At 40.6% G+C, this 58,309-nt stretch overlaps 5 protein-coding genes across 5 annotated transcripts; 4 read left to right on the top strand and 1 right to left on the bottom strand.

Annotated features, from left to right (window-relative positions):
- The first annotated feature begins 234 nt into the window (after nucleotides 1-234).
- On the top strand, nucleotides 235-15,142 carry akirin1 (akirin 1). Its single transcript, XM_084052881.1, has 5 exons — nucleotides 235-644; nucleotides 10,239-10,385; nucleotides 12,771-12,899; nucleotides 13,376-13,447; nucleotides 14,608-15,142. Exons 1-5 carry the CDS (start codon nucleotides 422-424, stop codon nucleotides 14,616-14,618), a joined length of 582 nt encoding a protein of 193 aa, XP_083909007.1. The 5' UTR covers nucleotides 235-421; the 3' UTR covers nucleotides 14,619-15,142.
- Nucleotides 15,143-17,742: 2,600 nt separating this feature from the next.
- On the top strand, nucleotides 17,743-26,415 carry rhbdl2 (rhomboid, veinlet-like 2). The gene is made up of 8 exons (XM_084050049.1): nucleotides 17,743-18,137; nucleotides 19,228-19,465; nucleotides 21,934-22,082; nucleotides 22,213-22,325; nucleotides 23,129-23,229; nucleotides 23,466-23,526; nucleotides 23,642-23,703; nucleotides 25,624-26,415. Exons 2-8 carry the CDS (start codon nucleotides 19,241-19,243, stop codon nucleotides 25,801-25,803), a joined length of 891 nt encoding a protein of 296 aa, XP_083906175.1. The 5' UTR covers nucleotides 17,743-18,137; nucleotides 19,228-19,240; the 3' UTR covers nucleotides 25,804-26,415.
- A 4,619-nt stretch (nucleotides 26,416-31,034) lies between these two features.
- On the top strand, nucleotides 31,035-33,271 carry gja9a (gap junction protein alpha 9a; the record flags this gene model as incomplete). The annotated part of the gene is made up of 2 exons (XM_084051912.1): nucleotides 31,035-31,084; nucleotides 31,639-33,271. The coding sequence occupies 2 exons, from the start codon at nucleotides 31,035-31,037 to the stop codon at nucleotides 33,167-33,169; spliced, it is 1,581 nt and encodes a 526-aa protein (XP_083908038.1). The 3' UTR covers nucleotides 33,170-33,271.
- A 1,118-nt stretch (nucleotides 33,272-34,389) lies between these two features.
- LOC311042110 (c-Myc-binding protein-like) lies at nucleotides 34,390-37,609 on the bottom strand. Its single transcript, XM_084052669.1, has 5 exons — nucleotides 37,438-37,609; nucleotides 36,549-36,621; nucleotides 35,760-35,808; nucleotides 35,028-35,157; nucleotides 34,390-34,581 (listed from the first exon to the last, which is right to left on the bottom strand). The coding sequence occupies exons 1-5, from the start codon at nucleotides 37,450-37,452 to the stop codon at nucleotides 34,537-34,539; spliced, it is 312 nt and encodes a 103-aa protein (XP_083908795.1). The 5' UTR covers nucleotides 37,453-37,609; the 3' UTR covers nucleotides 34,390-34,536.
- Nucleotides 37,610-39,113: 1,504 nt separating this feature from the next.
- Nucleotides 39,114-51,844, top strand: rragca (Ras-related GTP binding Ca). Its single transcript, XM_084047856.1, has 7 exons — nucleotides 39,114-39,491; nucleotides 40,996-41,199; nucleotides 42,515-42,714; nucleotides 45,578-45,692; nucleotides 46,466-46,608; nucleotides 47,499-47,647; nucleotides 49,291-51,844. The coding sequence occupies exons 1-7, from the start codon at nucleotides 39,306-39,308 to the stop codon at nucleotides 49,443-49,445; spliced, it is 1,152 nt and encodes a 383-aa protein (XP_083903982.1). The 5' UTR covers nucleotides 39,114-39,305; the 3' UTR covers nucleotides 49,446-51,844.
- Nucleotides 51,845-58,309: the final 6,465 nt, after the last annotated feature.

Raw genomic sequence — 58,309 nt, 5'->3', positions numbered from 1 at the left:
AGCAGATCTACAAGCTGATGCAACGCGTTGTGAACTTGTAGATCTGCTATTTTCAAATACTGATAATTACTGGTTATGAAATACTGTCTGTTTTCAAATAGCCAACCAATGTTTGTATGTTTAAAGGGCGAAGGGGCTCGCTTCATTTGGGCTTGTTTTCATAGACCCGGTTGCTTGTTTCTCTCGCCAAACCTGGCAACACTGAGGCTGGGTCGGCAGTTGGCTTTACTACTTCAGTTCAGTGTTCAGAATCCGTTGTTGTGAGGAGAGAAAGAAACCGTTAAGAAACCCCAGAGGAAAAGATTATCTTTAAGCGGCGTTGGCTTCAAATAAAACCCTAGTTTTGTGGGTTCGGTCCTCTGTCCGATCACGTTTTCTTTGTTTTTTTTGTGTTTGGTTTGGTTTTAGTTTCGCCGACATCATGGCTTGTGGAGCTACGTTAAAGCGGTCGATGGAGTTTGAGGCCCTCCTCAGTCCTCAGTCTCCCAAGCGGAGAAGGTGCAACCCGCTACCGGGGAATCCAGGCACTCCGTCCCCGCAGAGATGCAACAACCTCCGTCCGCCGATGGTGGACAGCAGCCCATCATCATCGCACTCGATGATGTCTCCCTCGGCGATCGGGGGTGAACACAGGCTCACCCCAGGTATGGAATCATGTCGACATTTGGAGGATTTTGGTTGCATTTGTGTGGTGGGGTGGGTGACATGGGGGGAGGGGGTTTGGGTGGAGTGGAATGGATAGCTTGTGGAGAGAGAATCGGTATGGATGGGGGTTGGAAGGAAACATCAGCCTAGCTAAGCTAACATTAGCAGCGTTGCCATGTTGGCTTATTAAAGCGACTTTGGGCTTCTTTTTCTGTAAAGTTGCTTGTTAATATTGGTGGTTGCGGTTTTTTGGGCTTGTTTCTAAAGTATAGTTTCTTATGTGGACTTGTTTCTAAAGTATAGTTGCTTATTTTGGGTAATTTATGTTTAAACCAGTGGTAATCAAATATGTTCATGTCATGATAGACCCCCAAATGTAATTATGTATTTGTCCCCTAACCCGCATCTGAAAATGTGTTGTGCCAGCTTTGTGTTTTTATAACACATTTTATTTGAAGTTTTTGAAAATAGCTTATCTACAAGTTCACAACGCGTTGCATCGTGGCGCGTTACGAACTGGTAGACCTGCTATTTTCAAATAGCCGATGTACAGTACTATATGGGGCTAGTTTAAACTAAATATTCATGTGGCCTAGTCGCTTCTTTTGGGCTTGTTTTCCTAGACTCGGTTGCTTATTCCTCTGACAAAACCTGGCAACACTGCTAACATTAGCAAGGTGCACGTCGCCGATGCGTTATTATGATTCCCACACCGCGTCGTGGCAAACCCGCTGAGCGGGCGCTGTGATTGGTCAGTAGTCGCTGTGATTGACAGTTCTCGTTTTTGCTACTATGCCTATACCTAACCTTAACCCTAACCCTAACCTCAGTAAAACTATGCCTAAACCTAACCCTAACCCTAACCCTAACCTCAGTAAGACTATGCCTAAACCTAACCCTAACCCTAACCCTAACCTCAGTAAAACTATGCCTGCCGGGGAGCCAATCAGACACGTAAGGCGGGTCTAAATCCAGGACGCGGCGTGGGATTCATAATAACGCGTCGCCGATGAGGTCCGACAGGGAACATTGTTTTATCAGAACACAATCAATAACACGTAGTCACGTTATATAACATTTCTTTATTAACTAATTAGTGACAACGCCATATCGAGCGAACATTTTTGCTGACCAAGTTAGTAGTCGAAGGAAGCGCAGTTTGGCTATAATAACCCTGTTTGTAACGAAAATATTCAGTTGAAAGTTCTGTTTAGGATTCTCCCACTAACAGGAAATCACTGCTTCACTTTCATGAGCTGCAGTACATGAACAAACAATGTTGACTATTTCCATAGAGAGAGAAACATGACAGCAAAACCGGCCTTCTTTTCCTGATTTCAAGTCTGTCTATGGATATTGTGCTTTTGCTGTGTGCGTTAAAACAATACGCCGTGTCATAACTTTGATATGATACACAATGGCCCAGAAAACAATGGCGTCATAGTCGGCCATCCTTCGTGCATGTACACTGGGACTGATTAGCCAGCAGTGCATGCTCATTCCATCCATTTCCCAAACAGACAAATGGCGTCACATCAGCCTTTTGGCAAATTATGTCTCAAGCTGATAATTAGGAGCTGCCTAGGGGCAGTGGTTCTCAACCTTTTCAGGCCGTGACGCCTCAAAATAATGATATTTGACCTGGGTACCCCCTACCCTGACAAGCACTTGGAATTGTAGGAGTTGAGGTATTCGATTTTCGGTTCCACAGATAAATAATGTGAAAATAGCCGATCTACAAGCGCACACCGCCTCTCTTTGCGAGGCGTTTTGAGCTTGTAGATCTGCTATTTTCACAATGTTGGCCTCTTCCTTATATTATTTGACAATTTGGCTGATGTTTCGCCAGTCTTTATAGTATAGTTTATTGATTACTTTTGATGCAGTGTTTTTCTTTCTTTCTTCACCCTTTCTTTTAGGTATTAAAAAGGTGTTAAAAGTCCTTAAATTGTCATTTCACTGTCACCCCCCCCCCCATCATGTGGGGACTCCCCTGAGGGTCTCGACCCACAGGTTGAGAACACTGCGTTCCTTGTCATGGCTGCCAGTTTTTCCTCATGTGGTTCATTGTATGTATGGAGTGGCTTTCTATACCAAAACACTGTCAGCTTTGGCTGGCAAGGCATTGTTCTTCTCCTTTATGCCTGTACTGTTCCCTCCCCTTTCACTTGAGAAAGCAGCTCCCATGTGAGCATCAACTGGGTGTGTGTGGGGGCACAAGAGGGAAGCAAGATAATTACCTGGATATCTCGGCAGCAATTCACTGAAGGCTCACTGAAGGCTTATTATTGTATGTGTCTATCACCACTGGGGCTGGACAGTTTGACAGCGGACAGACTTTAATCTAAAAAAAAGAAGGAAAAAAAAACTAATTAAAAAATCCTCTGACCCTCCATGGAATTGTGTGATCATTCCATCAGTGAGACGTGTAGAGAAGATCAACTCTTTAGCCCCCAGAAGGCTTATATCACTTCAGTGGCTAAAAAACATCGCCTTCTGTCTAGCTTGCATCAAGAAGAGTAAGGCTAGGCCTGTCTAGTATAATTACTACATAATCGCCTAATCACAATTATTTAGCAGAATTGTCAACACAAATTTCATGATTGTAACAGCCTTAAGAAAGGCTAGTCTTAGTCCAAACAGATTATTTCCTTTTGCTGTAAAATATGTAGCTTTCTCTCCTTACCACAAAATAACTGAAGAATGTCAATGACTCAGAAATCTAATACGGGTGTGTGGGACTGCCTGGCAGGCCACCAGTTTGTGTTGCTAGAGCACCCCCCTGCACAAGAAGTCTTTTGTTTTAGTGGCACTCCCAGCCCTAATCATTATCCATGGGCTATGTCTTGAGGTACTTGCATCCTCCATTCAGCTGGTTAAACCATCCTCTGTTTTGCTGTTTGTCTATCTGTCTCTCTTAGATGATTTGAATTCTAACTAACCATGGCTGTTGCACATTATACATATTTGCAACATGGCTTTCAGCCAGCAACCCGCTCTCTCTTCACTGTGCTCTTTGACAATGAAGCTTTTTCCCCGTGTGGGGTTTCAGTCAGCACTTTTTGATGGAGCGCATCCACCTGCGGAAGAGGGGAATGTAGCCTACTTCCTAGGAATTCACCTAATTGAATAACCACAGCGAATGCTTACTGCTTAGCATCCCCCTTTGTTCTCCAGAAGTGTAATTGCATACACATTTTTTTAAAGGACATGGGGAGGTTGACAGCCTTTAGGTTTTGATTCAAGTCAAATTCCAAAACTATTGTTGAGCAAAAAGGAAATAATTGACCAGAGGCAACAGGCTTGTATGTCATCATTCGTGTGAGTGGAGGGCGGAGCGTCCCCATCCCAACCCCCCCCCCCCCCCCCCCCCCCCCCCCGATGTAGGTTCAAAATGGCCATGATGTGATAATTCAGCTGATTGTGAGCAATGAATGAAGGGCCTACCTACACTGGATAACTTTGTCTAATCTGTACAGCTCTCATTGGGGCAGGATTTAGTCGTTTGGACAAGGTGCAAGTTTATGCGCTTTGTGCGGTGAGTGAAATATGCTTTTGAGTGTGGGAAACGAGAAAAGCTAGGCTCCAAGAGATTAGTTGCTGTGGGTATTTTTTCACACATGCAGGTGTCAACAGAAGCACAAGGTTTTTGTGACAACCAGATAGGAGGAAGAATTGTCGTCATGGCTGACTTCCTGTGAAGTGTTTCCGTTTGTGATGTAGTGGGTCATGCTGTTCAGCTTTTTCACTTCCCTGATTAGCCACAGCCTAGAAAATGTTTACAGTCTGGGGTTATGCTTGTGAGGGCCAGTGTAACATTGTAAACTTATTTGAATTTGTTGAAACTGGGAGAACACATAATGAAATGTATTGTTTTATTGTTTACAGCTTCTGGCTTCTGTATGTAGTGTAACCACAACATAACATTTGTACATGGTACTAATATACAATATGCAATGTTGCAGTAGTACAACAGTAACAACAAATGTCAAAGATCACTTAGCTGCCATTGCTTGGCCTTGGCGTGATGTATTTACTGTTAAGCAGTTGGCACGACTTGTGTACTCCCCATTTTGGCTTGCTAAATTACAGCACGGCAGCTGCAGAGGGTGAAGGAATGTAGAAGTCTGTGTGCATGAGTGTGTGTGCTGCAGATATGAGGTCTGGATACCAGGTATTATCCTCACCTTCACCCAGAATGTGGCCCCTCATGCGACTGGTGTGGCAAGCCTGCCTCAGCTGGGGTTTGCCAAGTGAAAGCAGTTTTGTATTTAGCTAAAGGTCAGCTGTCAGCCCCCCACCCCTCCTGACCCAGGACCCACACATGCTTTCCAGCCAGTCAGGTTTTTCTTTGTGGTGACGGCTGTGTTGATTTGTGGCTGTACAAGCCAGGAAAATGTATGCCAAGCTTGGTGAATCATTACGACCAAGCCTTCTGGTTATCATTTCATAATCTAGACCTAGATGGGATCACCCATCTACATTGCCTCTCCCCATCCCCCTGCCTGGTGCTGCCAGTTAGGGCATGTACTTCGGTTAGAGTGCCTAGAGATGATAGATGAACCAGGGCCTGCAGTGGGGAACTGTTTTTTAATTCCCACTAAGTCATCGTAAACCGAGGGAGTGGGTGGAAAAGTGCACAGGTCATATAGATCACACATAATTAACTTGGTCTATATCCCATAGGATATCTGATGTGATCCAATGCTTTATGGGGGTAGAATATCTGTCTCATCTGCTGGCCAGTGACCACGTTGGATGCCAGATTCAGAAAAAAATGCCATGCTCACCAAATCAGAAGATACGTTTCATTATTTCTATAGAAAATAACTTGGTGGTGTGCCAATAGGATTGTGCCATTTAGCGGTCACCACCAACCAATGTGCCTCATCACTTTATTTTTAAAGGCCTAGTACGGCACTGCAGGACTTCCCCAAGATGATGTGGTTTGGTTACTTCAGCCCAGATTGCATTGTCACTTTAGCCCTGACTACTGCTTATTGTGGTTTTATTTGAACCTTTGATTTAAATGAATTATTGGCTCAGGCCTGGATTAATTAATTTGTCTTGATACTGCTACAGTGTTAATCTAGCTTTGTCTGTCTGCACCAACATCCTTATTGTTGTATTGTGGTTTCTGTTCAAGATTATTGAGATGTTTTCGTGCTCAACTTCCTGATACTCAGCAGGTCAGTTCCCACTCCTTTTGTTTGTGCCCTGCAACCACTGATGGTCTACTATGCTCTCTTACCAGCACAGTTTTAAACTAAAACTCATACAATTCCCCATGAGCAACTTCCTGGTGATTTAGCTATCCTTCAGCAGTTGAGGGTGAAATTAAATGAGTCAGACCGTTTTCTCTCTGCTGGGCCTTTACCCCCACAACCAATCTAGCTGGCCAATCTCCTGTCGTATTCACTGTTTTTGTTTGGCCTGTGCCTAGGCTAAGCCTTTTTAGCTGAGGCTTTCTCCGCTTGCCTTGCCCTCATGCCCGGAAGTCTCTGTGATTGATTGCTCAGCCTAGTCATAGCAGGGTCATTGTTGCCTGGCAACACCCACGATTAGGATTCTTAATAGTTGGCAGTGCTGGGAGTGGACTGGCAACAGGGGGGCTTTTTTACTTGTCTATTAAGGTACCCTGGAGTGCCAAGATCACTTTAACATGTCTAGCAACAACACTGCAGAATAGAAAATCGAAATGTAACCCTACACACAGAAAGTAGGCACTCCCATTTGGCTTAGGTAGATGCAGTAAAGGCTTACTGTATGTGTTTGTTGCCACACAGGCCAATGTATATAATTTTTTCATTTTAATTTATAATCAAGTAAACTAAACGGATTGACAGAAGTTTATACAGTTATAGCCCATTTGTTTCAGGTTCTTCCCTACACTTTGCTGCTACAATGGTGGAAAAGTCCATTCCAAGGCCATGGTAATACTCAGCTGTCTCTATGGGAGAAGAATGAGTCGAGGGATGTCATTCAGCCCCCAGTGACATAGCTCTATTAAGTGTGAAAAGCTATTGCTGGGACTAAACAAACTGAGCCTGTCAGATTAGCGTTCTGTATTGTTAAACACAGGAAGGCTTCCATAGCCTGTATCCCCTGCTCGTTGTGCTAAATGCTCAATGAAGCCTCCAGTTTCTATAGTGCCAGGACCACATAACATGGCTCTTTTCTCAAAATGGCCTCTGTGTGTGGAGAAGGTTCTGCTTTTATTCCCGTCCAGAGAGGCTTGTTGCTGAACAGACTGAACTAGCAGCCTTGCCTGCAGGCTCTCTCCTCCACCCAAGATAAATGAGGCAGGGCTCCTCAGATAGAGGTGCTCCATACGCAACAGGCCTTTCACTCCCTCCCTGAAATGGAGTAGAGATAAGTTCTTCTTCGTGCGCTTGGTTATCAGAGCCAGTTGAGCTAAAACGGCAGTAGGCCATGGTGTTTTTCTGTTTTTCCCAGGATAATGCTGAACTTTAGCCTTCTGATTAGATGCTGAGTGAGTCAGGGAATGAGAGGGGGTTGTTTTGCTAGCTATGTTTAACCTGTGCTGACATAGAACGGCAGGAAGGCATATGGTTTATCAGGACCAGAAGGGCCTATTTTGTGTGTGTGGGTAAATGGGAAAGGGGGGTGGAGGGGGTATCTCAGTCATGTTGCTGATGTCATGTTTAGGGATGGCCAAATGGAGACATTTTATTAACCGGTTACCGTTAGGCCTTACCGATTAATGAATCGATAACCGTTAAGAAAAGAATTGTGTAAAAAAAAAAAGGGCCAAAATACATTTTATTTCAAAGGGCCATGTCTACACAGTTTGTTTTGTGTCTCCAGCAGAGTTTCTAGTGTCTCTCTCTCTCTGGAAGAGGTTGCACATGAACTCTGCAGCCGCACTGAGGCGCTCCAACACAAACAATACCAAGACGAGGAAGAAGAAGAATAAAGTGGAAGTTACGTGTGGTTGCAGGTGTAGACTTGGCCAAAAAACAATTAAAAAACATTTTTGGACCTTTTTTTTTTAACGATTAGTCGTTAGTATTAATCGGTGGCCGATTTCTTAACGGTTGGCCATCCCTAGTCATGTTTCTTAATTGCGCAGTTCTTTCATTGCACTGTGTGCTTAATTTTGCTCTTAACTATTTTCAGTTGTGCAGGGGTTCTAAATTCTTATACTGGGGACATGCTACCATGCCATGATTTACTGTGAACAATTGTTAAATGTATTCACGATTAGTTGTGTAGCTGTCCCAGGGGACTGTTAAGTGTGTATCGCAGAGGCCCCGAGGGAGTGATGCGATGAATGGGAAGTCGTCAGATCAGTGTATCTCCAAAAATCTCCAAAAATCCTCATAGAGTATTGGCGTATCCTGATGTGATGGCCTTGCGGAGCGGGGTCGTCCCCGGCAGTAGGCTACAGCTGCCGGCTGGGAAGGAGGAAAACATGCTTGGTGTGTGTTTTTGACAGCTTGATTGTAAAACGATTCATATATTTTTGACATGATGGAACATATAGTTGTTCAATATGTGTGTTCATACATACAACTGCTAGATTAAAACGTTATTAGAATCCGGTACAGGGTGTTTCCATAGTATGTGTGCAGTGATTGGTATGAAGAGGCAATTATTTGAATATGCGAATGAACACAAACAGCAACCAAAGTGAAACAATTCTAGTGATAAGAAAGATATTTTATCTTTCGGTAGGAAAGCAGCTTAAGAAGTGCCATCTGATGCACATCAGCACTTGATCACGGTCGGTAAACTAAGTGCTCTTGTGTCACAGGAGAGGTGGTGGTCATGGCATGCCTGGATGATCAGCGCTCCTAGTGTTAAGAGTGCAGCTTTGCAGCAGTTCTCAAAATCATTGGAGGCAGGAAGCAGCCCAACCCAGTATTCTCAGACAGCTGGACTGAAGCACGGGGTGCCCTGTTTCACACTGTCCCCTTCCGCATTGCAGCACAATATCACCCAGATCTATCCACACTAATCAATCAGCCCTTTGCGCCTGAGGAAGCATCATACATCTGCACGACTGCTAAGTAGGCCTTCAATAGTATGACATATTATGGCAGTCAGTGCGGCATCCCTGATAGTGCTATATTTCATGGCATAGACATGCGTATTTTCCAACATTGGAATAATATACACAACATCATAAAAGATTACAGGGCAGAAGTGAAGCTGATACAGGACCAGTAGAGTTGCACCTAGCAATCTGCAGGTGATAGGAATTGGCTGGTTGTCTGTCGCTTGGCCATGATTGGTGACCGGCCAGTCAGTCTAATAAATCAGATTTGGTGCCGGTCATACTTACATGCATGCCCAGCACGATGGTCAAGTTGTGCACACTGCAACAAGAACATTATGACGTGGACGTTTTGCTCAGTGAGCAGAAAAGTTGAACGGATCGCTGAATTGCTTGGCAATCACAGCTAAAATATGAAAGAGGTATTTTATTACCTTGCATGCGTTCGCTGCATTTAATTTGTTCAAAGCACCAGAGTTTCATCTCTTGGCCTCTATAATCTTTGTATTAATATTGTATTAATATTGTCAAATCTTAAAAGTGACAGTGTAAACACTATACCTCCATGACGTCAGACAAAATAAGTACTGAAACATAAAGAAGACTAAAACATTCTGTAATAATAATGAGTTGTGTTTAACTCTTTTACTGCCATTGGAAGCGTTAACGTGTCCGTTGGTACTTGGTCCACAGTGCCATGGACGCGTTTGACGCTGGCACTGGACAAACACAGCCAGAAATAAGAATAATATCTATCAGTGAAGGAGTTAGTAATAGGCCAAAATATCAGTCGACTCAGCAGTTCTGGACAACCACCTATCCCACCGACTTGACGCCAGGCACCGCACTCATGGCAATCGGTCCGGAAGGTTCTCGAGAACATGCATGCGCATACGCAGATATTTTGCGCATTTATAGTAAGAGAAAAACTGTATTGGCAAAATCTTCCAATCGGTTTATCTCAAGGACCAATATGTGTGTTCACTTTGGTGTGTCACATAGCTCTGGTAGATAAATGGTGGTGTCGGTCTTGTGTACAACTTTAAAGCTCAACTTCCTGTGTTCATCTGCTTGTTTGAATCTTTGTTTAGATTTTTTTGAAAAGTTGCACAGAGGAAGTGTGCAAAGCTGTAGGATATGTTCAAGGAACACATCATTGGTTACATTGTTTGATTATAGATGAACTGTAAGGGGCCCCTCATTAAACCACGAATACACTGTGCTAATGCACTGTTCCCTATTTTGTGATACGGATTTGTCTTTTTATATTTATTTAACCGTGGTCATTACAAAGCAACTAGGATATTCCAACAATATCTCACGTTGCAAGAACTTGTCTTTCATGGTTTAAGTACACAAAGGCAAGAAAGGTTTGAGCCTCAAGGCTGACTCTTTCCATTTTTGTATCCACCCTGGCCTGGAATGAACCGGTCTGATATTTTCCATCTGCACGGCTGCCCTGGCATTTTCCCGTAACCATCACCCAAAGCAGTCCCCCTGCACAGTTCAAACTCTTCTGAATCATCTTGGTGTCTTTGTATGATGTTCTGACTCTTGCCCATCCCCCCAACAGAGCAGATCTTCCAGAACCTCCGTCAGGAGTACAGCCGAATCCAGAGGCGGCGGCAGTTGGAGGGGGCCTTCAACCAAAGTGAGGCCTGTACCTCGAGCGATGCGCCCAGCCCCTCCTCCGCCCTCGCAGCCCCCAGCTCCCCACCAGGTAGGAAACAACACTCTACTGTTTTTCTACTGTAATAGAAAAAATGCAAAAAACAAATGCTGTGCATTCTGTGAAACAAAACAAGTCCACAACCAACTATAGGTTCTGGATTTACAGCCAGGACTAGGGCTGCAACTATCGATTGTCTTCTCAGCGATTATTCTGTCGATGACTTTTTCGAAGACAGGGAGGGTTGGGTTCCACCACGCAGCAGCAATTTAAATGCCTTATGATTTAACAAGGTACTGAATACAGAGCACCTCTGTAGGTGCAGGTACCTAGAGTAATTAGCACCTCTAAAGGCATTTGAATAGTCAGCACTGCTCTAGTGCATCACGTCAACAGTACGTTACAGCACATTCTTATCATAGGTTCTTATGCTTAATTCATGCTCCGGTGTATGATGGTGACACAGTGAGCCGCGCGAAAATAGCCGTTCTACAAGCCCACAACATGTTGTTTCTGCGACACATTGTGAGCTTGTAGATCGGCTATTTTCGCTCTGTGTGTGACACTGTCATATGATGAAGTATAAATCAGGCTTTAGCTTGTATATAATATTTTTGGTAGATGAATAAATGATAAATAAGAAGTACAAAAGAAAGGCTTCGCTGAATAGCCTACTATGGAGCAGATTATTGGCCACTATCAGCCCATAAATCGGCATTTGCTGATATATTCTCGCAGAAAAGTCAATTAATGTGAGAACAGCTGCCCGGTCCTTTTCAGCTCAATTTATACTATGTCGTACAGCGGGTCACATGGCAGATCTACAACCTCACAATGAGCTGCTTCCGCGATGCATTGTGAGCTTGCAGATCTGCTATTTTTGGTGCACGACCTGTCATACAGCAAAGTATACATTCGGCTGTAGCCGAATGTATACTAATATATATGTATGTATATATATATATATATATATATATATATATATATATATATATATATATATATATATATATATATATATATATATATATATAATGTGTATATATATATATATATATATATATATATATAATGTATATAACTGCGTGCTGTCAATAAACAGAGATGAGACGACATGACACGTCCTTGAATCTGGTGACAATGCGTAAGGGGGCTGTGTTTTTTCAATTATTTTTTTCAATTTATTTTTATAAATTTGTTATAAAAAGTAATTGAAAAACTACGGCCCCCTCACGTCACGTATTAGAAAGACAATATCCGTCACCAGAACCAAGGACGGGTGTTTCCAATGAATCCATCATGGTTAAAATGAAGTGTCTGATAAAATTAATATCGAATATCTCCATATTGAATCAAGCAACTGAAAAACTGTCTGGTGTGCTCACAAAAGCCTGAATAGATGTTAAAATTACCCCAAACATGTTTGAAAGTGAAATATCCCTTCAATTCCCCATAAAGCAGCTTTAACAGGGAGGGCGCTAGCGAGTGATCTTTGCTTCTTTTTACTTTCTTTGTTATTCTTCTGTGTCTGTGCTGCTTTGAAGGCAACTTTTCAGCCTGTACAGGTGCGTGGGTTGTATAAAGGCCACAATACCCTTGAGGATGTTCTTTGCTGTGATTATGGGATTATTTGGTGGTGCTGACAGTACTTGGCTATCCCTCGCTCCTGTTACATCATCGTCATACCAATGATAACGAAACAATGCCCTCTCTCAGTTGTTACTAGACTAGTACATAATTTCAGTCGGGCACAGTGACAGAGGGAGGGCCTTAGGCCTAACAAGCTAAGACACTCATATTTCTGAAATTATTTGATCATAGATACTTTGTACAGCTTTAGATTGGTTTCAAAGCTAGTTTCCATGGCTGTGATTTCTAAATCATTCAAGTTCTGTGTGTGTGTGTGTGTGTGTGTGTGTGTGTGTGTGTGTGTGTGTGAAACCCAAACCAGAGCCTTAATACTCCCAGCTTATGTCACATTGGCTCCAATACTAGCACTAACCTGGCCTCTTTCTGTCTCTTTTTCTGAGACCTACTAGGTTAGCCTCTTATACATGTCCTGCCATCCCTGCTTGTGATTTATAAACAAACATTCTCAGTGCAAACGGGTCATAGCAGACCTCAGTGTGCCCGGGGGCAATGAATCACCCAGCCAAAGCAGGATCTAGTTGCTCTGTGAAGGAGACACTGAAGGGGGTTTAGGGGAAAAGGGCCTTCATTAGTGCCACATGAGCCTTACTGCTGCTGCTGGGGAGAAAGAGACAAAAAGCAATATCTGTACATTGTGTTTGGACTGCATTCAGAGTATGCAATGCCCTCTCTATTTTTGGAGAGAGGACATTGCAGACTCTGTGACCTATCACTGTGTAAATGGCCATGGGGGTGTCAGCCTTATTTGAAAAGCTTATGGGCTGTTCTTTTTTTTATTATCACCAGGTGCCTCAAGGAAGGACCAGCCGTCATTCACGCTGAAGCAGGTGAGCTACCTGTGTGAGCGTCTGCTCAAAGACCACGAGGAAAAGATCCGGGAGGAGTACGAACAGATCCTCAACACAAAACTTGCAGGTACAATATGTGAAGTTTATATCTGTACTGTATGCTAACTAGCTGAGAAAACTAAACACACAAAACCAAACAAACTCAAGTTATTGCTCTTATTAGCATTAGAACAGCACTTTTCCTCTGAATTGAAAGCACCCCACTGTAAGATGTGAAACAGTGAAGTTGAAGTTGATTCTGCTCCACCAACAGGAAACCTGCTCGATATTATCTGTGCAATTAGCAATGCCTTTCCTTCAGTTGCTTCAAACTGTTGTGGTAGAGGCTTCTGAATGCCAAGGTTATAAATGGGTGTGGAATTAAATTGTGGCATGGTTCTTGAAACAAGCAAGTGTGATAAAAGTGTGTAATTGTGTTTAGTAACTGATGCAAGACTCATTCCTAATTAATTCCTCTGTCCCATCTGCCATTTGATTCTGTGGTGGTACTTGATTCTGTGGTACTGTTTTACACTACTAACTCCCTTAACTGTTCTCTTTCAGAACAATATGAATCTTTTGTGAAATTCACACAAGACCAGATCATGCGAAGATATGGTGCCCGGCCTGCTAGTTGTAAGTATTAGTAGTATTGTATACTAGTATAGTATTGAGCAGCTTGTTTGTCTCGCTTTGGTAAATAAGTAACCTTCAAATCCTGCAGAAAAATTGCAGTGCTTCCCCTATATGCATGCAATAGTGGCGCTGTGCGACTGACTACTCAATTTTTATGTAAATTATTATTGTGTATTTTTTAACGATGGAAGACTGCGCCATCTTATGTCTTTATAGACTTAAGATATTATTTTGCGCCATCATTATGGATGCTTCATGTCCAGTTTACACACTTGTAAGAGATGGAGAGGACTGGCTGTCCAGACCAATAGAAAGAGAGAGACTCTTTGATCTTCTGACACGTTGATGTTGCATCAGCAGTTTTCGTCTCTTTTTTTAATCTCTGTGCACACAAACAAATTCTAAATAAACTGTAATTTGGTTATGACAATAAATGTTTGAACATTATGTGAAAACTATGGGTCCTACTAGGCATACTCTCGATAGATCGGGATCCCTCTTCGTATTCAGGTCAATTCATTGTGTTCTTTCCTGATCATCTCAGCATATTAAATCAAGTTACAACTTGATTAACCCCAAAACACAGTTGGGCGATGGAATATAAATTAAGCTTAACATTACAACAAATGTAACCATTTCATTGAATGTGCAAGGAAACCACTGAAATAAACATTAGGAAGATCCATAATGATCTTGCATACTAAAAGATAGAAGCCTCTGTATTTTCCATGCACAAGTGTTTTGCCTGTAGGCGGTCCACAGGGCCACTGTGACACCTGTCAATCTCAAAGACACCTGACGTCTTATTTTGAGGGCAAAAAAAATATAAAAATTCACCGCCGCTGCTACAACTTCATTCTAAGGGAAACACTGAACTGGATAGATTTTGCATTAAATGTTCAAAGTTGAGATGTGTAATCTTAGGGCTGGACAATATATCTGTATTAAATCAATATTGTGATACAAGACTAGATGCCACCTGGGATTTTGGATATCATAATGCATGAGTGTTAAAAATATTATGGTTGAATCGATATTGAGGTATTTGGTCAAAAATACATATCTGATTTTGTACATATTGGCTAGGCCTATGATCTTCTCTGTGTCTTGTTTTATTCCAGACTGCAGCACTCATCCATTATTCAATTCCTCTGTTTCAGATGTCTCTTGAACTCCCATCGATGAGGTCCCAGCTTGTCTCTCACAAGATGGCTTCTCTTCTACTGCCCCCATCCTCCACTCAATTTTCACTTCAGTTTTATCTCCCTTTTATTATTATCTTTTTCTTCCCCTCTCAAGCCGTTTGGGTGCCATGGTTTATCCACATTTTTTTAATCCAAAACTGATTTCTTACTTCAAAACTGTTGCTGCTGGCCAAAACTTAGAAGAATCTGAAAGATTTAACAAGAAATAATGTAAAAAGCCCCACCTCTTTCCTCTTCTTGATAGGCTCTCTCTGGAAATCTTGAACATAAAGCAGATTTGTGTCAATCTCTTGCCGGTGCTGTAGAAAAAGCTTGGCTAATGTGATCGTTCTGTATTACCTTCCAGCACTGCCCCTCTGCAGCAGCTGTATTGATAGCTCCTGCTTTTCACATTCTCCCACTTTTATTTTTCCTTTTTTCCCCCCCAACTCTTTACCTGAGAATGTGGATTTTTTTTCCCTTTTGAAAAAATAAAAGTTATGTGATTAAATCCCTGTTGTCGTCAGTTTATGTGAAAATATTGTAGTAATATAATGGCTGCTTGTGCATTAGCAGGGACGTGCACAGATAGACTCTAGGTGGTGCTACAGCACCTGCCCTTTGCCCTCTTGACCAGAAGTGCCCTTTTGAAAAAAAAGGGCAAATACACGAGCACCTGCCCCTCAAAATGTCTGTGCACGCCACTGTGCATTAGAACACAGAGGCCAACCGGGTGCTCACAGGAGGAATGTAGACTTAAAAAGGAAAGAGGAGCACTCAAACAAAGAGGAAGTAAAGTTAAAACGAATTTGATTCTTTAAAAATGCCAAAATGTTTCAACCGGTTATGGTCTTCATGAGGGTGAGAACTGGACCAGTTCTCTTCTCGCCCTGATGAAGACCTTGAAGACCGGTCGAAACATGTTGCCATTTTTATAGAATGAAATTAGTTTTAACTTCCTCTCCTCCACATGTTTGGACTACTTATAGTTATTTTACAGTAAACATATTTATAACATATAACATATAAGTCCCTTTCATGAAAATGGTTTTATAAAAATGTTTATTCATTGGCTTTGGTCAATGTTTTAAGAGATGTGGTCTTATGGCACCATCTGCTGGTAAGACCTTAAAAGGCATCCGAGAGGTCAACTGAAAGATTAACTGAATGTGTTGTATTTTACAGTCTATGGTTTCATCATTGGATGGTAATGACTGTATTATCAAACATTTCTTTTTTAAATAATTAATTTACTGTACCAGTTTATGGTTTCTATAAACGAACTTTAAAAGTCTCATACTGCCAGTGTGTCCTTAATTCAGCCCTCTAGTGCCATCTTGTGGTGTTAAAAGTGAACTATGTAAGATAGTTGCAACCATTTGTAGCTAAACTACTGTTATAGCATTCATTTTAAGAAAGAAAGAAATCCCTTTATGTATCAAACAGCGATTTTCGTTTGGCTTGGGCATGGGGGGCTGGTAGTCAGTGGTGGAAAGTAACTAGGTACATGTACTCAAGTACAATTTTGAGGTATTTTTTTACTTTACTGCTTTACTGGAGTATTTACAATTTTCAATACTTTTACTTCTACTCCACTACATCTCAGAGGCAAATATTATACTTTTACTCCACTGCAATTATTTGAAATATTTAGTTTGTAGATTGGATTATTTTTACAAAACATACCATAACCACTTCAGCCCTATATACATTTGAAAATAGCCGTTCTACAAGCTCACAATGCGTTGCGATTTGAGGCATTGTGAGCTTGTAGATCCGCAAATTTCAGAAGATTTTTTACACATTTGAAAACTTGTAAAATGGGACATTCTGCATAATAGGTACTTTCTACTTTTGGTCATTTAAGTACATTTTGATGCCAAATACCAATATTTGTTTTTACTTTTACTCAAGTCAATTTAGAATCTCGGACTATTACTTGTAACAGAGTATTTCTACATTGTTGTATTGATACTTTCACTTACGTAAAAACATTGACTATGTTTTCCTGGTAGTTCTGGTTTAATACCGGCTGGGTTTGTACAGTCTACGGAGCAATGGCTCTGGATTTGCATAATGTTTATTTGCAGGTGACGTCACTGATCCCAGGTATGGCGTTTCTATGGGCGTTTCACTGGGAAACACAGGTACAGTGTTGCCATGTCCGCTTATTATAAGAGACTTTGGGCTTGTTTTTCTGTTAAGTTGCTTGTAAATATTGGCAGTTGCGGGTTTCCATTTTTGGGACTGGTTTCCAAAGTGCTTATTTTGGATTTGTCTCCAAATGTTTAAACCAGTGATTCTCAAACATTTTCATATCAAGGACCCCCAAATGAATATATATTTGTGCCACGGACCCCTCCCCCATACAAGATTTGTGACAATGTTTCCAAAATATGAAGAAATAAAATCATACGTTTTGAAAATTAGCTGATCTGCAAGCAACAGCTTTTAATGTTGTTTTATGCTTCTGCTTTTCTTTTTTTCTTTATTGTTAAAGTTGTGACACTAATGTGATTCAAATGTTTGTTATCAGGGCGTCCTTGAAAAAGAGAGCTTGTTCTCAATGGGTTTCCCTGAATAAATAAAGGAAAAAGAAAGAAAGCTCACAATGCGTTGTGAGCTTATAGATCTGCTATTTTCAAATAGAAATAGCCGATGCACATAGGTTTAAAGTGCTCATGTGGCCTAGCTAGCCCACTGGTTCCCAAGCTTTTTAGCTCGAGACCCAAAAGAGAAATTAGAGACCCAAACTAGTGAACATAGCAGATCAACAAGCACACAACATGTCCGATGCCACGTGTTGTGAGGTTGTAGATCTACTATTTTCACTACTTCTTACTTCTTGTTTTTAATGGAATGTATGTAATTACTTGGATCATTTAGTAATTAATAGTAATAATTACTTACAACAATAAATACATAGTAATAATAAAAAAAGAAAGCAAGTTGGAAACGATAATAAAGGGGTATGTATTCACAACCCATAAACATTGTCCACGACCCACTGATGAGTCCCGACCCAGTGTTTGGGTTTGCTTCTTTTGGGCTAGTTTTCCCAGACCTGGCTGCTTGTTTCTCTCGGAAAATCTGGCAACGCTGAATACAGGTAGTCTCAGTCCCAGCCAGGTAGCTATAGTTGTGGTGCTAACGGATAAAGGCACTACCGTCTATGAGAGAGTTTATTTTTGTAATGTACATTTAGCAGGGAAGAATCAGTTGTTTGTTTTCTCCAAGGAAGGAAGTCTTGCAGGAAAGACCTATAATTATCTCAAGCAAAGTTTTCCCCTCGAGCTTCAGCTTTCAGAGTCATTCTGAAGAAGGAAAGGAACTTGGTTGAGTCGTTTTATAAAACTATGGATGGTAGTTGAACTGCGCTCAAATAATCTGCCATGTTTTGCATTTTCTGGCCTCTTAAACAGTTATTTTGAATAGAATTTGTGATTTTTATCCATTGGAAGCCCGCGGACCCCGCTTACACGGACCCCGTTTAAACAGGTTATTAGGTGAGTCTAAATTCCTAAACCATCTCAATTTACATTTGTCGTTACCAGCCTGCTTTCTCCAAACGGTAGATGGTGATTTTTATTTGTATAATTTCTGATGATGATGACGGTTAGACTCACTACATAATAAATAAAGAACCTAACTTATCACTTTAACTAGCGTACTATATAGTAATAGTACAGGGCAGGCTATTCATTGGCCGATTGGCTTTCTATCCATCTTGTAAAACAAGTAATTATTCAAGTATTCGGTATAATCCAGTCAAGAATACATCTGAAAACGAACCAAACCCTGAATAGCCTTTAGAGAGATGACCGGAAAGAAAAAGTGCAGGCGAGACGGAAAATGTTGTCATGAGACTGGACTGGACTGGAGTACTACAGCCATACCAGTGGTTTCATGGGATACAGGATAAGTGGGCACTAGGGACATCTGGGCCCTCTATGTAAAATTGGCTATTTTGTCCAAAATGTAAAAAATATATATATATATTTAAGTAATGTTAATTATACATGATGTGAAAATACAGGGTACATCATTATCAGACTTAATTATATCCTTCAACTTCTTGTTTATGCCCCAAAATATACAGGTGTTATAACAACACTAGCAATTGTAGAAATATTAGACCTTAATTGTCGAATGTTTAAGCATGTTCTAATCATGTATACTTTACTTAAAAACATTTTCCTTTTTTATTTTAATTTTTAAAAACATTTTGGAAGAAATAGCCAATTTAACACAGAGGTGCCCACTCTTGGGTGCCCACCTATCCTGTTACCGTTTCATGGGCCTCATGAGCCATTAGTATAATCAACTGTACACTGAGGAATCAAAACGTGTTATTGTTCCTGGGTTTGCAGTCAGTCTTTTAATATAGAAAGTAGAAACATTTATTTTAATCATAAAAGTAAATAATGTTCGGCCTGATTCACAAATCCTACAAATCGATGCTGAATGGTCCAAACGTATGAAAACCAATTTACCTGTTTTTGATTGTTATTGCAAAGAATTAGGAATCTTTTCTAAGTGCCCAGGATATGCATGCAAGATAGTGTTAGTATGTAATGTGGAATCTCCTCTGTGAAGGCCAGTAAAAGTGATGGAGGAGCTCGACATGGAAGCGCAGGAGCCGTTGCCTGTGGAGAGGGATGAGAGACAGTTGAAGCAAGGAAGAGACCAGGTAGATGGGAAGCTGGGGTGCTGTGCGAGGTTCCAGCATTCTTTGGCGAGATGGATGCTTCCAGAAGATGCCCGCAACACCTACCTGGAGCGTACCAACTGCTGCCCGCCTCCAATCTTCATCATTTTAATCAGCATTGCAGAGGTAAGGCTTTGAGAGATGCATGGGCAATTGACCAGTCACAGTAAAAAGGTTACTTTACCTGAGACGGTACAAATGGAACTAAATGGACCCATAAGACAATTTGTACACTCTCAGAATTTCAAATGGATAAATGAACACTGGACTTTAATGTGTAAGTGTGTATTCACAAACCAGCCATTTTGCTCTAACGTCATATTTGGTCTCTTACATATGACGTAAGAGCCAGCATGTTAATAATATTAACAAGCATTGACCATATTATGGTCAATGCTTCCTCATAAGCAGAGTGGGAAATTACCACTATTCAAATAGTTTAGTGGTCAATTTTGACTATGGTTAGCATAGACCCCTTAACAGACGACGTCATACTGGCTGCGTGCAGCCAGTATGCGCGCAACGAAACCCATTATATCAGGTCTCGTTAGGACGCGTCTCACTAGCCAACACACACAAGAGGGGGTTGGGGTGTGCTGAAACCAGTGCACCCCGAAACAGGTTGGGAATTGATTGCGTGAAACAATCACCTGTGCGTCCAGGCTCAATGTTAGTAAACAAATAATTGGTCTATAGGCTTCCTGCCACTTTCACTACCTGTTGTATTATAACATGCTAAATAGTGATACCTAAAATGGCAGGGGAATTTTAAACAATAGAAGACACTGACCAATGGACAAAAACATTGCACTTTACTCCCTGGCTATAAATATGTGGCACACACATGGGCACTGTGCCAGCCATTATGGATTGATTCTGTGTTCTAATTCTACAGCATGTGCAGCCTACATTTTTCTTAGACACGGTCACCATGGTAATGACATTATTGATCTTCTTTGATTGTATTTAGGGCAGCAAAACATGTGATGGACGTGTTTGTCAGGGCCTGGCAGAAATATATTTTGGTCTTGGCACCAAGTGTAGCCCTGTTTTACTTGTTTGAGTAAAGATCAGCTTTCAGTTTGGATGCAAATTGAAACTGAGAAGCCTCAGTCTGAACTGAGAAGCCCCTGTATCAATAGACAGTCTTTCACCATAACGTCCCTGCCTCAACTGTAGGGCCTGTTTAAGCCCCATTTATCCGTGTGAATGTCTGAATTCTTTTAGTGTAATCCCCTGAAGCAGGCATGGTTTCAATAAAAAATTGCGGTTTGGGCTTGAGACCATATTAGTTTAGTTCCAGCTAACATTTAAGCGTAGGCCTCAGAGATGCTCTTTCAGGATAGCACAAACAGAAAACAACAATGCTGCATTCTTGAAGACGTGAAACGGAACCAGTTACGGCCATGAAAGACCAGTTACAGCCGGGGAACAGGAAATGCCTGGTAAACTGAAAGTGAAACTCACAAAGTTCAAAAGTTGGATCATCATTGATAAACCATGCATAATCCATCCATGATTATGATTATTATAATTTTCTTCCCAGTATATCTCAGTATATCAGTATATCTCTTTTTGCCCTGCTTCACTCACGTGCAATACCCATGCACGTTTTTTGTGATGACGCAAATCCTCTGTGTTGCCATGTGCAAATGTACATCTTTGCATTGATTTTGTATGTAATCGTCCCACGAGAAAAATGTGCTCTGCTTCTGGTGTGAGTAGAGCATTTATCTGCTTGACCTAGTAAATACATGTGTTGAATCACTCTCATCTGAGTAAGCACACACTGATATACCATGGCCATCAACTACTTCATCAGAGATAGACTGACGTCTGTGCACAATGATACGAGATGCATGTGTTGTGTTCCTACTCATTTACTTTACCATGTCTCATATCTTCTGGTCACGTCATATGTCCAGTACTGTATTAATTCTCTGTGTGTGTAATAAACTTTAGAACTTGTCGTGTGATACTGCCTGTTGTCATCTTGCTCTCTGAGCTCGTCACTCAGCTGAACCATCACTCACCACCCTTAGTTAGAGGGAGACTCTCTTAGGACCACATTGTTCTTATGAAGCATGATTGTACTAGCAGGTGGAGTATTTATAAATATTGCTTTTTCCATTTGACCAAAAGAGACACACTGTCACCTCACTAGTTGACCTGCCCACAAGCAGCCGGTTTATCAATGTGGGAACAATGCCATTCAGATCTTTTCTGTACAGTGTGGCTTTGCTACTGAAGACCACATTGACTTTTCTGTGGCTTCGTTCACAAACTTCTCAGCTAAAGGTCGGACAGGGAGGTATACAATATATCTTGTTTTGGCTTAAATGTACCCTTGTCAAGGGATGTGCGTTTAATTATTTATGTTTTTCAAGAGAAATGGCCAACCCTTAATTTCTTATTAAAGTGACTGCTACAGTCAGGCTGGATGTGTATATGCAAACACTACAATTTTTACGATATGTTGTGAAGATAAACTAATTAAATTGGATTCAGTGTGCAGCTCAGCACCAAACATATTTATTTATCTCTCATATTTATGAATAACCTGGAGTGTGTGAATCCTGTTGTTTTCCTTTCAGCTGGCAGTGTTTATCTACTATGCAGCATGGAAGCCACAGAAGCAGTGGGTGACTCTGGATGAGGGCATCTGGAACAGCCCCTTAACCTACAGAGCTGACCGTAGGCAGGAGGCCTGGCGCTTCTTCTCCTACATGTTCGTCCACGCTGGGTAAGCATCTGACATAGAACTGAATACAAGAATATTTTTATAACAATAATAATTATACTTTTTTTAAATGTTTTTACCTGTCTTAATATGTTTTGTTTTGTCTCCATGTTTGCTCATGTTTCCTTTTTAGTGTGGAACACATCCTGGGGAATCTGGTGATGCAGCTGTTACTGGGCATCCCTCTTGAACTAGTCCATAAAGGCTTTGAAGTGGGAATGGTCTACATGGCAGGGGTCCTGGCAGGTGTTTTCTGCTTCTATCTTTCTAAAAAAAACACTTTTATACATAGATAATAAACGTTTATAATGCCACCCGTATGTGCGCTTTACTGATTTTACATGACATGCTGGCTTTGCTGTATCAGAGGCTTGACGTGTAACACAACAGCGTCAAAGTCTAGTGTTACAATGCTGTTTAAGTTGACAGCTGCTGCTGTTGGTAAATTCTATACATTTACAATGCATTTATTTAACAAAATAGTGACAAAATGGACCGACGACATACAGTAGTAGACGGCAGTCACTGAAGCTTTCGCATTGAAGCATTTTCCTTCACTGAGCAACATAAGAGCTGCCTTTCTTAAATAAGCCTTGTGTAATAGCCTTGTGAAAATAGATACAAGCAGATTTGTGTGAGCAATTTGTTTTTGCGATCGGACGTACATTGGAGGAGAAACATAAGAGAAGCAGAGAACTGTCTGTCTCTGTGACCACCTCCGCTGCTGTCTCAAAGATTCTGTCTCTGTACCGAACAGTGAGGCAGAATAACGGTGCAACATACTTTCCCACCTTGAAGGACTGTGTAAAAGGGGCTTATCTTTCTCTAAGCAAGCGACAGTCACCAGTACTACACACTATTTGTCGATAATCAGCCCTCAAATTCCTGTGATATACTGATCAGTCAACTGCAGGTTAGGGTTATGTACGGCATGCACTCTGACATTTGCCAAACTTCAAGCTGATTTTCCTGTTTGTGATAGAGTAAGCTGTGGGGCTCAGAAATGCCACTGCTCAGAAAGCTGATTATTTGTGTTGCCTGTTCCTCAGGCTCCCTGGCTAGCTCCATCTTTGATCCAATGAGTGCCTTGGTGGGGGCCTCGGGTGGGGTGTATGCTCTGATTGGAGGCTACTTCATGAATGCTGTGGTGGTGAGTATGCATACAATTAGTTCTTAAAACATTCATCTATCTCCATATAAATTAGCTAATTCATTCCAAGACATTTTAAACATGTTGATTTTCATGCCTGCTGCATAGTTTTTAATGTGTTTTAGTGATATTTATATTAGATACACTCCTTAACTTTAAGAAAAGAATATGGCATACAAAATATTATTATGTTATTATTATGTTATTATTTAGTTTCTGGTGTGTTCATTCAACAGAATTTCCGAGAGATGATCCCTCTTCTGGGAGTATTTCGTATCGTGGCGATATTGGCAATTGGTAAGTTTCCCTCCACTTTGCTTTGCCGTCCCATTAACTTAGCTTAAACTTTTATTGCTGTGATCAATATAAATGATAAAGAATCAAAAGTCAATGACGTTTCCTTCCTCTCTAGTCGGGACAGATGTTGGCTTTGCCATCTACAGAAGATTTCTCAGTGAAGAGGTTGGAATGCAGGTAGGAAAGCAATGGGTTTGGAGAGCTCCCTTCCCCCGCACACACAAATTAGTTTCATCATAACAAAGGCTTTCCTAGACCTGTTGACACATGGGAAAGACCTTATGAAGAATTCCGGCCAACCCCGCCCTAAGATAACCCCTGTTTTCAATGTGGTTACAGCTGCGGAAAAGTAGCTCTCCATTAGTTGTATCATGCAGCGTTCTTGTACAATTTAAACACAAGCTTCTCATCTGGATTTAGTATGTCATCACCACACACATACATAGCCTCATTAAAGGTATTCCATATCAGTCTCAGTCAGATCCTGCCAAAATTCACTGCACAGCCCCTTTAGGACCAAATTACTTCTCCCTACTTAACAGTTAAGCATATACAGTAGTACTCTCCCCAAAGCCACTGTTGTTGATGTTAAACAGGACTCATGGTGTTCTTTATTATTCCATATTTCTCCTATATATATATATATATATATATATAGCCATTTTAATCATGTCAGCGCATTCATCTTTCCCCCAAAAAACAACATTAATCTTTTGTCAACCACAAGGTCAGTGTCAACCAATGAAACCACAGGGAGATACACATGGTTGACATCGACCAAGACAAAGACCAGTCTGGTCATTTTGTTGTTTTTTGGGGTAAGATTAATGCTTCCGGCTTCAAATCTCTCTGAGGAAAACTATGGAATAATAAAGAACATAATAATGAGTCCTTTTTGACAGACAACAACTGTGGCTTTATGTAGAGTACTATTATGCTTACTTGTTACAAGTAGGGAGAATTAATTTGGTCCTAAAGGACCATGCGGTGAATTTCATTAAGATCTGACCAACAAGACTGGTATTATGGAATACATGTTGTAACGTTTGGAGGCTGAACACACCCTGCTTCCTTGTTTGTCATCAACTACTGTAGATTCTCACAGCCATCTGCTTCCAATAAAGACCAATAAAGGTGTAAAGGTCGTCTTCCATGATTTTACTGTCCCTCAGCTTAGTTTTGCTAGTTCATTTTAAACCGTTCTCACTACGTTTGCATGTGTTTGTCATTGTTGAGTAACTATAAGCTAGTAATTACAGGTCTGCGGTCAGTATGCTGAAAATTAAAGGATGAGGTGACTTATGACCAAATAGGCTCTGTGCATACAGTAACTGTAGTCCCAGGTTTCCTAAAGGTGATCTGTTTCAGTTTAAACCCTATACTTGGTTGACCGGAGTCCCTCAGGTCTCTAAACTAGTGACCTTTCTGTGTTCGTGCTACATTAAATGTTCGCTGAAAATCTACTGCCACGCATTGTGAGTTTGTAGATAGGCCTGTCACAATTATTACATAATCGCCTAGTTGCAAATAGCAAGGAAAAAGATTACAATGCTTCACTTTGTGACGTATTGTAAGCTTGTAGATCAGCTATTTCTGCTATTTTTTATTTTATTTTATGAAAGTATAAAATTATTATTAGTCAGTAATTTCTTTGTATATTTCAGTTATTTGTCATATCTGCCTTGTGCAACTTTTGATTACAAAGCCTAAAAGGCAAACAGAAATTAAGTTTTTATTCATTATGTTCCAATGTTCAATGCCAAAAACACAATTGAATCGTTAATCGCAATTATTTGTGTGACAATTAATCGTCAACTTAAATTTGTAATCGTGACAGCCCTACTTGTAGATCTGATATTTTCTGCGAAGATTTTCCCAGAATACGGATGCTGGGGTTTTATTGGTTAATTGGTGCGGCAGCAGATTTGAACCGGAAACACTGAAGCCTAATTTATACTTTGTCACTTTAAATTTTCAAAAAGACAAAACAAAACCTTTCCCACCGTCGTGTGTCAAGGTATACATGAGGCATTAAGCCTAGGGGTAATTCTCTCCATTCTGTAACTGACCCCACCCTTTAAACCCATTCCATTTTAGGTGTCCTTTGTGGCCCATATCGGAGGAGGGGTGGCTGGAATGACCATTGGCTACGTCTTCTTCAGTGCTTACAACAAGAAACTCCTCAAGGACCCACGCTTCTGGCTCTGCATTGTGGGTTATGTGGTCTTCCTGCTGTTTGCTGTGCTGTTCAACATTTTCCTTTCCCCAGCATCATAATCAAGTATGGTCTACCTCAGTGGTTTTCAAAATGTTTAATTTCAAGGGCCCCCATTACTCTGAGAGTGTACAAATGGTACCATTTGTACACTCTCAGAGTTACAGACCTGTAAGGGTCTATTTGGAGCCCCCTCAAGGAACCCTGAGGGTCCCTGGACCCCACTTGAAGAACCACTGGTCTATCACCTTATCCTTTTTTTAAATGACACTAAAAAGCCTTAAAGTTACTTTTCAGGGATTTTGTAACAATACTCAGGGTTTGTTTTTACTTGAGACCTAACTAAAACAGGAACTCCTCGTGTTTATGCGGGACACTGCAATATAAAAATGCTTTTATGAGTAACAATTCAATACAGAAATCGTATTTTTACACCTTTTTAGTACAGATATAAAGGTTTTGCTCTTTCTTTTTGTTACTTTGTGGTTTGTGTAAGGCTATTTTATCCATATTTGGGTGGGTTTTCAAAATTGTTTTATCAGAATATTTATAGGGAAGTTCCAGTCGTGGCTCGTGTTGTTTGACCATAATTACTTAATAGAAGCCTACCTTATACTTCTTCTGAGAGGTGTGGTTCCCAATTGTTGCCGTTTTCAAACTACCATAGTTTTGTCTACCATCGTAATAACGTAAACACATATCTTTCGATGTGCCATGATGTGCCATGAAGGAAAAACAACACACATTCAGGGAAAAAGGACACTGGTCCACATCCTTTGTGAGAATCTGACCGTTTACCATCAGGCCTTGGCTGAATGTCTTGTTATTGTTCATTGGTCACATCCTGTTGACGGGTGTAACCAATGATGTGACAATGTTTTGGATTCATTAAGATGTAAAACTGTTGATTCACTTAAATGTTATAAACATTACTACATCACTGATGTAGTGGTGTCTGGAGAACTGGATATACTGTAATTTTGCCGAAATGATTTAACAGTGGCCTGTGCCATCGTAAAGAGGAACAGCGCCCCATGTAAATAATTCTCAGAAACAGTGACATGTACTATGAATTCTGATAGTTTACACAAAAATATACAGGTTTCTTATAAGTGCTTTATATTCCTGGGTCAAAGTAGTGCAACAAATGTGCACATTTAGTTATGTTTGCACTCTTTGCAATCTTATTGTCACTGGCTCTGTAGCATTGCTTGCATAAGGGCATGCTGGTAGCTCTTGCTTTTCCCTGTTAATTCCCCTCAAATGCAACGTGTTTCCGAACAGAACTTATGCTGTAGTCTGGCCGCTCTGGACAAAAATCAAGCCAAATCTAACTAGGCGGAGATAGAAAGAAGCAGCACAATGTTGGCCACTTTTGTCCAGAGTGCCTCATATTTGTCACTCAAGTTAACACCATTCATGGAGGTTCTGTAGAGAAGTGGGGCTGCTCCATGTGGGCAACGGTGTGCTTGTGTTGCTATGGAGCGAGAAAAAAAAATATGAGACGAAGTCTCTAGTCTAGATAACGTGTGGCTAGTATCATAGTGCGTCAGAGGAGTATTGAAACCGTTTTAAATGTTCAGAATCAATATGTTCTTTTTGTTATTTTGTGACAACACTAAAACGTTTTGAGTATACACAATACCCACTGAAGAAGTGGATAGCTACCTTCGTATACCCCCCACTACTTCATTGCAGTAGTCTGTGTGCCTTTTCAATTACCTGTATTCTGTTGAGCAGACAGCTGAAGAATACATTGTGTCAATTCATGAAACATTTCAATGATTTTCTGTTGTAAGTTATGTGTAACTTATGTATGTAAGAATTCAGTACAGAAATGACATTTGTACACCTTTTTGGTACAGATAACATTTGTTACCTTTTGGTTTTGGTATATGTGTTAGCTATTTTATGCATTTATATTTGGGTTGGTATACAAAATATTTGGATTTACAAAGGAAATGCCCAGTTGCGGCTCCAGTTAGTAGAAGCCTACCTCATATTTTGATAAGACCTTGTCTTCTGAGACGTGCGGTTCTCATTTTCTGCTGTTTTGTCATTACCATAGGTTTCTACTATAACTGTAGACAGTCTAGTGTTAACTACAGACAGCCTATATTCAGTATGGTATAGGTTGAGAAGTATAAGACCATTATGTCAGACTAGTATTTAGTTTCTTATATACATTTGTTGTTGATCATTTGGTGTGACGAGCAACATATGAACCAAAGGAGTACAGGGTATGAATTGTGATACTTCAAAATAACAATTTAAAATGTTGTGTGGTCACAGTTAAATTGTATGACTCATGTTCCAGTGGTGAAAATGGTAACAAAGAGTTTTTTGCCTTATCAATTTTGAATGTTCTGATCCGAGACCGCGTTCCTACTAAAAGATTGAAATATTTTGTAAAATCTTGTTTGATTTCTTTCCAATCTCCTTTCATGTTATTATTTTTGCTAACCCTGTAAATATGGGTCACGGCCATTGGTATTTATCAATTGATATATTTGAATGTATTCATCTGGCATTAGCTGTGATGCTAACATTCTCTGACAAGGTTGGCTAAGTCATTTCATTTGGCCTTCAACAGTCGGGCAACAAATAAGTTATTACAACAGTCCATATCTAGACAAATTCTAAATTGGTTAAAACAAAATAAGGAAATGACTTAAGTTCTGAAAAGGGAGCTGAATGGAATTGCACAGTAATGACACCACGAATGGAGGAAGTAGTTAGTTATACATACTGTATTGTCAGTACTTGGTACAATATTCGCCAAAAAGTTTACTTTGTAAATGTCTTGCTTTGAAAGCCAGCTATATATGCAATTCTCTGGAAGCCTTTAACTGTTAAATTAATGTCCTACATTTACTGTCCCTGTACAGACTGGCTGAGTTTGCCAGGTCAGTTTTCTTCCACTCCTGTCATCACAGCCTTGAATATGGTCAATATTGGGTGGGGTTGACTTAGCTTTTCAAACACTGGTTTAAAAAATGTATAACATTTATTGTTTAGAAGAATGGCAAAATATAACACTGGTACTGTTTTTTTACATCATTTACATCATTTTTAATCATATGTTGCCCTGTGTTTATTTTTTCTGTAGATTGACATAGCCACGGGGAAGGCAGGGCACCAGCCTCACGTGCCATGGTGCAATGTTAACGGCATTGATTGTGCCCCTACTGCCACCACTGTAAACAGTTTATGTGGGGCATTCTGTCATTTCCAAAATGAATGCATCAATATAGCCCTAGTGCACTGGTGGGGACCTGTTTCAATTAGAAACACTTACTAATGCACTGGTGGGGACCTATTTCAAATAGAAACACTTACTCACTAAGAAAAGAGCACTCCTCTGAGGTCTTTGTCAGGATGAGTGGCATACCCAGGTCTGTGTCAGTCACAACCACAAACTATTGAAGCCATTTACATACAAATAGTATGGAATATGAAAACCATGTCTGGTGGTCATTGTCATATGATTCACAAGATCATTTGTACCCAATATGGTAGGGGGAAAAATATATGTTTCTGCAACAAACAGTGACATTTGTAGTATGCATGGTGCCCCTATGGGTGTAGTTGAAATAGCCTTTGTCTCTGTGTTTGTTGCACACATCATATGCAAATATTATGCAGTGTGTTTGTCGATATCTGTGTCTGTACACCTAATCTTGGACACCGCTGGACTGATTGGCATGAACCTTTGCATGCATACTTCTAGTAGGCCAAAGAATAACCTCCAACCCCAACACACACAGGTATAGAATCGAAGGAGAGGCTGAATCTCATTCACTATTTACTTAACGAATCCCAAACGTTCTCCAGGCCACCTATTTGTAGGCTACTTTAACAGGAAACACATTTTTTTTAGTAAATTTAATGAAACATTTCAAAAACTGAAAAGGGCACTCGTGACCCAGAGACTAAAATGGCAGGGACGCTTGACCCCTCTAACCCCCCAAGCCCCCCCTGCACACCACTGCAAACCAACATTACACTTTGCCGTGATTCGTCACGCTCTATATCTCTAATGTCATGTATAATCTAGGCTATTCATAGACTGCTAGCATTATGCTTTGTGCACGTGTCGAAGTGTCCGTCCCCGGGCGCTGTTAAAAATAGTAGCCCACTGCTCCTAATAGTTAGGATTGGGAAATGCAGACGATGAATTCCAGATATGTGCAAATGTACTTGGCACATGATACACCAACAACAACTAAAGGGACACAATAATACAAATATTTATGATAATGATTTTAATAATGCGATGCGATGTAAATACGTTTTTCCTCTTTGCTCCCGAGCAAAAGACAATAGAAGGGTTGCCAACGGATGTCTGACATAAATACACAGCCTTGATTGAATCAACTATTACCAGGCTTTCATACCATGGCATGTACTGTAGATATGGTGGCATCTGTATTCTGATTCTGTAGATGGCAACAAGCAGTTAGCAACAATGCCAAGAAAAGGGGATTTATTTCTTGTAAATGGGATCAGATATTGTGTCAACTGGACGAGATAGTGTAGTTAAATCTACAGAGGAGCAGCAGAGTATGAAATGGGACATGACTCATTGATTGCCACACAAGAAAACTATTGATCACAAAAGGCCTGTGGGATGAGTGGCTATCATAGCACCAGTGATGGGGAGAATCTAACCATGGTATCTGTTTTCAATCCCCCACATCTGTATACAGTAAAAGAAGTAACTCATTAGATCAGCAGCACAATTCATTGTTAATGCATCTTTATCTTGTAGGGTAGACAAAGATCATAATTTTTTAAAACACCATTGAATTGAACATCTGGAAACTGTAATGTTGCTTACATTCACAACAAATGCAAACACTCTGGTGGCCCACTAGCCCCGTTTGGAACCTCACTTGGTTCCAAACGGGGCTAGTGGCCCACCAGGTACAATTCAGTGTAAGTATGTCAAGGCAAGCATTTTGTCTGACATTCCTGTCAGTTGGAAAATCCTACACATACTGTTTATAAGCTATACAGGACTTTGACTGTGCCATGCGTGCTTGAGGTGGAAGTCCACATTACAACCTCATTACCATGAGGCTATGATTTAAATGTATTGATGGTGCTGCGGGTATTGACTGTCTCTTGTCAGTGTAGTGTTGGCACTCTTCCCTCTACAGCTCGGTTGTCCCCATTCTGTTTCTAGCAACAGCGTACAGAGGCGGGTCATCGAGGTTCAGGTGATGTGCAGGGACAAAAGTTGGAGGGCGGCAACGATTTCGGAACATTTTGGTGATCACGTCACGGCTGTATGACCAAAGGAGATTTGAATCATCGGCAGTCTATCCACGCTGCTGCAAGGTAAATGGAAATGACTACTTCATTGATCTCGGTCATTAATATAAATGTTGCCTGCCAGGGCCATGGCTTTATTAGGGCAAAGCAGGGGCAGTGACGAGGTGTTCATGGGGAACCACTGGCCAACACAGGATTTAAACTATGGCTGTGATGTGACTTACATCTTCATACTTTATTTGCAAATATGCTCAGGACGCAGAGAACATTTACATTAAGTGTCCTCACTAATGTTTTATTATTCCTGATGAGTGGTAAGTTAAATTATTAAGATAAATTCCATATTTACATAAAAGCTGCATGTTTATGGATTTTAATTTCATATTACATTTTTGTGTTGTTTATTACTTAACTTCACCAGCTACCTTTACTTTGTACTTGCTTTTTTCAAGTTTTCTACATAAAAGATCAACAGACTTCTTAATATCAATTTTTCATACATGAAAAAATATGCTTGCTTGTTTTAGCCACCTGCTTGACACAACTCAGCATTATGGAGACAATCTGTTTCTTGATATCGCATTAATAACTTGCGACTAATTTCTTTTCCTTTCTGCCAGCCACTGTAACAATGGCCGAGTGAAGATGGGTGACTGGAACTTCCTCGGGGGGATATTAGAGGAGGTGCACATCCACTCCACCATGGTGGGTAAAATATGGTTAACAATACTCTTCATCTTCCGCATGCTGGTCCTGGGGGTGGCCGCAGAGGACGTGTGGAATGATGAACAGGCCGACTTCATCTGCAACACAGAGCAGCCCGGGTGCCGCAATGTGTGCTATGACCTGGCTTTCCCCATCTCGCTCATCCGCTACTGGGTGCTGCAGGTCATCTTTGTGTCCTCTCCCTCGCTGGTTTATATGGGCCATGCACTGTACCGGCTCCGGGCCATGGAGAAGGAGCGGCAGAAGAAGAAGGTGCTTCTGCGGCGAGAGCTGGAGCTGGTGCACGTTGAGCTGGTTGAGGCGAGGAGGAGGATTGAGAGGGAAATGAAGCAGGTTGACCAGGCTAAGCTGAACAAAGCTCCCCTAAGGGGCTCCCTGCTGAGGACCTATGTGGCTCACATCGTCACACGCTCTGCCGTGGAAGTGGCATTCATGACGGGCCAGTACCTCCTTTATGGCTTCCAACTCTACCCGCTCTTCAAGTGTGAACGGGAGCCCTGCCCCAATGCGGTGGACTGCTACATCTCCAGGCCCACGGAAAAAAGTGTTTTCATGGTGTTCATGCAGTGCATCGCTGGGGTTTCCCTCTTCCTAAACATCTTGGAGATCACGCACCTGGGCTACAAGAAGATTAAAAAGGGCATCTTGGACTATTACCCCCACCTACGAGAGGAAAGAGATGAGCTTGACGACTACTATGCCAACAAGTGCAAAAAAGAATCTGTGGTGCAACTGGGCAGCGGCACAACTCGGAAGGCAACGATTGCCTCCGCACCCAGTGGTTACAACCTCTTGATGGAGAGGGCGCCTGAAGTGAATGTGTACCCAAATATTATCAATCCCTCATCTTTTTTACCTCTGCAGGGTGAGCTGGCCAATCAACAGATCTTAGATGATGCTTTGGATGGAGCTCACAGTCCCATGGAGCGCAACTGCAACTCAAACAACACTAGTAGTAGTGAGCCACGCTCACCTCCTTGTGACTCAAAGAGCCCTCCCAAGCAGTTGGAGGCAGAAGACTTCCCACACCTCCCCCTGCGCAGTGAGGAGGGTAACAAGGTGGATGACAGAGTGATCCTAGACTCACCAAAACCTCCAAAATCTTATGCCTCTGCTTATCCTACACTGCCGGTATGTGCGGTAAGGAGACCTTGGAGGGGACACGCCTCTTCCAACTGCTCCACAGTATTGGAGGGCAAGAGCTCTGACACAGATTCATATGGGTGCATAAAGGCCAGTGGTGGATATCCTGCTGGTCGCACCCAGTCCAAACCAGATGCCAAACATCAAAGTGAGCCCTCCTCCCCAGAGCCACTGGACTCTAGCTCAGGATCAAGGCATAGCCCTAGACCACCCTCTTCCAACTGCCAAACATCCATGGCAAGTCTCTCAAGCAGCAGGCGACCCACAGATTTGCAAATTTGAATACTGATGGAAGATCTTTTGACTTATAGGATTACATTGTTGCTTCACAGAAACATATGCAACAGGACTGGTAGTTTAAATGGCTATTAATATATTACGATTTTCACTTTTCAGTTCAACAGCACTTAAGAAGCTTCACTTCTCCTTATGGTGACAGGTCATGAGTTCAGACATTTGGGGTACAGTACACTCATCGTTACAGATACTAATTAAAGCATAGCAGTTTACTGGATGTTTTCATTGCATACAGCAATGGAAACCTCTGACATTTACTATAAATGAGGGACAATGGAGGTCTCTTCCCACAAAACTGCACTGCAGTGAACCATGTATATTTTGTATGCTTTTAAACTAATGTATTTTCTAATAAACCTCTTTTGTATTGTGACTGACTACATATATTATGAAAAAAAGCATGGTCAAACAAAGTCATCACCCCATTCTGTTGTACATTGACTACATTGAAGTGGTTTCCCTAGCTTTTTGCTTTAAGAACCACTTCACCCATTTTCAACCTCATATTTGGTCCTCACTCATGCTCATTAAATAGTACCATGTTGTACTCACGCTCTCTCTGAGGAGGGCTATGGACAGTTCAGTGAGTTCATTTCAAACAATTCTTTAAAATTAATATAAAAACAAAGGCTTCGATTTCAATTAATCAACTTTCCAGGAAGAGAATTGGCTGTAGTTAATAGCTTGGAATTCCCATCAATGTCATTGGTAGGCAGGTTTCTGAACTGTCCACAGCCCAACATTTGAGACAAACTGTAGACAGAAATTGTGCCATCTTATGAGCATCAGTGAGGACCAATTATATGAAGGCAAGGTTTAAAATGGTTCTCCTTTTTCATTCATGCAAAGTGTAGTCTGACAGAAATATTATCTATAAATGTGCTGACAGTGCTGGCTGATATTAGACCTCTAGAAAGACATTGGCAATTAACAACTGTTCTCTCAACATCACAAGAATGTTTGCCCAATTATGATTGAAGCTTCTCATATTTACCCTTTCTAAATTCTCATGAGAAATGTTGTCAAGGAGGGATTATAATTACAAGTTCTACAGAGAAAGGATAGCTTAAACAAAATTGTTACCCATTTATTTTCTTGGCAATATCAGACATGAAATGTTTTGATTCAGCCCCATGTACTATGTCTTAACCATAGTATGTCTTAAACAGGGTTCGTCATGCAAAGAAAAGCCTCAAAACACAACATAAGGAAAACAATATTTTTTTTATATAAATTATATACAAAATAAGTTAAATCCTAAGAAGAGGTATATAAAAAACCCATAGCATTCAGCATGAAACTAAACAGAGGAACATGACCAAAATTTACGATAAAGAGAACACTGTCTGCGCTCATTCTGCGGCTCCATCCTCTGATTTTGGTTCGTAGCGCTGAAGCTAGGGAAATGGGAATAAAGTCAAATGTCAGGACCAGGTATTGAGATGTCACTTGAAATGATGTACAACTTGTAAAGATACAGCACCATATAGCTGCGGTCAGGTAGAAACCTTGCATTTCTGAATTTAAACTTTTAATGTTTTTCCGTAAATTAGTGCCCTACTTCATCATAATACAGTCCTGAGTGTCACCCAAAAGTAGCAAAAATAGCCAATCTACAAGCTCACGAGTTGCGACGTGTTCTTGTGAGCTTGTAGATCAGGTATTTTTGAAACATTTTTAAAGTTAGAAGATCGGTCAAAGTTTTAGTCTTGTGACTAAATAACTAAGTTGGAACACAGGTTCTTTTTTTTATCCATTTCCTGAAAAGTAATGCTTTTGGAGATATGACGTTTCTTTCCACCCGACAGCAATGATATCTTTATGAAATAAGGAGAAGTTGTACCCTTGTCTTGAGGTCTTTGTTCTCCTCTACCAGAAGTGCACACCTCTGCCTCAACTCATTTACTTCCTGCTGAAGAGCTTCAGTGTCTTCACAATCCTGACCGGCTACACCGAGGCGCTGCTTCAGAAACCTGGGCGGGAGTTGGTTAAGGAATCTACAAAGGCAGGGGTCTTCAACAGGGGGTCCGGGACCCCTAGGGGGTCCTCAGAGTTACAACAGTCTGCCAAATCTTTGGGTGATATGATTATTATTATTTTTTTACCTTAACCACTTGAACCCTAGCATCTCTTTTCTGAGGGGAACTTTAGCCAAAAATAGCAGATCTACAAGCTCACAACGCCTCGCGCTGCGAGGCGTTGTGAGCTTGTAGATCTGCTATTTTTGGCAAAGAGGTATAGGTGTAGAGGGGAAAAAAGAGCAGACCAAGTAAACAAAAACAGTTTAATCTGAAACCCAAGTTATACTATAGAGGGGGTCCCTGCTTCATCCCTCTCTCAGCTAGGGGGTCCTTGGCCTGAAAACGTTGAAGACCCCTGTACAAAGGGCAATTTGCAATAACTATTCCTATCACAAACTGAATATGAATGTACAATGACAGGCCTTAGCTAGAATGCAACATTTACAAGACCTCCCTCTTATTGTGGCGTATCGGGCAAGACACTTTCTGCTCTAACGGGCATTGGATGGGAGGTGGGGGAGGCAAGATTTGTTTCCTAGCTTTAGAAAGGATACTCCATTGCATTGCTTGGCTTCTCGTTCTGTTCATACAGTGACACCATCACTGAAGGAGAAGGAAAAGAAAAAACATACAACAGTCACGACACAAAGTTTCAAAACATTTAGTCCACCCAGTGGTGGAAAAGGTACTCACATTGTTTACTTAGGTAAAAGTATCAATACTGCAATGTAGAAACACTCTGTTACAAGTACAAGTTTTGCAATGAAAATGTACTTGAGTAAAAGTACAAAAGTACTGGCATCAAAATAAACTGAAAGTATTAAAAGTACTCATTGTGCAGAATGTCCCCTTTCACAAGTTATCATATCTCTAAAATGTATTGAAATCTTTTGAAAATAGCAGATCTACAAGCTCACAGCATGTGGCATTGCAAGCTTGTAGATTTGGCTATTTTCAAACTTTGTCAAAGTTAAAATAGGGCTGAAGTGGTTAATGTATGTTTTGTAATGGTAATCAAAATCTTCAAAGGAACTAGTAAATGAAGTTTTCAAATAATTGTAGTGGAGTGAAAGTACAATATTTGTCTCTGAGATGTAGTGGAGTAGAAGTAAAAGTATAGAAAGGTACAATACTTGAGTACATGTACTTAGTGACTTTTTCCACCTCTGGTTTTACCGGTATTGTAATTGTTGTCTACAAGAAAAAACAGAATGAGTAGCCTGAACTTGAACTGCAGACCACAATGCAAGTTCATACTACTCATTCAGCCTTTTCTTGTATTGCAATTCATAGAGCATGAGCAAAATGGTAGATACTTTGAAAACTAAATGGACCATACATACCACTGGTAAGAGTGTCCATGACACCTGCTTTCTCCAAATACCTCCGGAACTGTTCCCTTTTCGAGTCTGAAGCCTGTGTGGGAAGAAAACAAAACCAGTGATGCAACCACCAACTGTAACAAAGTTTACTTACTACTTCACAGAAATATTCTGTGCAGTAAAACACAGACAGAGTAGAAAAAAATGGTACCATGGTACCAGAGTATTAGTGAGGACCAATTATATGAAGATAGGTTGACAATCGGTGAAGTCGTCCTTTAATATATAGGGCTGAAGTGGGTAATGTGTGTTTTGTAATAATAATCAAAATCTACAAAGTAACTAAAGTTTTCAAATGATAGTAGAGCAAAAGTACAATATTTGCCTCTGAGATGTAGTGGAGTAGAAGTAAAAGTACTGAAATTGTAAATACTCCAGTTAAGTAAAAAAAAAAGTACAGTACCCAAGTACAGTACTTCAGTAAATGTACTTAGTGACTTTACACAACTAGTAAAACTCCACTTTACAACGTGATGAATCTTGGGCTGTGTGGTAGCTTCCACCTTACAACAACCACTGGATAATAATTATCAACAACCACAGGATAATTATTATTAAAAACATAAGCAAACAACTAAATAAGCCAAATGTACAAAGTTGATAGTTTGTTGGAATTGTTTTAGATGGTTTCCACTGCCAATTGGCACTGAAAACCAACTAAAACAATTCCAACAAACTGAGTTATTCAGAAAAACACATGGCTAGACATTAAAGCCACGAGGCTGCAGGTGATACAGGTGACAGGTTGCAATTAGGGAACGTTAGCTTAGCTTAACATGTGAGATTTTAACATGTGATTTGAGTTTAGTTGGAAATAGTTACGTTATCAGCGAAACAGAAAAGTACTTACTCTGTAATGTGCCATAATGGTGTCGAGCTTACTTCTTTGTTGCCACAGCAATAGTTACGGTTCAAACTAACTCACTAAAAGCAACGCTCAACAGCTGCGTCCAAACGTATAAATTGAGACGAACTGTCGCCAGATGCATGCAGTTGTAGTTTATTTATTGTCTATTCCTCCTTCGTCCCTTCCAGCAGTGTTGCCAGGTTGTGCGAGAGAAGTAAGCAACCAGGTCTATGAAAACAAGCCCAAGAGAAACACAGTTAGGCTACATGAGCCCTTGCTAATTGAAAACAGCCGATCTACAAGCTCACAACGCCTCGCGATGCGACGCGTTGTGAGCTTGTAGATCTGCTATTTTCCAAAAAAACCCGACATTTTGAAAAATTTGGAATATTTTTTGAAACATTTCAACAAATCTTGAATGGGGGGTCTATGGCACAAATACATATTAATATGGGTGTCCTTGACATGAAAATGTTTGAGAACCACTGGTTTTAACAACATTAGGAAACAAGCCCAAATTAAGCAACTACACTTTAGAAACAAGCCCAAAAAACGCAACTCGCAAGTACCAATATTTACAAGCAACATTAAAGAAAAACAAGCAAGCACAAGTCGCTTATAATAAGCAGATATGGCAACCATGCTGCCCTCCCAGCTGCATAAAGTCTTGAATAATAAGCTACCATCGCACCGGAAATAGACAGTCTCTGTTTTCAAAAATAAAATCACTGTAGAAAACCGTCGCTTCGGTATTACATTATGTAAGGAAGTGGAAAACTTTTATTTTGAAAGCAAAATCAGTCAATTTCCAGTGGAACTGTATCTTCTTTTGAAACACATAGCTGGCTTTGCGCAACGTAGGTCACTCTATTCTATTGACTTTTAGTTCTAGTCACAAATGAAATGAGTTGGGAAAACTTGGAACGAGTTCATTAATCTGACTCTTATCACTGTGTTTGTTACTCAGGTGACTCCCCCCCCCCCCTCCTTCGATCAAAACATGCAAAACAAGTCTGAGTACTAGTCAGGTGACATCTAATGTTGCCATATCCTGTGAGAGTAATAAGCAACCAGGTCTATGAAAACAAGCCCAAAAGAAGCAAGTATGGGCCACACGAGCACTTTAAAACTATATATACATGGCTGTTTGAAAATAGACGATCTACAAGCTACAAGCTTGTAGATCTGCTATTTTCAACAGAATCTTGAAAAAAGAAACATTTCGGGGAAAAAAATCCAAAATGTGGAATTGTTGTTAGAATTTATATTCTAACAACACAAATCTGGTACGGGGGTCCCTGGAACAAAATATTCTCAGATGGGGGTCCGCAGACAATTACATATTAATTTGAGGGTCCTTGACTTGAAAATGTTTGAGAAACACTGGTTTAAACAACATTGGGAAACAAGCCCAAATAAGCAACTACACTTTAGAAACAAGCCCAAAAAAACGGAACTACCAATATTTACAAGCAACTTTACAGAAAAACAAGCCCAAAGTAGCTTATAATAAGCGGACGTGGCAACGCTGGTGACAGCGAAAAGCCCGAGTAGATTGACAGCCAAACCGTCCAATCATTACATGCAGTGTAATCAGGACGTCCAGTCAATGCCAGAGGGTGGGTTCACAGTTTTTTTTTTTTTTCACGAAGCCCAAAGGAAACGTGTGACCAGACCACTACGCTCTGTTTCTGCGACTAGCTTAGACAGGACACAGAGATATTACTGATAAAAAGCTGGATTATTCGTTGAATTCCTGGTGCCAAACTTGTGTTTTGGCATAAAAGCACAGCAGTGTGATACAACAAGACCAGTGAGGGGGGGACAGAGGGGTTAGGAAGCGACCAGGGGTGTCGTTTAGTCAGGTCAAAATGTCGATTCAGTACGAGGTGGAACCGCTGGCTGACAGCTACGGGGTGGCGGACTCGTTCCCCAAAGATTTCGGCTACGGAGAAGAAGAGGCCGACGACATAGAAGACAACCCGTCGCCCTCTGACAGCAAGCCGAGGATCCTGCTGATGGGTCTGCGGAGAAGTGGCAAGTCGTCCATACAGAAGGTAGGGGGGGGACCAGCTGTACATTTACAGTAGCTGCGCCTTCCTCTGGTCAGGTTCATGCAAGTGATGTTAGCTAGTTGGCTAAAGCTGCTACTTTTGTCATTTTATCTAGCAAAGTTTAGTCATATTAGAACAGAAAACGTGGTATATGTATGTTGTTAACCTGGCTTGTAGCTTCAAACTCATAATATATACTGTGTACGTACTACGTTCGTAGGTGGGTAGTTAACGTGCAACTTTAGCTCTTGATAATCATGAATTTGGATTGATTAATTGAATACTTTATTAACAGTCTGCCGCAAAACAGAAACTACATTCTGTTACAACAATACAAAAGGATTGCTAAAAGGATTAAACCCAAGAAAGAACTATGGCCTGTTTCCATTGGGGTCCTGTGTATTCAATTCATCAAACAATGATTAACTAGGTGACAGATGCTCCAGTGTATCTTAGTGATTTCCTAGGTGGGCATATTATGGCACCTAGCTGTGTGGAGAATAACTTGCCTGCTGTTTCTTAAAAGCAACGAAGGCATTTTACATAATACAACAACTCTAAAATGATTGCTCTCTCATGACAAGCCCACCACGCCTTCTCATTCTGCAAGTCATAATATTTTGGATATACGCCATGGTCACTATAAACTACTACTACAGCTATTTGGACGCTATTTACAGCCCCATGTCATTATTTTTGGTTACCTTTACTACTCATAAAAGGTTAGTCTGCTCAAAACTGGTATTTATATCCTCAGGTTGGCCACTTTTAGACTGGCACTGTAGTTGAATAATTGATCATGAGCAGCACTCGTGTGTTATTATGGGAGATATTTTATTATTCATGTTAGACTTAACAGAGGACAGTGTTTCACCTTGAGATACAAGAAGGAAATGGTAAGGTGGCACATAGGCTGACAACAACAACAAAGGCCTGTCCTGCAAATATTGTCTAGTAATAGAACAGGCAGTACAGGCTGGTAGATGCTCACACACACAGCAAAATGTGTAAATCCATTGGTCCTTTAGTCCAGTTCTCCTGTAAGCTTCAAGAATGGACTGCGAAACATGTGACTTGGCTTTTTGCTGTTTCAGTCGATGGTGATCCCAGTGGGCCAAATGACAACTATAAATGGAAGTGCCTGCCTTGCTGCTTCAAACAACAATCTAGCACTCCGGTTTTGTTTAACACCAAATTAATTAAATTTCATTTTGGTCAGTAAATATACAATATGCAATCATGCTGTGCACCACACTGCTTGAAAGTACATAGTTATAGAAGTTGTATATACCGTGTATACTGTAGAGAATGATATGAGAGTGATATGCGTAGTTGTTTCAACATACAGTACATTCCCTAAGTTCTGTATGTGAGGTCTTAATTTATGTCACTATGCACTGCCACTCAAACTGAACATTTTGTCGATACAGTTGCTATTTCCATGCCAACAATTTTGACCAAGAAAATCACTGAAATTCTCTCTAAGAATTTCTTATTCTTATTGTAGGTGGTGTTCCACAAAATGTCTCCCAACGAGACCTTGTTCCTGGAGAGCACAAACAAGATCTACAAGGACGATATCTCCAGCAGCTCCTTTGTCAACTTCCAAATCTGGGACTTCCCTGGCCAGGTGGACTTCTTTGATCCCACATTCGACTATGAGATGATCTTCAGAGGGACGGGGGCCTTGATATTTGTCATCGATGCTCAGGTGAAGGAAGAACCCAATTGATATAGCCTATGGAGACTCGCTCACAAGCTAGTCTCCATAGGCACCTAGATTTCTGTTCAAACCACATATTTTAAGATTTTGTTTATCTAATTTGTATTTCTTTGTGGTATGTCATGTTTGCCAATGTCCATGTCATAATGTAGCCATATTAATGTTTATGTCTTACTTGTTGTCTCCAGTGTCAACACACTAAATGGTGAAAGTGTCTAAATCGTTAATGCTAAGAATCACTCTTACATTAGGCGGCATTCACTAAGCTACTAACCCACTAGTGTTGAAGAAGAGCTAAAGTTAACTGGACTGACCTTATACCACACGAGTATGAGGTGTCACAGATATTCTACAGAGACCACATGCATTACTTAAAATGTAAATGTCTGCAACCGTAGTGGCTGTTGCCATAATATAATAAAGAGCTGATGTGATTGGAAGGCTTATTAGTGATCAGAGATTGACCTTGTCAATGTGTTGCAGTCATAGGTCACAGGGTGTTATTCTGTTTTTGTTTCAGCCTCTGCATTTCTTTTTTCTTTTCTTTTTTTGCTTTGACATTGTGGGTGATAGTGGAGTAATGGATTTCCTCATAACTGGTTTGACATAACCACGGATGTGAATGTTAAGCCAGTTGCAGTTATTGTGCACAAGCCTCATGAGAAATAGTCTGGATTGTTCTGCTCACTTTGGCATGGTTTGTGCTGTGGTGGAGCAATTCTGTCTAGAATGTTGGCTGTTTTCAAATAAGTGTTAAGGAGTTGTTCTCCAATCTCCTTGAGAACCAGGTCACAGATTGTGGATGGCCGCAGCAGTTTGTAACAGTTCGATTGCTATACATATATAAAACTGCCTGATTGTAAACATTATGGACACTACAGCAGAACTAAAGTGTGTAAATGACCACAAGGTTGTAGAATGATTATATGAAAGTGGCCTTTTAGAAACCCATTTCTTCTTTTGCATAATTCAAATATTAATTGAATTAGGTTGGCAGTTTTTGTCTAGAAAACCATCACCACAACGTCACCATACATAAGATAAGAGTAGGTGTCACTAGCTCAATGCTTCAGGATGAAACATCACTTGTTAGAACAAAAAGTTCTTATAAATAATACTACATATTTGTAGTTCTTACAATATATTTTATTGGCAAACAAGAAAGAATAAAAGAAAAAATATATGAAAGACTTTTGATTTGCAACCCAATGTTATTATTATCTCAGTAGAGGTTATCCTTGTTTCACTGTTGAAAACTTGTGTTTATGATGGCTAATCAGCTAAATGCCATTTCCTCTCCCAGGATGACTACGTGGAGGCGTTGGGCAGGCTCCACCTCACTGTGTCCCGGGCCTACAGGGTGAACCCAGACATCAACTTTGAGGTATTCATTCACAAAGTGGATGGCCTCTCAGATGACCACAAGATAGAGACGCAGAGAGACATCCACCAGAGAGCCAACGACGATCTGGCAGACGCTACCTTAGAGAAGCTACACCTCAGGTACATATAAGTAGACCTGTCACAATTATTACATGATTGCCTAATCACAATTATTTGAGATAATCGCAATTATTTTGCGGCAATAGCAGATCTACAAGCTCACAAAGTGTCGCGATGTAGATCGGCTATTTCCACCATTTTTAAAAAATATGTCAGTCATTTCTTTGTATATTTAAGTTGACTTATGTTGAATCCCTCTTAATCCAAAGGAAAAATAATGACCAGCAAGTTTGCAGATGGTTTATTTTCCCTCAGACAGCTGCAACTGACATTGATTTCCACGGATTATTACACAAATACACACACTAAAATCATTTAGTCATGTCCACTCCACCCACCAGAAAAAGTTCCATGCACACACAATGTCATTGTCATGCTGCACATAGTAGAATATGGTGACTGATATGCATACCACTTTTAGACATAGCTGCTTGAGTTCTTTATCGTTTTGCTTGTTTAGGTCTACCGGTATTCTCCCAGTCACTGATCATTACATACATATCCACAATATGAGTAAACGTAAACATCCTCTACTAACCTCTAACTTGGTTTAGTGGCTTCTGCTTATTCTGTTTGAAAGACTGTAAATACTAAATATCACTTTTATTACGCAAGTACTGTGCTGAATGAAAGTGGAATGTAACACCAAGTCCAGGTTTCTTTTACATTTCCTGTAAAAGATGTGAAATGATATTGATACTGCAAAGTCGACTTCCTCTTCTCCTGTAAGAAAGGCAACCACTAAAATGAGACCCACTCATTACTCGCTGGATTGGGGTCCCGTAAGTGCTTGCGGTTCATACGCAACACATTTGTTTTGCTCTAACATATGTCTGTGAGTGTAGCCATAATACCATTAAAGAACCATACCTGTGGTATTGCACTGTCTAGCCAGTTGACCATGACACACAATCTATTTGACTTCATTGGCAACCATTTTCCAAAGCATACTGTAGTTTGTTTTTATAAACATTTTTATTTTTGAAGGAAGCCACTGAGAAGGGGTGGTATTAAACAAAATTCAAACATAACTTTATATACTGTGGTAAAAAATACCCTATGCCTTCTGTGTATTATTAACTCGAAATGCGTTAATGTATGTCCATGATATGAAACGCGTCGTTTCACAAATCATGTGTGTCCGATGATGCGAGACAATGTGCCCGATAACGTGTTTGACATCACGGGTGTAGACTTCATCATTTTTGCAGGAGAAATACACAGTAGACATGGGGTGTTTTTTTTCTTGTCACACTACCTGTTTATCACTTCTCATCAGAACAATGGGATTCAGGTTCACAATCGGCACTATTTCCCATTCATGGAGACATTGTCTTGTGTATGTACAGTATGGTATTTGGCCAAAGCTGTGAATAAACAGTATGGAATGCATTGATGCTGGCATGGTCCTTTTAATAACTTGCACTGTCAATGTGTGTGAGACATGTTGCATTGCTCTGTGGGGTGACTGGGGTCCACCACATGGTTGGAGTACTCTTAAGGACTTGCTGTGAGATTCCTCATTGCGTTCCTAATGAAGATTCCCCATGCCATGTGCTCCAGAAACCAGGCTTGTTGTGAATGTGATTAGGACTTAGTTGTTCAGGCATTCATCAATTTTGCCACCTATCGTCTATTGTGCTGTAGGCAAATATTTGTTTCCCCTAAAACCCCCCCCAAAAAACCCTAAAAACTCTAGTGTTGTCACGGGGTGGGCATGTTATGGAGAACCGAAGTCTGTCCACATCACTGGGGGGATAGCTAGAGGCCGCTATCCCCCTGGGTCACAGTATTTTTTTCTATTCAAAATCCAGTAGATTGCATCATATAAGAACTAGGCCTGTCACAATTATTACATAATCGTCTAATCAATTCCATGTTAAAAAATGTAATATTTTCAAAAAATGTCAAAAATAGTGGAAATAGCAGCTCAAAACGCGTTTCGTAATCGTGACAGCCCTAATAAGAACTGTGTTCCAAAAATAAACAAATCAACCCTGCGATAGACTGACTGTTATTCGGTTGGCCCAGGCGTAGAATGAGTAAAAAGAAATTGGGGTAGACTACCTATTCCTAAGCTGTACACCGTTTTTGTTCTCTGCTGGTGGTTTACTGTAGAGGATTAGAGAGCTGTGCTGACATCCCAGCATTATGTTTTATGCGAGGTTGGATTGCAGTTTTTTCTGGCCAGACAGCCAGATCAATCCCAGATTTATAGTGGTGGTTGGAGAGAGAGACTTGTTCCTCTGATGTATTGCTCTTATGGGCCTTCTTTGGTGCAAAGTTGTGTCCCTGCCATCTGTGCTCTGGAAGTTCATTTTGCTAAAGTTGCTGTCTCCCCTTGTGTTTCATCTCTTTCATATAATGTGTCTGTCCAAAGAACAAAAGCAATATAGCCATACCATGTACAGTATGGAGTTTTGCTTCACGCTTTTGACAAGAACAGCAACCCAAATCAAAAACAAAACCTGACACTTCTCGTAACATGACGTCCATATTTTGGGCATGTCGAACTTGTCAAAAGTGATCAAACATTGTCAGAAATTGTGAAAATATGCTAGCAGATCTACAAGCTCACAAGCTTATGAGCTTGTAGATGGGCTATTTTAGCTATTCATAGTAGGGCAAAGTACATGGGGCTTATGTGGTTAAAGCCTTGTCCACGTGAAAAAGAAATGTGCTGAAATGCTGACTGGCGAACCTCTGGACTACAATGAAGTTGCTGCCAGTCATGTGACGTCCGTTTTATCAGTTTCTTTTAGATATGAATATTTGAGGAACTGCAAAGGGTCTTATGACTGGATTTCCACTATCAGATGATTCAATGTCTGTTTACTTCCCTCTGCTCTCTGCTCCCATTCAGCTTCTACTTAACAAGTATCTATGACCACTCCATTTTTGAGGCCTTCAGCAAAGTGGTCCAGAAACTCATCCCTCAGCTTCCCACACTGGAGAACCTCCTAAACATCTTCATCTCTGTGAGTAAAATTCACCTTCTTCATTTTGTAATGACATTAAGTTGAATAACTCTTCCTTTCTTTTACTTCTGTTGTGACACGGCTTATCATTCATCGTTAACCTTGAACAGCTTCCCTTCTGTTTTGTTTAATAGGCATCACAGTTATGTGATAATCTGAATTGTGTACCCTTAAGGGTGTATGTGGTTTCTCTTCAGAATTAAATGAACACAAAGGATTTTACTGTGATAGTAGTTGTATAACAATCATTTAATAATGCATGAGCTTTTGTAAATAAAACATGGTGTTTTGGATGAATCTGTGCAGAATTTTTAACATACACACACAGACAAAACAATTCATTTTTAAAACCTCCACTGTTAATAGGACCCAAAACATAGGAACGTTTTTTCTCAAGCAGATCTTGGCAGAACAGTACTTACAAATCACTCCGTCTTGGCTTTATGTTTCCTGGTGTACCGTGGAGTTCGGGGAACAGATAGACATAGCTACATACTAGTCACTGATGTGTAACGCTAAGCTGACTTTGAAATACTTCCTTGCCCTCATTTCTGGTATCTATTGTGTAACCCTACCTATCAGGTAACTCCTCCAAGCAAGTTAAAACTAATCTGAAAATTCTTTGCAGATGCTTATCAGGCTTATTGTGTCCAAATGCAGATTATATCATACATACTCTTTTAAAACCAAATCCCTCTTTCCTTGTCCCACCTCTCCACTTTCTGTATCATATCTGTCTTCTCTGGTCTCCTCTTTTAATCTCTCCATCCTAGAATTCGGGGATAGAGAAGGCCTTTCTGTTTGATGTAGTCAGTAAGATATACATTGCAACAGACAGCTCTCCTGTAGACATGCAGTCCTATGAACTCTGCTGCGACATGATCGACGTGGTCATCGACGTGTCCTGCATCTATGGGTGAGTCTGTTCCTCTGAACGTCTACATTCTCATAATTTCATTATATTACATTTTCTTATGGGGACCAATATGAGCAAAGCAGCCAGTGATGGATTTGTCTCATGGGAAAACACATTTTATTGAAACACCTAAAGTATGAATATATCACAATTCAGATGTCTTTGATTATGTGACACATTTTCACACTCTACTATGAGTTATTTTTAATACTTACTGCACAAATTGTCAAGTTGCTGCCACAGGTGTTTTCTTAAGTGACGACATCCCGTGTCTATGCAATCAATGCAATTATTTTGCTTAATTTATACTCTGTTGTAAAACAACTGAGTTCTCTCGGTTCAACCTCTCTGCTGAGCACACATGCGTGTGCGCTCACAGACACACACAAAGACACAACCACACACACAGACTACACACAGACTACAGCAGGTCGGAGGTCGGGACGGGTCAAGGTTAGAGGTTGGAAATGTAGATGCATAGCGAATTACTTGTTAATCAGTTCAGACTCAAACCTTGTCGATGCACAGACAGTAAAACAAATGGTGATTCTTCCCCGATAGAGTATTGAGTTTATTTGTCACGATAGTGTGTTTAATATGTCCTTTTGGAATAAAATACATGTCTGACGTAGGAAGCTAGCAAAATCACTGAAGGTATTCGGTCATATGCATCAGATCAGACCTTTACATTCTAAAGAGCTTTATTGATTTGCACCTGGATGTAATGGTAGTTGACTTGTCTGCCCATCCTTTATAATATTAATAATTCATGTTAATCCCAGAATCAAATGAAAATCAATTGCCCTGGCCAACATCAGAAAGCACATACCGAACCTTAACAAATGAACATTATGTGGTGTCTGTTGTATGTTTGTGTCATGCCATCTCAGTCTGAAGGAGGATGGCAGTGGCAGTGCCTATGACAAGGAGTCCATGGCCATCATCAAGCTCAACAACACCACTGTGCTGTACCTGAAAGAGGTCACCAAGTTCTTGGCCCTCGTTTGCATCCTCCGAGAAGAAAGCTTTGAGCGCAAAGGTGAGTTGTATATTATTTATTTTTCTTCTTCTCTTTTATTATTATTATTATTATTATTATTATATTATTATACATTTATAACCCTATTATTATATATTACTTTTACCTGTATGGCTAGAACAGGAACTTCCCTTTTCAGCATATGGGTGCAAGTTATTTTTTTCAACAATATGTTTATTTATTTTTCTTTTTTTCACAAAGTATTTCAACATTCAATTACAAATACAATAAAAAGACAAAAGACATTTACAATAAACCATACAAAACAATCAATGAGAAAAAAAACAAAAAACAAAAGAAAAACATACAATACAATGACATCAGCACTACTCCTCTCCAGATTCTTCCATTAAATGTGGCAGATTATTGTTTTCCATATATATGGGTGCAAGTTAAACTGAAATCGTATACCCAACCATGATATACTGTAATTGCTGGTTCACACAATTAAAAACCACTTGGGAGGCAATGCAAAAGACACAGTCCGCAACAAAATCAATATGTTCCGTTATCTTTCTATAAAGAGAAGAGCAAGCTGAGAGAGATGCTCCTTGTAGAGTGCAGGTAGGCCTGTCTTTTAAGTAGTAGGTCAGGCTGAATACTGCCTATCAAATAAGTACTCTGTACACATTTTAAAGAGTGAACTAGTGATGGAAAAAAAAATCAAACTGTTAATAACATTTATTCTGTATGTTGTTATTTTATAAACAAACTATATTTTTTAGAAGAGTGCCTGGGTTGTTGGTCATGTGTGCCTGGTTCCCATTGAAGCTCCTATTACCAAACATAATAATGTAAATGGCCATGATCTGAACAACATGACTTACCCATTGTCTCCGAGTCTGGCCATTCATAAAGTTAACCAATTCCACTTTGGTTTGTACAGTTGTCTTGAAATACTTTACGTGTGAAAACAATGTTTGGGTCTATATGTGCCAAATCACTTTGAGGTTAGGGGTACTACAAATGCTATTATTATTATTCCTTTTTTCAATGTGTTCACTCAAATCTCATGACAATGACAGGGGTTTTTTATGTTTTTGGCAGGGTTGCATGACCATTTTCTACAATGGTCCAGAATTGTTCATCCATGTTTGTTGCAAACAAACTCAATGTAGAGTTTATTCATGATAATGGATTGACAGCAGCCATATTTTTTATGAACTCTTTGGTGTCCACATTTTGTTTTAAAATACAAAATGACTATCCTTTTTTGTCAGCGCTGGTATGGCAGACTTTAATGATTTAAAAGCAAAAGAAAATAATTCAGTTACTGAAATTAACTATCATATTTTTTTTTAAATAAAATTCTATCTTAGGTATTTGTGTAATAACTTGGCTTCAAACAATAGCAATTCAAGTGAGAATTTCATTCAAATTGACCTTGTTTTGACTTCATCAGTCAGAGGCTGGTGGCAAAGGTTTGAGAACCACTGTACTCAGTCATATACGCATTAAGTATTTGCATATTATTCTATTCTATTGCCTCTTCATGATTAGTGTAGTATAATATAATGTTTTCATGGACATGGGTTGTCTATTTGGAAACAAAACAAAACTTACCTCAGACAAAATATTTAGTGGATCTGAAAACTAACCTATTTGTTTTCCTTGCCTGCATCCGTGACCCCACCCTGCCTCAGGCTTGATAGACTACAACTTCCACTGTTTCCGGAAGGCCATACACGAGGTGTTCGAAGTGGGCGTCTCCACGCAGCGCCTGGCGGGCCCACAGCCACCTGGCACGCCCTGCACCAAGGCTGTGGCACTGAACGGCACGCCGCGCAACACTGTCTAGACACACTGGGGAGAATAAAGGGAGAGAGAGAGAGAGACTGAGAGTGGTTTGAGGAAAAGATAGATGGAAGACAGGGGCTAGGGAGCCTGCGGTTGAGAGACTAATGGATTGGGGCTCAGCAGCGCGCCAATCACATTCCCTTGCTCCCAGCACCTTAAAAATCACTGAAAGATGACTAGAGCTGAGAGTAGGAGCAGTACTGGAGCACGTGAGGCGGCAGTCCTCTCGAACTAGGATGGAAGGGAAACTCAAAACGCTTGTTTTGGGCGAATGCAAGGCATTGAGGCACACCGTTCGCTGCAAAGACAAAGTGAAAGTGCACCTTGACCCAGATACACCACAAAGACGGTATAAGGTGTTCAGGACCTTTTCCTGGCTTTCCTATTAGCGTCCAGAGGAAGTGTGACGATGGCTATGTCCTTTAACTGCTGGTCCTAATTTTGTGAATTATGAAAATGGGGAAAAAAGAGAACCTTTTATTGTAAACCCTGTACTTTGGACAAGCTGCCTGTTTGGGGGCTCAGTATAGTCATGTAACCACCCCCACTCTGTGCAAAGATGGTGGATGAGAAATGCTAGTCCAAGCCCCCACAGTTCAGAGATGGCCTTATGTAGATAAAGCTTGATTGATGCGCAAGCTTTTTCTCACTACTACTCACCTCACCTGAATGCTGCCCAAAACTCACCTCTAAAGGGAAACACCGGTTCCTAAAATGGAGTGAAGAGGGAATTACAGTGTCCACCGGTTCTTCTTGATGTGTGTGTGTGTGTGTGTGTGTGCGTACGTACGTGTGTGCGTGCGTGCGTGCGTGCGTGTGTGTGTGTGTGTGTGTGTGTGTGTGTGTGTGTGTGCGCGTATGTGTGCGTGTGCACATCTGTTAAGGGAAGGAAAGGTTTTCATAATGAGCTCCATAGAAAAGTGAAAACCATTACAGAGGTCTCACTTCATGCATTTATGCTACATTAGTACTGCAGTGATTCTTTCCTCAATGTTATACACTCAAATCAATTAAACAAACTAATGTCAAACCATTCCTTTTACTTTCCAGTGGCAGAAAAGAGAGCAAAAGTGTTGGCAATAGTTGAGTGGACAGTAAAAAAAAACTATGAATTCATCTGTATCCACCGGCAAAGGATGTGTGTTGAAACTTTGTATGATGCTGAAGCATAGCAAATAAATATTAAAAACGTTTTTTTAGGTAATGAACAAAGAAAAACTACAACATTTAGAATCTTAAAAGGAGACATTTGTAAGTTAAAATGCAGCAAGTGGGTAAGATAAAGAATAATTGTCATCTGATGAGTGAAGGCTTATTTCCTGCCAGCTTACAATAGTGTCCTAGTCATGAGGGAAATGGGTTCACTCCATTTGTTGGACTGAAGACCGATGACGGTCGTCTGTGACGGTGCCACATGCCGAAAATAGCCGATCTACAAGTTCACAGCGTGACACTGTTGTATGACAGTATAAATGATGCATTAGAATTTGGGATACTACTTGGTTAAGCACCATTGAAGAGGGATGATGATGATGATATGAATGAAGCACACATCTTCAGGGCACTATCTCAGTTGTGCCCAGAGGCATTCATTTAATTCTTAAGTTGCGTTGCTCTAATCACAGGGATTCACAAGAATTGACAGCGCACAGCAGTGTCCAGTACCCATTCCAAGCATGCACACGTCATCCAGCTCTATCGCTCTCAAACACAACACACTTTGTTCAATGTATTAAAAGACGGCACAGCAAAAGATATACAGCTCTAAAACCTTGTTGATTTAAGGACAAAACTAAGGGATAGAAACGATTGACGCCAAATAAAATGTCCCCTAAAAATAGTACAAATATACATGCTTGCATGGTCCCAAACTGAATTAAATTCAAATGCATGCAACAACAAAATACATTAATATAATATGTATACTTGTAAACCATGTAACTTGCCAACATCTGATTGGCCCCCCAACACCAGTCCAGATCTCAGAGGTCTATTGTAGATCAGCTATATTATTTGAAAAAGTGGTGCGGGTAAGGGGTTGACTCTTGAGAGTGTACAAATAGACCCGTAATGGCTCCTGAGTTAATTCTACACTTTGGATTGTACTTTGAAGAAAGCAGGAGAAAAGAGAGGCGAGAGACCAAATTTAATTACGATTGCCATTACAATAATGTCATATTCCCATGCCTGTAGTTCTGGTCTGGTTTGATTTGGATCATGATGCATATCTTGGGACTCAGGCTGGTTTAATCTGAGACTTACTGTCAGTAACATGGGACAATGTAACACTTGCACATCAAAACCATGGTGGGTGGGTGGTTGGTTGGTTGGTTGATTGATTGGTTGATTGATGTATTATGACGCTATACTGTGTGAAATAAAGGAACATTTTAATTTTGACTGTTAATGGTTAATGATTGTAGTGACAGCATGCCAGATCTGTCTGCCTTTCATCAATTGATCGGAGATTTAAGAGACTAAAGATTAGCTACAGTATTTGAAACTTCCCAAACTGTTTTGTTTTCAAATAATTGACTTCAGAATTTAAGGGCTAAAGCTCATTGAGAGTGCAAAGTGCTTGGTTATGAATGTACATGCATGCCGTAACTTTAATTTGTTGCATATGATTAAGAGTAAAATTACCTGCATGTTAAGTTAATAAGCAGGGTGAGAAGGGTTTTAAAATAAGTGGCGGCACTTTGAAGATTCTTTCACTTATCTGTTGCAAGCCTTAGAATAAACACTAGATGGTGCCATAGGACTATAACAATGTTTTCTTCATAATGTGGCGTACATCTTTACCTCTCTAACCTCCATTACTGTTTTAATACTTGTTAAATTCACGGTAAGCATGTGCTATTTGATTAACCTTTTATAGAGCTTGTTACAGCCTGTTAAAGTTGGCCTATAAATGCCAACAGCTAGCTGCCATACACAGGAGTAGACGTGATCTTTGATGTATTAGACCTACAAACTCAGGATAACAATGGATTGCTCAGTAGTGACAAAACAGAGGGTTTGGCTCATCAGCAAAGAAGTCAATGATAACAGCTCCCTGTTGTTTTCTATGACTTAATATATGGAACACCGTCTTGGTTTCATGTTTAGCCGTTACTAATTTGCCATAAAACACTATTTTCAACAATGCTACAATATGAAACCACACGCACTCTTAATTGCCAATTGTCTAGAGTTTGTTGTGGCTCATGTGTCATTATAATGAGCGAGCAGGGAGGGGAAACATTCAGGAGAGAGCGAGAAAAAAAAAACCTCACCGGTTTAGTGCACAGAAAAAAAAAACGCTACTGAATAGCTTCGGCATGCAAGTTATTCACCAGTTAAGTTAAATAAGCCTCACAGCTACTGTCACGACCCATTATGTGGGGTGTAGGCAAGACAGCTAAACACCACTTCCACACAATTTAGATGCAATAAAATACTGACAGCTTTTTTATCCACTTCATTAAGCCCCTAATTTCTTATAAAAATCTCCCGCATTAATCCTGGCGATGGCTTCCCTGCGGTTCTTTAAGCTCTCTTCCAACCTTAGCCGCCTTGCTTTGATGCTTACTCAAATAGGCGCTAATTTGAGATAAATTATGCATCCGCATGTACCCATGCCAAGGAATATAAAGTGTGACACTCTGAAAGATGGTGAATTAAAGCAAAGTGTGATGTCTCGACAGAATATAATGGCAAGATAGGTTAGACCTGTCAACCTGATGGTGTGTTGATCTGGAAGTCACTTCATACTCAGTGAAAGGACGGGATGGGCCGGGTCATTTTTGGGGTTTTCTGAAGGTCATTTGGGTACAGACAGAGTAAAGTTTTTGGTACAACAACCCACATATTTTTTTTGTTTATATTGAAGTAACCACTTACACTCAGAAACTATTCTCCACCCTAGTGTTTGTAGTCCCAATTCCCAGTGGCAGTGTGCCAACCACATCAGTAAGAGTTGTGGATGTAAAGGATCCATTGTACTCCCTACTAGGGCTGGGCGATATGGACAAAAACAAATATCAGGATAAATTTGACCAAATACCTCGATATCAATATTGTGACGATAATATCAATTCTGTTTTCAATTTCTTTCAAAAATAGCTGATCTACAAGCTCACAACGTGTTGTAATCTTTGGACATTTTTGACAATTGTTTGAAATATATACAATAAGGGCTAAGTATTTGAAACCAGGAAATTACGATATTATGACATCCAAAAATACTAGAATATATCTAGTCTCATATCGATATATTGCCCAGCCCACACCTTACCACAAGGTGGGAAGCTCGTATCCAGCTTGAACATATGAAGTGCATTTCAATTTTACATTTTTGTTTCTGAGAGTGGGCGGTCCACTCTGTATTTAGTCTTTACTGAGACGGATTTGTCGGAAGGTAGAAAGGCAGGCGGGGGAAATCGTAAACAACATTATTAACAAAACAAGGACATTACTGACTCTCAAAAAACACTGCAAAAATCCTGAGCAATACAACTCTTGAGAATCTTAAAAGGGTAAAGTCTTGACAGAGGTACTGTAGTACATACAGTTGGATCGTCCAGTATCCTTTCAGTCATACCCTTATGCTTTATTCATTTTATGGAAAGAAAAATAAGTTTGAAAAGGGAAAACAAAGTCATCATATTCAACAGTAATTTCAATACTCTGGAAATGCTGGTATATTATTATGATACATTGTACCTGGGCCATTAGATATCCTGTCAGCCATGCAGTGTCTATATTCAGTCTCTAGATGGAGATGTTGTCTGCTTCTTAACCGTAATCCCTCACTGTCCCCCTGACTCCTCTGCTCTAAAATCTCTGCTTCACATTAGTGGACAACAGGCAAACAAACACACACACACACACACACACACACACACACACACACACACACACACACACACACACACACACACACACACACACACACACACACACACACAGACACAGACACAGACACAGACACAGACAGACAGACAGACACCTCTATCGATCTATCTATTTATCTATCTATCGATAGATCGATAGATCTATCTCTCATACAAACATGCATGCTGTACTTACTCTTCCCTCTAGTACACACTGATCCCCACACAGATACTCTCTCTCATATTCATGCATACACACACACACACACACACACACACACACACACACACACACACACACACACACACACACACACACACACACACACACACACACACACACACACAGGCTTGCAGAACGACAGAGACATGGATAGTTGGAGAGAAGTTGAGAGCGAGAAGTGAGATCCTGCATGATGTACAACTGTAATTTGGCACTGTAGCAGCTGCTGAAATTGCCTTGCTTTATCAAAAGCGACGCGACTTCACCCCCGTCCCTAATAAAGAAACTCGGCCAATAATGAAATAAAGCTAGCAGAACATACTTCTGCTTGTGATGTCAGCCTCCATTTCTGCAGTTTCTGTGACACGGGCCCACCCTTCATCCTGCACGTCTGAGATAGCGTTACAGTAATGATATTGTCATTACGTTCTCAATAAAACTCGCCGGCGTATAATCTCTCATCTTTACATTTTATTAGGCGTGCTTATGAGAGACGAGGGAAAAATGACGGCACCGCTAAAGCAAGACATCTCAGATAGGTGACAGATGTAGAAAGGAGCTTAATTTGTTCAGGTATAAAGAAAGAGCTCTGGAGAGTATCGTATGCAGATTAAACAAGACAAATTAGTGTTGGAATGGGTTGTCTGTACCATATTAATCTGCAATGGGGTAGTAACAGCGTAATATACTTATTATTACTCGCAGCAGTCTAAGGGCCTTTGCACATCATATAAATTAAACAAAATTGTGAAATACTCACTGGTGAATATTTCACATCAAAATTAGTCATATGGTTGATGCCTTCATTTAAGGTACGGAAGTTCAGAAAAATCTATCTTGAATAAAAATTACGTTGAATTGTCACCACGTGATATTTGTGTTCTGCGGGAATTTACTTATGACTATTACACAAAATATATTGTTTCTGTCAGGCAGAAACTTCGTACCTCCATATCTCAACTTTTTATGTGAATGAGAGGGAGGGGTCGCTTAAATTAATGAATTACTTCGTCGTACAAGAGTGTTGCGCGAAAGTAGCGAAAGTAGCCACTCTACAAGCTCACAACGGCTCACATCGTGACACGTAAGCTTGTTGATCGGCTATTTTCACAATTGTTGTGAATTGTTGAAAGTCAATGTGAAAGTGGTAAAGTGTCTGTGGGTATGGTAAACGTAACCAATGAAAAGTATTAACAAGCGCTTGTGACTTAATAACTACATTGGATCTATTAATTGGAACACAGGATATTTTTTTCCATATCCTAAAAAGTAATTATTTTGGACATACAAGGTTTCCACCCGACAGCAATGATATTTTTGGGCAAATGAATCATGAAAAAAGAAAATCCTGCCCCCGGTGTGTAACAACAAAGTACCTCATGTATTATAGGAGCAACAACATTAGATATTTGAATTAAAATAATAAATAGTTGAAATGGGGAGAAACCCCTCAAAAACATGGCTTGTGACATATGCCAAATCAAGCACTTACTGTATGTTATGTCTCACTAGCCCCCAATAACTTAAAAAATGAGTGTGTTCCTGATGGGAGGCTTGCATACTGTAACTGAGTGACTGCTTCACAAGCATTGAATATATCAAAGCAAATGAACACTTTGTCAGTGTTTGCGAACGCTGGTGCAAAATTTACTTGACAGGAAATTATACAACATCCAATTTTTCAATAATAGAAAGTACAATCAAAACAACTGTGTCAAACTGTGTTGAACCACGGCTAGCCCTGGCCTGTACACAATAAAATCATCAGTGTCAATTTACCCAGTTTTTAATTCAGAGAGTGTACACATGTAAATGTTACATTTGTACACTGTCAGAGTTAAATTAAAACCAAACCTTAACCCTTCAACTATATGCTTTCCTCTCCTTTTACTAAAGATAAACAAACATATTCCTACCTGTACGTTCCTAACTTCTCTACCCTATATTCATTCTGCATCAATGAGGGGAGCTGAAGGAGAGGGAAAGACAGAAAAGTAAAGAGTGTCCCTGTACTTCCTGGGTCAGGCAGCGGAGCGTGGAGCGCAGGGGACAGTGGGCTAGCAGCTAGCTAATGGGGACCAGCAGGGGGACAGGGGACACAGGGGACAGCGCTGAGCGGCGACAGATGCCAGATGCCATTATCTCAACCTCGTGCAGATCCAATGGGGCCGGACGGCGTGAGCCCGCCCGAGACTCCGAGAGTCTGTGTGTGAGCGAGCGAGCGAGTGTGACCATAATAGTGTCGAGGCAGTGTGTGTGTGAGTGTGAGACTTTGCATGTGCGTGGGTGCGTGCGTGTGAACACCATAGAGGAGCACCGGATTATTTTGGGGGGTGGGGGGGCTACAATTAACTTGTGTCTGCTCCTCTTTATCAGACCCATTGAAAGAGGGTGTTATGACACTCTTTGATCTCACCGCAACGCAACTGCGAAGTCGCCACACTACAAAGTTGTTTGGAGCTTACGCATTCTTCTTGTTCTTGTTATCTCTGAGCACACCGACACATATTCCACATCAACTCTTAAGTTCATTTTGGCAATAAATGCATATTTCGGAAGGCCAATGGGAGTGTTGAAAACTCTCAATGGCTGCGTCACATGCAGACATGTGGTCTTATGGCTAGATATGCATATGTGTATCATATATCAGTACATCAAGTGCTCGATTATACGTGACCCAAAAAGATCGGCCACCTTTCATTCGGGTGTGTTGTGGAGAAAAAACAAAAAACAAATAAAATCGCACTTGCTACCATATTTTATCTGGTGCTAGGTTTTAAGATATGCAGAACACACTTCACCAAGGATGTTCTGGTCATTTGAATTACCAAAAATGGGTGTTGGCGCGGAGGCCTGTGTCTGTGACGGGATATGGTAACATGTTTTTAGCAGGATTGGCGATGGCAGAGAAGGACTGTTAGGCAGTGCTGCTATTTTCTTTTCTCTTTTTTTTGTATGGTGGTGTGGGGGATAACAAATGTGAGCTTTAGCCACTGTTGCGCGGTGACATGGGACAGTGTTATTGAGTGTGGCGGTGGATGCTGACAGTGGATTGTCAGCCCCTCCAGTCATTTGCCAGACTGAGCGAATGCAGGGATCGGGGAATTTTTGGAGCTTAGCGAGAGAGACAGAGAGACAGAGAGAGAGAGAGATGAGGAGGAAAGTGAGAAAGAGGGATTGAGCAAAAAAAAAAGGAAGACAGTGCAGACTGGCAGATATACAAATGGTTGAATGCACACACACACACACACACACACACACACACACACACACACACACACACACACACACACACACACACACACACACACACACACACACACACACACACACACACACACACAGACAAGGACGCCCCGCTGAGTGTCTGACACTGTTGCTGGCAGACTAATCAGGGGTTTTCTCTCTTGTTTCTCCCTCTTTCGATCTCATTGGTTTTACAAGAAAAGCAGACAGTCATGATGACGTCATGTCTTGATGTGGGAACACAGGTGTGAGAAGCTTGTGAGGTGTTCAGGCTTTGCTTTGCATTTAAGTCTTAGTTTGATGCAGGCCCTTTTGCAATTGCCATGTCTGTATCGTAAGAAAATATGTGCTTTCTTCCTCCAGTCTCTCTTTCTTTCTATTTCTTCTGCATTTAGTCACATGTACCTCTCACTACTACTGCTGTGCTAATGGTGCTGCCTTTTACCATACTTCCTCATCTCTCCCTCTCTCTCACACGCACGCCCGCACCCATGCACATTCACACACGCCTACTGTATTCAG

This window comes from Gymnoscopelus microlampas (genome assembly GCF_963454915.1).
Source record: "Gymnoscopelus microlampas genome assembly, chromosome: 3".
In the NCBI taxonomy this organism is placed as follows: Eukaryota; Metazoa; Chordata; class Actinopteri; order Myctophiformes; family Myctophidae; genus Gymnoscopelus; species Gymnoscopelus microlampas.
This window is presented reverse-complemented; position numbering and strand designations above follow the sequence as displayed.

Coding starts and splice junctions, on each gene's coding strand:
- akirin1 (XM_084052881.1), top strand. CDS start 422: ATGGCTTGTGGAGCTACGTTAAAGCGGTCGATGGAGTTTGAGGCCCTC. Junction 10,386..12,770: donor AGCCCCCAGCTCCCCACCAG/GTAGGAAACAAC, acceptor TATTATCACCAG/GTGCCTCAAGGAAGGACCAG. Junction 12,900..13,375: donor CCTCAACACAAAACTTGCAG/GTACAATATGTG, acceptor GTTCTCTTTCAG/AACAATATGAATCTTTTGTG.
- rragca (XM_084047856.1), top strand. CDS start 39,306: ATGTCGATTCAGTACGAGGTGGAACCGCTGGCTGACAGCTACGGGGTG. Junction 42,715..45,577: donor TTAGAGAAGCTACACCTCAG/GTACATATAAGT, acceptor GCTCCCATTCAG/CTTCTACTTAACAAGTATCT. Junction 47,648..49,290: donor AGAAAGCTTTGAGCGCAAAG/GTGAGTTGTATA, acceptor ACCCTGCCTCAG/GCTTGATAGACTACAACTTC.
- LOC311042110 (XM_084052669.1), bottom strand. Junction 35,809..36,548: donor CATGGACACTCTTACCAGTG/GTATGTATGGTC, acceptor CTTCTCCTTCAG/TGATGGTGTCACTGTATGAA. Junction 35,158..35,759: donor AAGCCAAGCAATGCAATGGA/GTATCCTTTCTA, acceptor ACTCCCGCCCAG/GTTTCTGAAGCAGCGCCTCG.
- rhbdl2 (XM_084050049.1), top strand. CDS start 19,241: ATGGAGGAGCTCGACATGGAAGCGCAGGAGCCGTTGCCTGTGGAGAGG. Junction 22,083..22,212: donor TACATGTTCGTCCACGCTGG/GTAAGCATCTGA, acceptor TTTCCTTTTTAG/TGTGGAACACATCCTGGGGA. Junction 23,230..23,465: donor ACTTCATGAATGCTGTGGTG/GTGAGTATGCAT, acceptor TTCATTCAACAG/AATTTCCGAGAGATGATCCC.